General features: G+C 43.0%; 1 protein-coding gene across 1 annotated transcript; it reads right to left on the reverse strand.

The window, feature by feature from the left end:
* Positions 1 to 15,368: 15,368 nt before the first annotated feature.
* On the reverse strand, positions 15,369 to 30,956 carry LOC124718950 (39S ribosomal protein L32, mitochondrial). Its single transcript, XM_047244616.1, has 4 exons — positions 30,738 to 30,956; positions 30,412 to 30,654; positions 30,189 to 30,331; positions 15,369 to 15,840 (listed from the first exon to the last, which is right to left on the reverse strand). The coding sequence occupies exons 1-4, from the start codon at positions 30,826 to 30,828 to the stop codon at positions 15,718 to 15,720; spliced, it is 600 nt and encodes a 199-aa protein (XP_047100572.1). The 5' UTR covers positions 30,829 to 30,956; the 3' UTR covers positions 15,369 to 15,717.
* Positions 30,957 to 72,089: the final 41,133 nt, after the last annotated feature.

Here is a 72,089-nt window from a genome sequence, read left to right on the forward strand (position 1 = left end):
AATGGTTCAAATGGCTCTGAGCACTATGAAACTTAACATCTGTGGTCATCAGTCCCCTAGAACTTAGAACTACTTAAACCAAACTAACCTAAGGAAATCACACACATCCATGCCCGAGGCAGGATTCGAACTTGCGACCGTAGCAGTCACGCTGAAGTGCCTAGAACCGCACGGCCACACTTGCCGGCATTATACAGATAGCTGGAGCATAGAAGACACTTTTTATAGTTACATCAGTAGTACCTGGTAATATAACAAAAAAGATAGTGTTCTGTCACTTTCCAAGTTAGAAAAATTTTCTTTTTAAATGCAAAAATTAACTTAAATTTCGTACTTTCACCTTAAGTTTGTAAGTTAAAGGAAGCCCACAAATGTACGGGTGTCAACTAAATTTCAGCACACTAAGAAAGAAGCTTTAACCCGAAACAACCACCAGGGATATGGAGGTGTGCCAATTCCAGTGCCATGGGCAGCTGCTAAAGTTTTTCACTTGTGGATCCATGGCACAAGTAGCCCAATTGAAGTGGTCCCACAGATTTCTGATTTCATTTAAATCCAGTGGATCTGCTGGTTGGGGGAGTGTGGTAAAGTAATTATGCTCTTTAAACCACACACATACAGCGTGAGCTGTATGACATGTTGCATTGTCCTGCTGGTAATGTCGTACTTGCAAGGAAAAACAAGCTGTATGTAGAGTGGGCATGGTTCCAAAGGATACATATGAGGGTGGTTTGAAAAGTTCTCGGAACTGAAGAGAAAAAAGTACTGAAATCACTGAAACTTTTTTTTATTTTTCAACGCAGTCTCCTTGTAGATTAATGCACTTGGTCCAACGATGTTCCAGTGCCATGATTCCACATCGAAAATGAGTTTCCTCCAGGCCTACAAAATACACTACTGGCCATTAAAATTGCTACACCACGAAAATGATGTGCCACAGACGCAAAATTGAACCAACAGGAAGAAGATGCTGTGATATGCAAATGATTAGCTTTTCGGGGCATTCACACAAGATTGCCACCGGTGGCGACACCTACAACGTGCCGACATGAGGAAAATTTCCAACCGATTTCTCATACACAAACAGCAGTTGACCGGCGTTGCCTGGTGAGACGATGTTGTGATGCCTCGTGTAAGGAGGAGAAATGCGTACCATCACGTTTCCGACTTTGATAAAGGTCGGATTGTAGCCTATCACGATTGCGGTTTATCGTATCGCGAAATTGCTGCTCGCGTTGGTCGAGATCCAATGACTGTTAGCAGAATATGGAATCGGTTGCTTCAGGAGGGTAATATGGAATGCTGTGCTGGATCCCAATGGCCTTGTATCACTAGCAGTCGAGATGACAGGCATCTTATCCGCATGGCTGTAATGGATGGTGCAGCCTCGTCTCGATCCCTGAGCCAACAGATGGGGACGTTTGCAAGACAACAACCATCTGCACGAACAGTTTGATGATGTTTGTAGCAGCATGGACTATCAGCTCGGAGACCGTGGCTGCAGTTACCCTTGACACTGCATCACAGACAGGAGCACCTGCGATGGCGTACTCGACGACGAACCTGGGTGCACGAATGGCAAAACGTCATTTTTTCGGATGAATTCAGGTTCTGTTTACAGCATCATGATGGTCACATCCATGTTTGGCAACATCCTGGTGAACACACATTGGAAGCGTGTATTCATTATCGCCATACTGGTGTATCACCCTGCATGATGGTACAGGGTGCCATTGGTTACACATCTCGGTCACCTCTTGTTTGCATTGACAGCACTTTGTACAGTGTACGCTACATTTCAGATGTATTACGACCCATGGCTCTACCCTTCATTCAATCCCTGCAAAACCCTACATTTCAGCAGGATAATGCACGACCGCATGTTGCAGGTCCTGTACGGGCATGTGTGGATACAGAAAATGTTCGACTGCTGCCCTGACCAGCACATTCTCCAGCTCTCTCACCAATTCAAAACGTCTTGTCAATGGTGGCTGAGCAACTGGCTCATCACAATATGCCAGTCACTACTCTTGATGAACTGTGGTATTGTGTTGAAGCTACATGGGCAGCTGTACCTGTACACACCATCCAAGCTCTGTCTGACTCAATGCCCAGGCGTATCAAGGCTGTTATTACGGCCAGAGGTGGTTGTTCTGAGTACTGATTTCTCAGGATCTATGCACTCAAATTGCGTGAAAATGTAATCACATGTCAGTTCTAGTATAATATATTTGTCCAATGAATACCCGTTTATCATCTGCATTTCTTCTTGGCGTAGCAATTTTAATGGCCAGTAGTGTAGCTGTCAACTCTGGCTACCAATACTTCATTTGAAGTGAATTTTCATCCACTAAGAAAAAGTTTCAGTTTTGGGAAGAGATGGAAGTCTGACAGAGCTGTATCAGGTGAATAAGGCAGGTGTGGCAACAATTCATACCTTAGTTCATGTAATTTTGCCATGGTGATGGCACACATTTTTGATGGAGTGTCAAGAGTTGCGGCACCCATCTTGCAGGTATTTTTTTCATTTCTAACTCTTCAGTTACAATGTGATGTACCGTTTCAGATGACATCTGGTAAGTGTGAGCAATTTCACGCACTTTCGATTGACAATCTTCCATGACCATTTTGTGCACTTTTGCAATGATTTCCGGAGTAGTCACAGATCTTGGACGACCACTGCATGAATCGTCATCTGAGCTCTCCTGGCCAGATTTAAATTCATTCGTCCACTTGAAAGCAGTTGAATACTAAGGACCTGAGTCCACCAGTGTATTCTGGAAACTGGCATGAATGTCCTTTGCTTTCATACCTTTCTTTATGAAGTACTTAATCGTTGCTCGAATCTCGATTTTTTTTCCATCTTCGCAAATCACTATGCAGGAACAACAACAGAGCCGCGTCACCGCTGCAGCTCTCTTCCCAGAGCACTGATGTGGTACGTGTTTACAGTCAACAGTCCAATGAATATCATGTGACCTCTAGTGGGGATTCCAAGAACTTTTCAAACCACTCTCGTACATACTTATGATGATCCACTGCGCCTTCTATAATCATGAAATCACCCATGGAATGCCAAGAAAATATTCTCTACACCTTAATGCTCTCTCGATGGTTGCAGGGTGTTTGCTTTCAGACGCTTCACACTGTATACACCAATGGCCATTTGTGCAATGAGCATAAAACAGGATTTGTCTGAAAAGACTACCTGTCGTCACAGAGACGATGTCCAGGTGTGCTATCGGGGTGCAAATTCCAGCCTCCACTGCCGATGAGCAGCAGTCAGGATGGTTGCATAAACCAGCTGGCAGCTGTGGAAGCCCACACGCAGCAACGTTTGCTAAACAGTTGTTGAGGGCATGCTGTCGGTGGCCCCTCGGTTCATCTGGGCAGTCAGTTGTTCAACAGCAGCATGTCTATTCACCTGTAAACATCTCTGCAGCCATCAATCATGCCTATCATCTGTCGTCATGGTGTACCCCACAGTTGAATCGGCACTGGTTCCACATAGTGCCCTTTTGCCATGCATGGTATACTTTAGACATGGTGACCTGTGAACAATTTGATAAATGTAATAATAGGGCAATGAACTGCCATATAGTTTCACATGAAACTTGGAAAAACTGCTACTGCAAACAATCTTTTACTTAAAGAAGTGTACGGCAAAGACTTTTTATCATGTACATGGGTTTTTGAGTGTTTCAGTTGTTTCCTAGATGGCCAAGATGATGTTGAAGAAAACTCACACCTGCGATGCACTTCAACACTGAAAACACGAAAAGAAGTAAGTAATCTGATTCAATTTGACTGCCAGTTGAGCATTTGATTGACTGCTGAAACTGCAGGAATTGACAAAGAATGCTTAAGGCCAATTTTACATAAGCAGTTTAACATGAGAAAAATGTACGTCAAACTGGTGCCAAAAATTCTCACGACTGAACAAGATGAAACTCACGAAAATGTTTACATTGGCACTTTGAATACCATCGAAATTGATCTTAATTTCTTCAAAAGAGTGATAACGTGTGACAAATCTTGTTTTTTCAGTTATAATCCAGAAACTAAGCACCAGTCCATGCACTGGAAGGGCCCAACTTCAGCAAGAGCAAAACAAACCCGAATGAGTAAATTGAGATTCAAAGTAATGGTGATTTTTTTTTTTCAATATACATGGAATTGTGTACCTTCACTGGGTCCCTGAAGGTCAACCTATTAATTAAGATTACTACCTTGAGGGTCTCGCTCAACTCTGTAAGAAAAAAAAGAAAAAATGACTCAAATTGTGGAACAACAAGTCACAGGTTCTGTATTACGACAACACTATGGCTTGTACCATATTGTCTGTTAAGAGGTTTCTAGCGAAGTACAGCATCACAGTGTTAGATCACCAACCTTATGCATCTGATCTAGCACTGTGGGACTGTTATCTGTTCCCTAAGGTCAAATCTACATTAACAGGAACAACAATTTCAGTCCGCTGAAGCAGTGAAAGAAAAAGTGGCACCCGTCATTGAGGAGCTTGCAGAGACTTCCAGCACTGTTTTCACCAATGAAACATTCATGTGGAGCATTATAGAGATAGAGGAGGGGTCTGCAACCTCTGACAATAAAGTTCAGTGGATAGCCCTGTAACATTAACATAGATGAACGTTACTGTCCTTCGAAATAGTCACCTCCCATAACTATGCACCGCTGAACTCTGCAATACATGTCCTGGAAACTTTGCACAAAGGCTTCCTTTGGGACAGTGTTCAAAAGCTGTGTCATGTTTTGTTGGATGTCAGGAATATTGTCAAATCTCTTTCCTTTCAAAGCGAGTTTGAGTCAAGGGAACAGGAAGAAGTCCGGAGGATTGAAATCCGGCGAGTATGGTGGATGTTCAAGTTGCACCACCCCCTTTTCTGCCAGGAAGTGTTTGACGATATTGTCTGTGTGTGTGCAAGCATTGTCGTGAACAAAAAAACCAGGAACCTTGTTGTACGTCAAAATTTCAACATACCGTGCAGCGTTCAACGTTGTAATCTCAGGCAGAAATTCCTTGATTATCAAAAAAGGTTTTTTGATGCATGATTTTTCGGCTCTGACTGTTTTCCAATGAGGTGATGTCAGAGAACACCATTCCATGCTTAGTCGTTTCGTTTCAGGGTCGTACCAGATATATGCCAGGTTTCATCCTCAGTGACAATACGGTTCAAGAAATTGGGTGTCACATTCACCATTTCAACAAAATCCTGTGAAGTTTCTAAACGTGCCCACTTCTGATCATCAGTCAAGTGACGTGGCACAAGACAACACATTTTCCTCTTCCCTAACTCCCAGGTAAGGATTTGTCGCACAGATCCATGGTTCATCTGCCGTTCATCCGCTATTGTGCGCACAGTTATTTGACAGTTGTTCGTCATTAATGTCCTGCTTTCTCAATGTTTTTGACACTGACAGCGGTCGCCGGTGGTCTGCTACAGGCATTGTCAGAAACAATTTCCTGGCCTCCTCAAAAACAGGTGAACCACTCGTACACGCACTTCACGGACAGTGCTTGATTCCCATAAACATGTACCAGTATTGCATGTGTTTCTTTTGGTGTCTTTCCATGCTTAAAACAGAACTCTAAATTGATCCTTTGCTCATTCATTGTCCTGTTCTCGGTTCAGAACCAACACACTGAACAAGCACATCGTCCAACAGGTATAACACAGAGAGCACACAATGCTCAACTGAATTACGGTGGGGACAGGTTGTCAACACCAGGTTTAGTGCTGTGAGTCACCAGTGTTGCCCAATCGACCATTCTGACTCCATTCACCAAACTTTATTGTCAGAGATTGTATATTGAGGGTGACAATAACTAAATATGTACGTTTTTGATACAAAATGTTTTACAACAATAGTCCTGTTATTTTACAGCCACACCTTGTACGAGGGTAAGTCAATTATTATCTGCAAAGTAGTTATAAAATTTTATTGTAATCAAATAGGAAGCTTAAAAGAACATCATTTATCAACATAGTCTCCTTGCATTTCAACACACTTGGTCCATCATTGTACAAGCTTTCTGATGCCCTCATAAAAGAAGGTTCTTGGTTGAGCTGCAAGCCAGGAATGCACCACTTCTTTCACTGCTTCATCCGAGGCAAACTGACGGCCCCTTAATGCCTGTTTGAGTGGACCAAACAAGTGGTAGTCAGAAGGGGCAAGATTGGGACTATATGGAGGATGATCCAGTACTTCAAGTTTGAGTTTCTGGAGCATTCGGCAGTGTGGGCAGCAGTATGTGGACAGGCACTCTCGTGCAACAACACAACACCTTTTGACAGCAGTCCTGAGCGTTTGCTTCGGATTGCAAGCTTTAGCCTAGCAGTAAGCATCTCACTGTAATGTACACTGTTTATTGTTGTGCTCCTTTCCCCATAATAACCCAGTACTGGACCTTGTCTATCCCAAAAAAACTGTAAGCATCAGTTTTCCTGTGGACTGTTGGGTCTTGAACTTTTTCTTGCACAGCAAATTTGGATGTTTCCATTCCGTACTCCGCCGTTTACTCTCTGGCTCGTAATGATGGATCCACTTTTCATCACCGGTAATGATCCTGTCTAAGAACTTGTCCCCTTTGTTACCATAGCGATCCAAATGTTTTTTTACAGATGTCCAAGAACATTTGTTTATGCAACTGTGTGAGTTGTTTAGGGACTTGTCTTGCACAAACTTTATGGAACTCAAGTCTGTTGTGGATGATTTTGTAGGCAGAACTGTGATTAATTTGCAAGAAATGTGCCACTTTGTCAATAGTTAATTGTCTGCCTAAGAGAATAATTCCGCGTGAATGCTCAATGGTATCTTCATTTGTGGTGGTAAACAGTCGTCCGGCTCCTTCATCGTGCGTAACACATGTGCAACCAATTCGGAATTTTTCAATCCATTGGTAGACACTTTGTTGTGGCAAAACACTGTTCCCATACTGTACCATAAGTCTTTGATGAATTTCGGCCCGATACGCCTTCCGGCCACAAGAAACGGATCACTGGATGTTGCTCTTCTTTGGTGCAAGTACGTAGCAGACCAGCCATGATTAACAGTACAGCAGCGATAACGAAACTAATCTAGCAGCTTGAAAATTGCAAAGATATATCAACAAATAAACAAAGTACGAGTCATCAATGTACAATGGCAGTGCTACCAAAATAAACAAAAATATAACTAAATTGCAGATAATAACTGACTTACCCTCGTAAATTTACTGTTTACACTCACAACAAATGTCTTAAGCAAACTCCTGCAGAAGTCTTCCACTGGACCTCCCTCAGCAGCAGCTGAAATCAGTGTCCTTGTTCTGTGCTGTGGTGCTCACTATTATGCTTAGGGTGTGTGCTTACTTTTGATTGGTCAGATCAGATCCTGTGTCACACCTAACAAATTATTTGTTATTAGCATGCATTGCTCTTGGATACCATCCTCTAATCCCATGTTAGGCACACTTGCCAGAACCTATTTCCATAAAAGCATTTCGAAGTGAAGCTAAATTTTAACAATATGTATTCCGACTTGCCAAACTCCATAGTGTAGGGTCACAGAGTTGTACGGCCAATGTTCAGGACTGTGGCCTATTCACTATCACAGTCAGCTACTGATCAACATCAGTTTGTTTATCACTTCTGCAGATAAAAGGAAAAGGCACAGAAGTGAACTGGGAAGGTCATTGTCTGGTGAGATGCATATTCTGTTGTCACGGACTTCAGCCCAACACCTTTCACTCATAAATGCTTCAGAAAACATCAGTCATGTGAAACCCAACTTTCCCACTTCTCACATGACAACACCAAAGTCATGGGTGAAGATAGTCAGAGACATCATGCACACAACTTCCAAAAAGCATTTGATTCATTACTACACATACGTGTATTACCAAGAGTATGATCACATGGTTTATCAAATAAAATTTGTGACTGGCTTAAGGGTTTCTTGCTAGGCATCTTATTTCAGACAGAAAGTCTTTGACAAGTGCAGAAGTAGCTTCAGGTGCAGATGCACCCCACGGAAGTGTGTTGAGGGCCTTGATGTTCATGTTACATTCTTATGACCTAGCAGGCAATATCAATAGTAACCTCAGACTTTTGCAGACAATGCAGTTGTCGATAATGAAGTGCTGTGTAAATAAAGCTACAGAAAAATCCAGTCAGATCCCAATATGATTTCAAAGTGATATAAAAATTAACAACTTACTTTAAATGTTCAGAAATATAAAATTTTGTTCTTCACAAAATAAAAGTAAATAAATAATCATAGTCTCCTAGGACTACAATATCAATGAGTCATGGCTGGAATTGAGCAACTCATACAAATACCTAGGTGCAAAGACTTTGTAGGAATAAAAAATGGAATGATCATAAAGCCTCAGTCATCATTAAAGCAGGTAGTAGAGTCCGGTTCATTGATGGAATACTGGGAAAATGCAATCAGTCAACAAAAAGACTGCTTACAATGCACTAATGTGCCCCATCCTAGAATATTGCTCCAATACCAAATAGGATTAACAGGGGACATTGATACAGAGAAGGGCAGCACAAATGGATGTAAGTTTGTTTAACCCATGGTAGAGTGTCAAAGAGTGCTGATGAAACTGAACTGGCAAACACATGAAGACAGATGTAAACTACCCGGAGAAAGCCTACTTACAAAGTTTGAAGAATCATCTTTAAGTGAGGAATCTAGGAATATACTACAACTGCCTATGTATTGCTCCTGTAGGGCTCATGAGAAAAAGATTAGATTAATTAAAGCACACACAAAAGCATTTGAACAACCATTTCTCCCATGCTCCATATGTGAATAGAATGGGAAAAAAACCAAAATAGCTAGTAAAATGGGATGTACGCTCTCCCATGGTTTGCAGAGTATAGATATAGTTGTAGATGAAATGCTACTCCATCATCAATGGTTTCAACTCATAATTCTGCTCAACATCCAACTGCGTCTGGGACTGTTGGCTGTAGTTGCTAAAAGTGCCTTTCTTCTACAGCTTGTCATCAGAAATGATTGCTTAGTCAGTGTGATGAAGTTCCATCCAATTGCTTCCTTTTTTTATCAATCTTCTACATCTGAGTTCTAGTAATCAATAATTTTTTGCATGTGTACTCTGGTTTTTATTTCTATTCATGGTGGTTTTTCTGAAGTGATAAGCCAAGTGAAAGGAATTTAAAAACTGGAAAACTTATTCTCATAAAAGAGGATAAATGTTCATTCACCTGATCCAGTCATTATTGCCATTAACAAAGTAGTTTAATGCAATAAATAAATATAACAACAGTATTGTTCCTACATATAAATAAAAATATAACACTATCACATAAAAAAAGGTAACAAATCCCTTAGAAGTAGGAAGTAGCCAACACATTTAACAACTTTTTCACAGGTGTTGCTGATAATATGTTACAATCAAACTTTAAGAGCATCCAGGAAAATGAATATAAAATAAGTGCATGTAGAGGATCAATGTACATCAGTTCTGTTTCACAAGATGAAGTAGCTAAAGCAATAAAAGGGCTAAAAAATTCCAAATCAGCAGGTATTGATGGTATGCCTGCAACAATGTTAAAGAAGAGCCCATCAAACCTAATTGAAGTTGGTTGGTTGGTTTGGGGAAGGAGACCAGACAGCGTGGTCATCGGTCTCATCGGATTAGGGAAGGATTGGGAAGGAAGTCGGCCGTGCCCTTTCAGAGGAACCATCCCGGCATTTACCTGGAGTGATTTAGGGAAATCACGGAAAACCTAAATCAGGATGGCCGGACGCGGGATTGAACCGTCGTCCTCCCGAATGCGAGTCCAGTGTCTAACCCTAATTGAAGTACTCACGCACTTATGTGACTGCTCACTTCAGGCAGGCACTTTCCTCGATGTGTTGAAAACATCAAAAGTTATTCCTGTATATAAAAAAGGGGATAAAAATGTAAATAATTACAGATCCATCACAATTTCCTCCTGCATCTCTAAAGTACTGGAAAAAGTTATGTATGAGAAACTTATGAAATTTATAAATAAAAACAGCATCCTATGTCATGAACAACATGGATTCAGAAATAAGAGGTCAATGACAACTGCTGTCTATGAGTGCATCAATTCCATCCTAAACCTGATGGACAAAAAACAGGAAACAATAGGAGTATTTATTGACGTGTCAAAAGCTTTTGACATGGTGGACCATAAAATTCTGCTGTCAAAGCTTGAAAGATATGGTATTCGAGGTCTGTCCAACAAGTGGATCAGTTCCTTCCTGACTAATCGTAAGCAGACAGTGTGCATCAAGCACACAAATATTGAACTAAAAACTGTATCTAATCACTTATCTGACTATAAACAAATTAAATGTGGTGTACCCCAAGGATCAGTAATGGGACCCCTTCTGTACATAAATGATCTAAGCTTAAATGTTGATGCACACAAAACAATCATATTTGCAGATGACACCACGATTCTACTAAAAGGAAATGACGATGAACAGTTACAGCAGACAGTAAACACGGTCACGAAACAACTTAGCAGCTGGGCACAGAGTAATCAGCTTGAATTAAACAGTAAGAAAACCATTGCTCTAAAATTCCACAATGTTCCTAACAAGAACATGTTTATCCCATCAGTCTCTATCAATGACGAACCAGTTGGTAACAATACTGAAACCAAATTCTTAGGACTTTGGCTGCAGAGTAACATCTGATGGAATAAGCATATTGAATATCTCAATGCGAAACTGAGCAAAACATGTTACCTTCTTTGTTCATTAAAATCATGCTGTAGTGAGAAAACAGTATTGAATGCATATCATGCGTACTTTCATTCTCATCTTAGATATGGGGTCACCTTCTGGGGAAACTCTAAAACAGCTAATAGCACTTTTAAACTACAGAAAAGGGCCATTAGAATCTTGTTTGGGTGCAAGCCTAGAGACTCTTGTAAACCCCTGTTTAAGAAATCTGGTATTCCTCCATTACCATGTGTATACATTATGGAAACCCTTTCGTTCTTTAAATTAAATGTAATAGGCAAGGACCGGAGACTGCAAAAAAACTGTGATATACATGAGCACTTTACCAGACAAAACAGAAACTTACATATGACTCAAATCAGCACAGCACTGTGCCAAAAAGGTTCTTTTCACATGGGAGTTAAGCTTTATAACAAACTTCCTGAAAACATAAAAGCTATCACTGAGGTCAATAAATTTGGAAATTTATGAATTTCATAATTTATGAAATGTGTTATATAAATACTTACGTGTAAAGTGTATTATTGTAACCTTAAATATGTATGCCTTGAAATGACTTTCAGCCTGTATATTTATAACTTGACTTGCCCAATGTCTTATGCATAAGCTGCTATGTAGACAACAGGACCAATAAAAAATACAATACAATACAATCATATCTGTGTTGGTGGTGGTGGTGGCAGTGGTGTTGTTGTTGTTTGTAGAAGGGTGTAATAGTGCACAAACTATTTTATTGGATTTTGGAAGCAAATATATTACTTAAGTAAATAAACAACTCAAAGAGTACATTAATAATAAAAACATTAATAAACTTGAAAAATATATTTAGAAGAAAAGATATTTCAAAATACATTTAATGTCATCAACCAGAATGAAGGTTATCATTTGTCCAAAGCATCTTGTATCCAGATGTGGTGCATTCATCCAAAATGTAACTTCCAACACTTACGAAGGCTCACACCTGAGATTGTAGTCGTGTGCAAGAGGTGAGTCTGCTTGAGTGGGTGTATGTATATTTCCCTTTCACTTCTGAAAAAGGCTTTGGTTGAAAGATCAGTGCGTAACGGTCTTTTTGTGGTGCCTGTCTGCAACTCAATGTGTCATCTTTAGAATGAGTAACAATCTATCCTTTTCATAATAGTAGATATTCCAACCAAGACTTTCCATTGTTTCAAAATGTATGAGCATGAGTCAAATGAAAACCTTAAATATTTTTTAAATATTATTTATTGTGCAGAAGTGGTACAAAGCTGTATCACTTTTCAACATAATCTCCCCCATGCTCAATGCAAGTTCTCCAGCGCTTACAAAGTGCATAAATTCCTTTAGAAAAAAATTCTTTTGGTAGTCCGCGCAACCACTCATGCACCGCGTGGCGTACCTCTTCAGCAGAACGGAACTTCTTTCCTCCCATTGCGTCTTTGAGTGGTCCAAACACATGGAAATCACTTGGGGCAAGGTCTGGTGAGTATGGTGGACACTCAAAATGCGGGTCTGTGATTGTTGCAACTGTTGTACGGGCAGTGTGGGGCCTTGCATTGTCATGTTGCAAAAGGGCACCTGCTGACAGAAATCCACGTCGCTTTTATTTTATTGCAGGCCGCAGATGATATTTTAGGAGATCTGTGTATGATGCACTGGTGACAGTAGTCCCTCTAGGCATGTAATGCTCCAAAATGACGCCTTTTTCAGTCAGCATAACCTTCCCTGCTGATGGTTCTGTTCAAAACTTCTTTGGTTTTGGTGATGAGGAATGGCGCCATTCCTTGCTCGCTCTCTTCGTTTCCGGTAGATGGAAGTGAACTCAGATTTTGTCCCCAGTAACGATTCTTACAAGGAAGCCACCACCTTTTCGTTCAAAGCGCCGAAGAAGTTCTTCACAAGCATCAACAAGTCGTTTTCTCATTTCAGGAGTCAGCTGCCGTGGCACCCATCTTGCAGACACTTTTTGAAACTGGAGCACATTATGCACAATGTGGTGTGCTGACACATGACTAATTTGTAAACATGCTGCAATGTCATTCAGTGTCACTCGGCAGTTTTCCTTCATTATGGCTTCAACTGCTGCAATGTTCCGTGGAACCACAACTCGTTGTACCTGACCTGGACGAGGAGTATCTTCCACTGAAGTCACACCATTTGCGAACTTCCTACTCCATTCGTAGACTTGCTGCTTTGACAGACATGCATCACCGTATTGAACCTTCATTTGTCAATGAATTTCAATAGGTTTCATACCTTCACTACGCAAAAACCGAATAACAGAACACTCTTCTTCCCTGGTGCAAGTCGCAAGTGAGACGGCCATCTTTATACTGATACTGCGATGGTATGTGCACATCTGCACTATGCTGCCACCTACAGGCCATTCTGCACGCTGTTTGTAGCACGCCTACCAACTTACAGGATAACGGCACGAAATTTCGATTTGTTATTACAACTTTAAGGTTTTCATTTGACTCACCCTCGTAGCTTCCTGTTGCTTGTACATTGAAAGCACTGAAACTGGGCTGTCTTCTTGTGCAATGGGGAAAAAACTTCAAGGGACCATGTCAGATTTGGATGCATATTGGCAGGAACTCATTCCCACTCAGAGTCAGTAAGGAGCAACATCTAAGTCAAGTTATCTGACCAGAATTTGTTGTCTCTCACTTTCAACCACTCTTCCTCCCTGTGCCTCAACTGAAAGGTCACTGCACATAGAGGTACTTTACATTGTGTAATGATTGCTATTACATATAGACGTATATTCAGTTGATAGCCCATCTGAATGACTTTCCAACAGATATAAACACAAGTTCAGGAATATCTGGTTTTGAAAGCTGGTGTTTCTGTCAGCTTTTGTTTGTGGCTGTTATTACTACAACAGGCATTTCCAAGATACCCTATCCATATTCCTTCACAACCTCAACACCTTTACTCTCATCCACTTCCCTGGTCCTCTTCTACCTAATGTGCCACTTTCCTGGACATTGATCTCCACAGCTCTTATGGCTCCATCCACACCTCCGTTCAGCTATCATCAGACTGTAATAACTGTGACAAAAGTGAATGGACAAAAGAGAAATGTGTCTGTAGATTGTATGGGAGTGGGGAGGGAAATGAACTGATAAAATTCTTGTCAGATTTGCAGCCAGATCACACAATCACCTTTACGTAATATTTCAGCCACTGTAAGTCTTTCCTGGTGAAAACTGCAGCCCTTTAATAAGCAGCAGAAAACTGCCAGCACATTCTCCAAAAGCGTGCACTGACACCCACTAATGCAAAGCAAAGGTACAGTGTCACAGTAGCAGAAGCAATAAATCACTACTGAGTATTGTGGCCAATACATTTTGCCCACCGAATCAAAGACTGTTCTTTTTTAATATCATATAGACTAGGTATCCACATTTTACTTAAATCAGTGTCACCCTGTTGTTGAATACACAATTCAAACTGGAACATTTCTTCTGTAACAGAAGCAGTTAAAATAACCATTCAGTATTTCACTTAACACAAGTTCTCCTACGAATGGGCACAGAATATCACTGCAGTATCATTGTGTTTTTAATGTTTCATCGAAAAACCCAGGCAGGCGAACAGTCATACGGTACGTGCGACTAACAATCATACGGCACTGCAGAGAGACTTTTTGAACATCCCGTATCTTTGTACCATTTGTTATTGCCTTGATGACCTCTGATAATCATACATTCTCTTTTCTGACTGGAATATATGCAGATGTAATTGATCTGTCACCTAGAATTGAGTATTATAGGCAAGTGGCTACATTGAATGACAGAAATCTCTTTCAGCAACTTTCAACACGGAAGGAGAATTAGTCCACTGAGAAGAGGTGCACTATAGTTAAAGGGCAGTGATTAGCAGGACCCTTTCAGCACGCGAATTATGGTGACCTATAAATATATTGCAAGTATGAAATTTCCTGACAGATTAAAGCTGTGTGCCTGATTGAGACAAACTTGGGACCTTTGCCTTTCATGGGCAAGTGCTCTACCGACTGAGCTACCCAAGCACAACTCTTGCCCCATCCTCAGTTTTAATTCCGACAGTACCTTGTCTCTTGCCTTCCTAACTTCACAGAAGCTCTCCTGTGAATCTTGCATAATTAGCGCTCCTGGAAGAAAGGATACTGCGGAGACATGACTTAGCCACAGCCTAGGGGATGTTTCCAGAAAGAAATTTTCACTCTGCAGCGGAGTGTGTGCTGATATGAAACTGTCTGACAGAGCCTCGGTCCAAAACACAGTTTTAATCTGTCAGAAAGTTTCATATCTGTGCACACTCTGCTGCAGAGTGAAAATTTCATTCTGGATATTGCAAGTACTTTCAAGAATTAATCTACAACAATTCTACTGATCAACTAATGAATACATTTAATCTACACCTATCCTCAAAATAGGAAAAGTAGAGTATCTTGTCCATGTGGCCACACTGTGAACATGTTATCAACGTAGCTCCAAAAACAGGTAGGTTTTAAAAAAGCTGTTCTCAGCATCTTGTCTTCAAAGCTTTCTGTAAATTAATTGGCAACAATGGTCGAAGTAGTATATGTGAACAATATGAAATTTAAATTCTACAAAAGTGCAGTTCAAATGGATTGGTGGGGATAAATTTAAACACTCTTTATTACGAACACTGTTTATGCTAGTACTGTATCAATCATATTTCTCACTTTACAAGTTATGTTATCCAAAGTTATTATGCAAATACTATGCTTCAGTACAAACTTCAAGCATTGATACAATTTTGGGTACAAGTGAGAAGACAGTTACAACAAACATTGCTCATCGTAAAACACAACAAACACCAATGCTATCTACACTCCGTGGTCAACAGTCTGGATTCAGTCCGTATGGGCAACCTCAAGCATTACCGTATGCTTATTTAGCTTGCTGTTTGCAACAATATCCACTGTCACCACCTGGTATAACAACAATGCACAAGTTGCCAGTGTGCTCATGCCAACTCTTTCGGCTTCATGTCTCCTGGAACAGATGTCGGTTCCTCAGTGGAACGCTGCAGAAGATTTTTGCTGAACCACGGTGGGCGTTCCCTCTTCATCTCTACTATTCGCTTCCCCTAAAAAGAGAGAAAAACATCTATTCATCACTTTTTGTTATCTACACTTTCAAAGGTGTGTAATTTGTAATTACTATGTTTATGCAATTTTGACTTGTTGAAATATGGCTAACTAATTTCTATGGTAGTAGAAAATACCTACCTTGCACAAAAGCCTTCTACACAAATTTCTCAACCAACCGTGTGTGTGAGAGAAAAATAATGAGACTGATAAATAGACTGACAACCCTGTGAGTGATCTGGCAACGTTGTTTTACTTGTGTAGACTGGTGAGTCCATCCCCAGTTCCCGCTGCATACAGCCATCACACAATTTTTGAGAAGTTGTGTTTCTGTTGTGTGTACAAAAATGGAACAGCAGAATATAGAGCAATATTGTGCAATCAAGTTTTCTGTTAAACTTGGAGAATTCATGAGTGTGACCTCTGAAAAGTTGAAACAGGCCTATGGGAAACATTCCTTATTGAGAGTACAAGTTTTTCACTGGCACAAATCATCTTTGGAAGGCCACCAGGAACACATTGAAGAAAAACCTCACTCATGGAGACCTTCAACTTCAAAAATCGATGAAAACATGAATGTGTTAGAGGAGATTTACCACATGGGATGAGAAGGAAAGATCAGTACTTCCTTCTCATCCTGTGCAGTAAGTCTCTCCTACTCCACGGTTCACGGTGACTTTCCCAAAATTTACCCCTTTTCCTAGCCCTCTCCAGTCCTTTTCCTTCACCCCGTTTCCTTTCCCTTCAACCCTACTACCTGAAAGAGCCACTAGCTCCGAATGCTTGTCTAATTATAACCGTCTTTTATGTGTGTGTTCTGCTGCCATTTGGTGAGTAAGAAAGCAGCCTTAACATATGACCAGAATTTCTTTTCGGTCTTGGGAGAGGTCTTTTAAGTTTTTGCTATGGTGGTCACTCAGTGCCTTGACACATTGCCATTTATAGCCAACTGCTCTTCCTTTAGGAGCTATCTCTCTAAAGCTGAATGCTTTGTTTTATACCTGTTATATAGAGCTTTTTTTCTTTTTCTTGGTGACTATATACCACAGAGGGTCCCTCCCATCACGAACTGTTCTTCTATGTAAATATCCCTATCATGTGTATGGACAACTATTCTACACCTGTGCCACAGTTTTTCTACTTGCTTCTGCGCTGGGTTAAACTGCTTCAAATTCCTCATTGAGCTATGATGCTACTGACTACTTATTTTGTTTTCTGAATATGTATATCTTTCTACAGTCCCGCATTTTACAATCATTCTTGTCAGTCTCAACATACGTTCTATTCTCTCAATACAATACTTTCCCATCATTAATGATTTCGTGTTACAACATTTCCTGCATTTTAAGTTTTCTTTGACAGTATCACAATCTTTAACATTGATTTTCATACAGATTTCTGTAAAAAGTGCATCGTATTTCTGCTCGAAACCAGTCTTGGAACAAAGCAGAAAATGTACACTATAAGCAAAGTTATTAACCACATAATGTAATGTTAGCACAGTAAGCAAGTTGGGTCATCACAGCCTGTATTAAAGGCTTGCAATATTTGAAATGGTTGGGAGGTATGCTGAGTCATTGCCTTAATGATCATCAAGATCTGACAACAATTACTCTAGTACAAACTTTCCTTCTGCTTATTGTGTTGTATTAAAACAGCTTTAATTTAATTTCAGAATCACGTATACAAATAAACATCACTTTTGAAGACGACTGTCTGTATAGCGAGCTTTCATGAATCACTGTTACTTCCACGTGAAATATGCTAATGCGTTCTAGGCATTCAGTTTTAGGTTGGTACTACCTGATGTCAGACATAAAAATTTCTCCTCAAAACGCTCTGTAACATGACTACAATTTCTGCCCTCTTTCACCCAGGGCATCCCCGAATCGAGTAACCTTCCTTGTCTGCAACAAGCTGTAGATTTTGTAATTATTGTTCACTGGTTATGAAGACTGCCAACTTTAGTGTTTAACCCACACTGTGTTACAAGTTTCATTTGATTTTATAATGATTATCAATGATAAGTCTCACATTAGAACAAGAATTTCTTTTCAATGTGGTTTCATAAAAGACTTTTGTTTCCATGTTTTGTTTACACCACCGGACACTATCAGAACAAAGAGGGAAGCCCGTATGCACATTTGTTTGTGTGTGTGTGTGTGTGTGTGTGTGTGTGTGTGTCAGCACTCAGCCAATGCCTTTCAGACTGTTGCATACTGTAGAGAGACAAGTAGAGCTCATTGTTCTTAAAAAGAAACAAAAACAATAAATTATTTTAGGCAAAATTTAGATGTTTTTATTTCCGATTTTGAACAATGTAAAGAGAATGAGAGCATGAGTAATTTATTCATTTTCGCTTGTTGTGTTTCCAGTGCTTTCCTGTTCTTTAAAGTTCCACTGAAAAATGTAAAAATAATTGCTTTAGACACTATTGCAAGTCCTTCAAGAACCATAGATTTGTTTATCCTCTGCACAGATACCCCTCCAGCACAGCTGCCGTTAGAATAATGTTATCTGCAAAGTGTATTCATAACATTCTGACATACTGAGTCTGCAGAAAGCAGTGCTGGAACTTTGTGCCACTGCCAACCAGAAGTTTCTTGTGGCCTTGTTGAATGCAACATTTTTCCCTACTGCACATTTTTAGTGTGACCTAAGTACTAGATTGCACTTTACAGGCAGTCATCGTAGGCAACAACACAATTACAGCACGGTGGGAATTGAAGCTGCTATGCAATCTGGTATATTAGTGAGCTTTCTGCACCTAACATTGTGTGAGCTCCACTGCTTTTCAGTTCTTCATGTGTGGAACTTCGATGCGAATGCTTCAGCAGTTGATCACTTATTTGCAATGGACGAGACTAGGAACGGGAGGAGGGGAGGCATGGGGCATTTTGGGAGTTATGAATACCTCAATAGATACTGGCATACACACTGAAGTGGCAAAGAAACTGGTATAGGTATATCTATTCAAATACAGAAATACGTAAACAGGCAGAATATGGTGCTGTGGTCAGCAATGCCTGTATAAGACAACAAGTGTCTGGCACAGTTGTTAGATCGGTTACTGCTGCTACAATAGCAGGGTATCAAGATTTAAGTGACTTTGAACATGGTGTTATAGTCAGTACACAAGTGATGAGACACAGTATCTCTGAGTTAGCGATGAATTGGGGATTTTCCCACACGAGCATTTTAAGAGTGTACCGTGAATATCAGGAAACTGATAAAAACATCAAATTTCCAAGATTGCTACAGCCAGAAAAAAGATTGCTACAGCCAGAAAAAGATCCTGAAAGAATGGAACCAACAACGACTGAAGAGAACCGTTCAATGTGACATAAGTGCAACTCTTCCGCAAATTGCTGCAAATTTCAATGCTGGGCCATCAATAAGTGTCAGCTTGTGAACCGTTCAACAAAACATCATCAATATGGGCTTTTGTAGTCAAAGGCCCACTCGTACACGACACAAAACTTTACACCTTGTCTGGACCCAACAACACCAAGATTTGACTGTTGATGACTGGAAACATGTTGCTCAGTCAAACACATCTCGTTTCAAATTGTATCGAATGGACAGTAGTGTACGGGTATGGAGACAACCTCATGAATCCATGAACGCTGCATGTCAGCATGACTGTTCAAGCTGGTGGAGGCTCTGTAATGGTGCGGGGCACATACAGCTGGAGTTACATGGGACCCCTGATACGTCTAGACACAACTGACAGATGACACGTACGTAAGCAACCTGTCTGATCACCTGCATCCATTCACATCCATTGTGCATTCCGATGGACTTGGGCAATATCAGCAGGACAATGCGATGTCCCAGACATACAAAATTGCTACAGAGTGGTCCAGGAACACTCTTTTGAGTTTAAACAATTCCACTGGCCACCAAACTCTCCAGACATGAACATTATTGAGCTTATTTGGAATGCTTTGCAATGTGCTGTTCAGAAGAGATCTACACTCTTATGAACTTACGGACAGCCCTGCAGGATTCACGGTGTCATTTCCCTCTAGCACTACTTCAGATTAGTCGAGACCCTTCCATATCATGTCGCGGCACTTCTGTGTGCTCGCGGAGGTCCCACGCGATATTGGGCTGGTGTACCACTTTCTTTTGGCCCTTGAATGTATGAGGGTCATTCCAAAAGTCATGGCAACTATTTTTTGCCTTGAAAATTAAAAAGTATCAAAATATGCAAATGGAACGTTAGTTCATATGCAAACATTACATGCAGGGAGAGGGACGAACACACACACACAGCCATAAAGATACAGCACCCCCCCCCCCCCCCCCCCAAAAAAAGAAAAAAAAAAAAAAAATTTTTTTTTGTTTCAAACAGATTTTACTGTCAATTGCAACAGAACACAACAGTACCAGGCAGGGACATGGTCTTGTAGCATCTTAGAGTCTCTCGAACTAGTCTCCTAACTAATCCATCACATACTGCAAACATTGTGCGAGACTTCAAATACCTGTGGCCTCAGCACGTGTGAATTGTCGAATTTGATGTGTCACTGTGTTGCAATGTCTTTACATGTTTGAAAGCATGTTCCACACAATCACTCTTTCAGTTTTTGTATGATGTCATAACCACAAGGTGTTAAGTCTGGCAAATATGGTAGACACTCCAGTACTTACCCCCCATCGCACGAGCAGATTCCACACGCACGCTGCCATATGGGCTCTCACTTTGTCCTGAAGAATTAATCCACTGTGTGGACGTTCAGGACGATTCTCCCAAATAACCCCTCGTAGGCGTAATTGCAGAAAAGTACGACAGTAGTACAGTGAATTGACAGTTTGCGTATGGGGGACAAAATGGCACGAAATCACTCCTCTAACGACGCACGAAATCACTCCTCTAATGACATACGCTATGATAACCACAAAAGGACAAGAGAGGGATTCAAACAATATTTCTGCCTGTATGATGAACCCAGATGATGCCATTCCGAGGGACTGGGTTTCAGTTCTGGTTTGCAGGCCCTGGCTCAAAATTCATCTACGGCAGCAATCTCACAAGCATATTGTCTCATTCCTCCTGATAATGCACTAGATGCACATGACGAATTTCTTAACATGCCCATTTCCATTTCGTCTCTTCACCTGGTGCATGACGCACCCACTTTGCACCAACTTTAAGAACGTGTAGACTGTTGCATAAAATCCTGTGGATTGTTGTTTTGTCAATACCAGCATGGCCCTGTAATTCCTGCAGCATCTGTCTGCTGAGGTTCCCTTGGCATTGGGCAATCTGGGTATGGGCACAATCCGTACACACACTGAGAGGCCACACATATTGGAGCAGGTCGGCCATTGTAGCTGTGCGGCGCCTGAATGAATCTACCCACTGAGCAACAGTTCAGCATGGTAGAGCAGCATGTCCTACTGCTTCCACAAACACCTCGTGGCACTTGTAATGGTTATCTATTTACGTGACCATTACGGCAGTCCAACCCCAGTTCTTGATACCAGTAATATCGTACTACTGCGAAGTAACTGACATATTTTTGTGACAATATTCACATTTGATTTTATTAATGTACAGGTACTCCAATGTATCACTATATTACAGTGATATGGTTCTTGTGTGTATTCATTTCTGTGAGATTGTCATAATCTTTGACTTACTTGTAACCATTTTGGCGCGAATGCGCACAGAGTAGTCTTTGTTTCACTTTGCAAAAGTTAATTTGTTATTTCGCTTTGTAAAAGAACAGTCAAGTCTTGTGTTTGGTTAAAGTGAAAATTAAATATATGAAGATTGATACAAAACTGTTTTCTTGATGATGTGACAATTAAGAAGAAGTATATGTGAATTTACAAGAAGTTTAACAAAAATGTGGATCATGAACACCAAGTCAAAAATTACTTCTACCATACCATTGTTCTGATCTGGGATTGTTTGATCATTAAGCATTTCCTGAAAAATGCATTTGTCAGGTCTTCAAATATTGCTAAAATACAGATCTGGACCTTCTAGCATTCAAAGTGGAATCACCCTAGAATCAACAAGATGAGCCATAACAACTTCAACGAAATCTACGTGGGAATCCATTCAAGATAAGTGCCAAATTAATGACTTTTTTTACAGTGACCTCATTATTTCCATTCTGACGATACCATCCACAGTCGGTAACTTTGTTGTTGCCCGATAAAGCGAACATATACTACGTGAGCAACATTATTAATCTGATTTCTAACCTACTTTGCAAGTGGCGGCATTGTTAGACACTCTTGTACGTTCCTTCTATGGTGAACTGGAATCTTTATGTAAGAACACTGTTCAAGTCGGGTAACATCCATACTGAATGGCTTCTCAGCTCCCACTGTAGTCTCTCTTCGTGCTTCGTTCTCCTGGAAAGGATTCCGGGCAAACTCCAACCAACACAGAAGGCACATAGTTTGTAATGTACTACTGTTGCAACTGACAGTAAAACACATTTGCAATGACAAACTTTCTTTCAACTTTTTCCTCATGCTGCATCTTTAGTACCATGTGTGTGTTCATTCATCTCCCTACATGTAGTGTTTATATATGAACTAACATTCCACTTGGATATTTCCGAATTTTTTAATTCGTTGCCATTTTCAAGACAAAAAATACATTGTGTGATCAAAAGTACCCGGACACCCACAAAAACATACATTTTTCATATTAGGTGCTTTGTGCTGCCAGCTACTCCATATCAGCTGCCTCAGTAGTCATCAGACATCGTTGAGCGAGCAGAATGGGGTGCTCCGTGGAAACCAAGGACTTTGAACGTGATCAGGTGATTGGGGGTCACTTGTGTCATACGTCTGCAAGAGAGTTTGGAAATGTAAAGCACAAAAGCGTACAGGCTGACCTCGTCTGTTGACTGACAGAGACCGCCGACAGTTGAAGAGTGTCGTAATGTGTAATACGCAGACATCTATCCAGACCATCACACAGGAATTCCAAACTGCATCAGGATCCCCTGCGAGTACTATGACAGTTAGGTGGGAGGTGAGGGAACTTGGATTTCACAGTCAAGCGGCTGCTCATAAGCCACACATCACGACGCCTCACTTGGTGTAAGGAGTGTAAACTTTGGACGATTGAGCAGTGGAAAAATGTTGAGTGGAGTGACAAATCATGGTGCACAATGTGGCGGTCTTATGGTAGGGTGTGGCTATGGTGAATGTCTGGTGAACATCATCTGCCAATGGAGGAGGTGGTCTTATGGTGTGGTTGTGCTTTTAAGGGAGGGAGCTTGCACCCTTTGTTGTTTTGCTTGGCACTATCACAGCACAGACCTTCACTGATGTTTTACGCACCTTCTTGCTTCCCACTGGTGAAGAGTAATTCGGGGATGGCGATTGCATCTTTCAACATGACCGAGCACCTGTTCATAATGCACAGCCTGTGGCGGAGTGTTTGCATGACAATAACATCCCTGTAATGGACTGACCTGCACAGAAACCTACAGAACACCTTTGGGATGTTTCGGAGCGCCGACTTCGTGCCAGGCCTCACCGACCAACGTCGATACCTCTTTTTAGTGCCGCACTCCGTGAAGATTGGGCTGGCATTCCCTAAGAAACATTCCAGTGCCTGACTGAACATATGCCTGCGAGAGTGGAAGCTGTCATCAAGGCTAAGGGTGGGCCAACACCATATTGAATTCTAGCATTACTGAAGGAGGGCGCCACAAACTTTTAAGTCATTTTCAGCCATTTCAGCCAGGTGTCCAGACACTTTTGATCACATAGTGTTGTTGTCATGACATTTGCAATGACCCACATATATGAATAAGTGAATATGTATAGGTCCTATATTTACATTAAACACTCATACACAAAAAACCTGCATGTACAGTGTAATCCAGTACTTAGTTTGCATTGAGTTCTTGAAGGAGGGCAGCAGCATTTCCGTTGTAACATTAGGCAACATGGCATTGCTATGTTAGACCTACAAACAGCTAAAAGCAAGGGAAACTGCAGTCATTGTATTTCCCGGTGATATAGAAAATAGAAGTAATTCGCTGAATGACAGTCCTATATGACTAACATCAATCTGAAGCAGAACTTGGAACATATACTGTGTTTGAATATTATGAATTACCGCAAAGAAAACAACCTGTTGACACAAAGTCAGCACAAATTCCGAAAACATTATTCTAGTGAAACACAACCGGCTCTTTATTCACGCTAAGTAAGGGCTATCAACAGAGGATCTCAAACTGACTCAATAATTCTAGATTTTCAAAATGCTTTTGACACAATTCCTCACAAGCAGCTTCTAATCAAATTGTGTGCCTGTGAAGTATCATCTTTGGTCAGCTCAGACTAGATTCATGATTTCTAGTTAAAAAAAGTCTCATTTTATAGTAATTGATGGAAAGTTATTGAATAAAACACAAGTGATATCTGGCTTCCCTAACGGAAGTATTATAGTGCTTCTGCTGTTCTTAAGCTATATAAATTGCTGACAGAGAGACAGAAAAACAATTAATAGTGGCAAGGGACTGGAATTTGATAATAGGAAAAGTAAGAGAAAGAAAAAAATTGCTGAACATGGACTGGCAGAAATAAATGCAAGGTGAAGCTGCCTTGTATAATTTGGAAACACTTGCTTAAACATTCTCGAAAGTAAGTTGTGTAAGTGAAAAACACCTGGAAACACCAAAGTTTCAGACAGATTATATAATGATAAAACAGAGCTTTGGAAACCAGATTTTAAACAGCAAAACATTTTCAGGAGTAGAAGTGGACTATGAATAAAATTTATTGGTTATGAAGGAGCCGAAGTTGACCCTTACCATAATTTATGAGTTATGAGAGGCAATTAAAGGTGAGAAAAATTGCGAGATACAGGAAATTAAGTAACTGGAACCTGGATAAGTTAAAAGAAACTGAGTTTGTTGTAAGTTTAAAAAACAGTATCAGACAACATCTGATGGAAATGGGAAAAAATACTACAGAAGATGAAATCATGAAAGCAACACAGTAAAAATTAGGAAGAAAGGCAACACCCAATACAAATCCTTGGATAACATATGAGATATTAAATTTAACAATATCTTCAAGAAAAAAGCCAGAGTATGAATAACTAGAAGTCAGGTGGCAACCCAGTACTAAACAAAGAAGGGAAGAATGAAAGGAAGAAGGGATATATGGAAGGACTATATGAACAAAAGAAATCTGAAGACAATATTACAAAAAGGAAAAAGAAGATAGGATTGGAGATACAACAGCGCGAGAGAAATATGACGGAGCACTGAAAGACCTAACTTTAAAAACAAAGTAGCAGTCAATCCCTATAAATAAATGTGTATGAGTATTTATGGATCTAACAAAGGCATTCCACTAAGTAGACCACAAAACTTTAGTAGAAATATTAGGATTATATGACGCAAGAGGAAATGCAGGAGACTGGATTCTCTCATACCTGACAAACAGGAGGCAATATACTGAAATTACAAAAACTGCTGGTGAAAAATAAGATCTAAAGCAAGAATTTTACACTTCTCTGTGCCACAAGGCTCCATTCTTGGCCCAATACTCTTCATCCTTTACCCAAATCACATGCCAAATATGATTGAGTATGGTAGTATAGTAACCTATGCCGATGACACAACTCTTCTGTTGGGAGTTAAAGACACAGAAAAGCTAGAAATAAAAGCCAGTGTAGAAGTAAATAATGCCATCCAAAGATTTACTCAATTAAACCCGCACAACAATATTACTAAAACACTTTGTGTAAACTTCAGACTTTGAAACTTTCACAGTGAAGATGTATTGATGAGTGCATAGCAGAAAACACCAAATTTACAAAACTCCTTGGGATAATTATTGATGAAAACATAAAATGAATAAGCATGTAGAATATATAAGGAAAGAGGGAAGGAGAGGGAAAGACGAAAGGATGTGGGTTTTAACGGAGAGGGTAAGGAGTCATTCCAATCCCGGGAGCGAAAGACTTACCTTAGGGGGAAAAAAAGGACAGGTATGCGCGCGCGCACACACACACACACACACACACACACACACACACACACACACACACACACACACACACACAAAAAGCAGACATTTGTAAAGGCAAAGAGTTTGGGCAGAGATGTCAGTCGAGGCGGAAGTACAGAGGCAAAGATGTTGTTGAAAGACAGGTGAGGTATGAGAGGCGGCAACTTGAAATTAGCGGAGATTGAGGCCTGGTGGATAACGAGAAGAGAGGATATACTGAAGGGCAAGTTCCCATCTCCGGAGTTCTGACAGGTTGGTGTTAGTGGGAAGTATCCAGATAACCCGGACGGTGTAACACTGTGCCAAGATGTGCTGGCCGTGCACCGAGGCATGTTTAGCCACAGGGTGATCCTCATTACCAACAAACACTGTCTGCCTGTGTCCATACATGCGAATGGACAGTTTGTTGCTGGTCATTCCCACATAGAAAGCTTCACAGTGTAGGCAGGTCAATTGGTAAATCACGTGGGTGCTTTCACACACGTGGCTCTGCCTTTGATCGTGTACACCTTCCGGGTTACAGGACTGGAGTAGCTGGTGGTGGGAGGGTGCATGGGACAGGTGTTACACCGGGGGCAGTTACAAGGGTAGGAGCCAGAGGGTAGGGAAGGTGGTTTGGGGATTTCATAGGGATGAACTAAGAGGTTACGAAGGTTAGGTGGATGGCGGAAAGACACTCTTGGTGGAGTGGGGAGGATTTCATGATAGATGGATCTCATTTCGGGGCAGGATTTGAGGAAGTCGTATCCCTGCTGGAGAGCCACATTCAGAGTCTGATCCAGTCCCGGAAAGTATCCTGTCACAAGTGGGGCACTTTTGGGGTTCTTCTGTGGGAGATTCTGTATTTGAGGGGATGAGGAAGTGGCTCTGGTTATTTGCTTCTGTACCAGGTCGGGAGGGTAGTTGCGGGATGCGAAAGCTGTTTTCAGGTTGTTGGTGTAATGGTTCAGGGATTCAGGACTGGAGCAGATTCGTTTGCCACGAAGACCTAGGGTACAGGGAAGGGACCGTTTGATGTGGAATGGGTGGCAGCTGTCATAATAGAGGTACTGTTGCTTGTTGGTGGGTTTGATGTGGACGGACGTGTGAAGCTGACCATTGGACAGATGGAGGTCAACGTCAAGGAAAGTGGCATGGGATTTGGAGTAGGACCAGGTGAATCTGATGCAACCAAAGGAGTTGAGGTTGGAGAGGAAATTCTGGAGTTCTTCTTCACTGTGAGTCCGGATCATGAAGATGTCATCAATAAATCTGTACCAAACTTTGGGTTGGCAGGCCTGGGTAACCAAGAAAGCTTCCTCTAAGCGACCCATGAATAGGCTGGCATACAAGGGGGCCATCCTGGTACCCATGACTGTTTCCTTTAATTGTTGGTATGTCTGGCCTTCGAAAGTGAAGAAGTTGTGGGTCAGGATGAAGCTGGCTAAGGTAATGAGGAAAGAGGTTTTAGGTAGGGTGGCAGGCTCCATCGCAGCGAGGCCCTCGACGTGCGGAATATTTGTGTATAAGGAAGTGGCATCAATGGTTACAAGGATAGTTTCCGGGGGTAACAGACTGGGTAAGGACTCCAGGCGTTCGCGAAAGTGGTTGGTGTCTTTGATGAAGGATGGGAGACTGCATGTAATGGGTTGAAGGTGTTGATCTACGTAGGCAGAGATACGTTCTGTGGGGGCTTCGTAACCAGCTACAATGGGGCGGCCGGGATGATTGGGTTTGTGAATTTTAGGAAGAAGGTAGAAGGTAGGGGTGCGGGGTATCGGTGGGGTCAGGAGGTTGATGGAGTCAGGTGAAGGGTTTTGTAGGGGGCCTAAGGTTCTGAGGATTCCTTGAAGCTCCGCCTGGACATCAGGAATAGGATCACCTTGGCAAACTTTGTATGTAGTGTTGTCTGAAAGCTGACGCAGTCCCTCAGCCACATACTCCCGACGATCAAGTACCACGGTCGTGGAACCCTTGTCCGCCGGAAGAATGACGATGGATCGGTCAGCCTACAGATCACGGATAACTTGGGCCTCAGCAGTGGCGATGTTGGGAGTAGGATTAAGGTTTTTTAAGAAGGATTGAGAGGCAAGGCTGGAGGTCAGAAATTCCTGGAAGGTTTGGAGAGGATGATTTTGAGGAAGATGCGGTGGGTCCCGCTGTGACGGGGGACAGAACTGTTCCAGGCAGGGTTCAATTTGGATAGTGTCTTGGGGAGTTGGATCATTAGGAGTAGGATTAGGATCATTTTTCTTTGTGGCAAAGTGATATTTCCAGCAGAGAGTACGATTATTAGATAAACATCAGATTAAAAAGTTATTGTTAAAAAATATTAACAGGAATTACAAAAGAATGGAACAATTGACAGAAGTCAATCTTGGAGCACATCTACTTGGATTCTGGAGGAATGTAGGAACACACAAGACAAATCTGCTCCTACGACTTATGTTAGAAGAGAGACTAAAAAAGGCAAACTTAAATTTATTGCACTAGTAGAGGAAGTTCAGACAATACTGAATGGAATACACTCTTTGAAATTCTGAAGCTGACAGAGATAAAAATACAAGAAGTGAAATGTTGTCTAAAATGTGTAGCTACAGTCAAAACTGCAGTTATAAAAGTCAAAGGACATGAAAGAAAGGCAGTAATGGAGACAGGACTGTGGCCTACCCCCCCCCCCCCCCTTTCCATGTTATTTGTACACTTACAGGAAGCAATGAAGCAATTGAGGAGACATTTGCAAAAGTAATTAAAGTTAAGGGGAAAAACTAAAACGTCTGTGATTTGTTGATGAGATTGTAATTTCTATTATAAACGGCAATGGGCCTGAAAGATCCATTGAGTACAATGGTTAGTGCCTTCAAAACGGGTTATAAGACAAATATCAAGAATAATAAGAGTTATGGAATGCAGTGAAATTACATCAGGTGAAGCTGAGGAAATTAGATTAGGAAATGAAACTCTGAAAGTAGTAAATGTGTTTTGCTGCAAAATAACTGGGAATATAACATGAACAATGGTAATAGAGAGAAAAGTGCTTCTTAAAAAGAGATATTTGCAAACATCTAATATATAAACAAGTGGTAGGAGGCCTTGTGAAAGCAATTGTCTGGAATGTAGTGTTATACAAAAATGAAACATTGATGATTGACAGTACAGGCAAGGAGAGGAAGAAATTTTTGAAACATGGTGTTACAACAGAATGCTGAAGAATACACGGGTAGACCGGGTAACAAATGAAGAAGTAGGCTACTGTATCAAATTAGCACAAAAAATGTTATGTGATACAACTAGGCTAAAAGAAGGTAATGGCTGGTAGTATGAGAGGGGGGAAGGGGGACTGAGGGTAAAAATCGTGAGGCAGACTGAAGCTTAACAACAGTAAGCAGGTTTAATTGGACATAGGTAGCAGTGCAGTTAAACAGAACTGAAGTGAATTGCATAGAACGTTCCAACCCAGAGAGCATACTTTGCACTAAAAACTGCAAATGTGTTTGCAAGTAGAAAAGATATGACAGAAACAATCATTCAAAACAAAAAAGTCTAGTAAACATGGGCTGTAAAACGCATACACAAAGAGCTACGAGCACTTCTTTATCTCTGGTATTGTGCAATGGATATTTTCTAATACAAGCTCTTTGCTTTTCATATTTTGTGAGGAGGTAGTACGGACCAAAACAAGAAACAAATGACCACTAATCATGGGCCCCAAAGTGCATTCCTTTAGATCTATAAGCACCTGCTCATCTTCACTGCTATCAAACACATCTCTTCCACTGAACAAGTCCTGCTCATAGCTATGATGAAATGTATTTTAAAACCCATGTTTACTAGACTTATTTGCTTTGAATGATTGTTCCTGTCATATCCCTGAATATTGACCAGTACTCCTGGAACATGCTGCATAAGTTAGTCCACAGATTAAAGCAATCACACTGTAAACATCAGAGACTTCTTAAAAGTTTTGTTTGGTGACAAATTATCACAGCTAGCTTCACATCTACCTGTATCTCAGATTTCTTTTCTGTCATAAAAAAGTGTTCTCGTTAAAGTTGGTACTAAAATTATAAATATTGGTGCTTTGTAATTAGTTGTCACATTTTTCAATCATGCTTAGGTAAGAGGTAACGTAAGTGGATGAAGTAATCTCTGTCTGTATCTTAATCACTGACTTCTCGTTACATAATTTTGAAATCAATATGTAACTAACTGCAAATACAAGAACCACATAAACTCACAATTGTGTTGCATAGCAATTGCTTACTGGTTACACTGTTCCAGTCTTTCTCGGTAACACATCCAATACATTTACTCAGATTGGCACAGTAACATACAGAAACATTATGTCAGCTGAACATACCTTCCAAAATTCATCCGACTGTTCTTGCTTCTCACCCTCATAGACGACTACCACTTCTTGTTCAACAGGATTCAAACCTAGTTCTTTTTGAATTTGTTCTTGCATCGCTTCCGTTTCCAGCTTCACTTTCTCATAGCAATGGGCTGTTTAAAAATGAAATTAACTGTTTATGTGACGCTGTTTTTCCGCGGTACAAAGGCGAAAGAAAATGCTTTTTACTTACGACACAGATTTCTTGCTTCGTAAGAATTGCCACATGTGTTACATGTTAGTAAATGCTTCTTTGGCTTGAGAATCTTGAGATGGTATTCGGGATTGCCATACTTTCTCTTTAGCCTCCTTTCGATCGTGCGCCTATTTCGTGGAACAGCCCACAAAAATCCGTCACCCACAATACTTTCTAACGAAAAGGCACTTGTTGACGGCGTTGGAATTACATTTCCAGCGTATGCTAGAGCGTAGTTACCTATTAATTATTGCACAGGATTAATTACACTCTTAATATTCTTGTGTATACAAAGTATCCGAAATACTGCGGATTGTACTTGCCATGGGGGAAGTTCTGACCCATAAACATTTGAAGAAATACTTCTTCTATTCTTTTCAAGGCAGTGCGCAATCTAAAAATGACTGCAGCCATAGTGGTTTGCAAAACTAATCGAACTCAGAATAATTTTACCAACATGCAATTTATAACCTCAACATCGCACAACCGGCACAAAATACACCAAAACATCAACATTGTCTTTGGTAAATAAACATACCAAAGTTTGTGGCTGCCACTAAGTTCGACTTTCAACTGTCCAAAACTCGAACGCTTCAGCCATAAACCTTCACTTATTCTTCTTATATTGGCGTTTCAGCCACATACGGACAAAGCTACTTACCAAGGCTTTTCTTTTTCCCTGTCCCTGGACTTCACGTTAAGTCCACAACTGTCATATTCGCTTCCGGGCTGTTCCTTCCTCGCTTCAGTCCATGTTTTGGCTTTTCTTGGAAATCAAGATGCGGTTGTAATTTTGTCTTAACGGAATGCTTTCCTGGAGATCCTTCTGTGATATACCCACTTCTTGCAGCTCATGTTATATCTCGATGAACAACGCCTCTCTGGTTTCTGGTTGAGATAATAGCGTAAGCTTCCATTGCTTAACCACGTAGGACTCATGCGGTTATAAAAAACAATTCTTCTGTTGCAAAGTACAAATGTGGTATACGATCTTTCGTACACGTTTGTAGAGTTCGTATTTTATATTATCTTCTGAATTTGTCTCTTCTTTGCCTGAACACTGGAAATTCCCATGCTCTCTATTTTTATCTCCATTTTCTCGATCAGTATATCGTTTCCTGATGTTAATGGGTACTGATTTCTTCTTATAGACGTTTCTGTTTAGTTGATATACTGCTCCCATTTTCCTGACCTGTGATGCAAAAGCTTCTTTCTCAGAGGTCTATCAACGCTTCTAGGTACTCAAATTTCTCCGCTTCTTTGATTTTCCTTTCTTCTGTCTCTAGTACTTTTAGTGTCTTCTTGTTTGTTCAATTTTCTCGGAGATGTTGCGTCCTCCTTTGCTGCTTTTCTCTTCAGTCTACTGATTTATTCTGCAGCTGTGTCTAGCGAATAGAGACAAAAGAAAGAAAGAAAGGTCATATGCATGTATTAGACAGTCAATTATCAAAGTAATGTTTCTATACTTAAGGCCAACTCCATTTTTAACAGCTTTGTTACTCACTCTTTTCGGCACTCACGAATAAATTTCTCGAGTAAGCCTGCCCAGTTGAAAAGTGAAGGTGAGAGTCCATCTCCTTGTCGGACTCCCATTCTAACTTCAAAACGGTCTGAAGTCTGAGTGAGATAAATTTCAGTTACGAGCTGTGTCATTTATTTATTTTTGGCTGTAGGGCTGCGTCTGGTTTGTCTGACTGGTTAGCCTGTCTGTTTCGATTAAAATAAATCAAGCATAAACGATAACTTTGCTGGGACGACAAAGACTTTATTTGTACGTAGGTCAGGTAACACAGAACTTCATTAAACGCGGTGTACATCGAGATAAACTCGAGAGAGAACAAGACTCTTGTTGAATAAGAATGAACATATCAATTGCTGTAAACTAAGAGCAAACGACACGCTATAGACGAAATACAGCGCTCCTGGTGGCCAGCGTGGAACCGATTTGACAGCGTGAAATCAAACACTAATAGCACGACACACACGTGAGAAACGCACACACTACACTGCTCTGAACTGCTGGCCGCGGTCGCTACAACAGATCCCTCGGCCCAAGTGGAGCGCCATCCAGGAAGCGCGTCGAAAGTGAACGCGTCGACCAGATCTCGTGACACGCCGGTCCCCCAGGACTGACGTCATGGCCGGTGCTGGTGCAAGATTTGCTGTTGCTGGACAAGTTATGGGTGAGGCTGTGCCTGTCGAGTCTTGGTGGAGGGCGGTCACTGAAGACGTATGTCGGCTTGATCCTGTCTATTGTAGCAGTAGTGTGTTTGCTGTCGACCAGAATGTATGAGGGGCGATCTCCCCTCTTGACGATACGATCCAGTCTGGTGTATGATGCGTAGGGCCGATTTGACGCCATCAGCAAACAACATTATGTTTGTGCATATACTGAGGTCTTTGTGGAAAAAAAGTGATAACAGCTCCGAGTCAGGCTGCGGTGGTCGGACCTCCGTGATGTGATCTCTAAGGTGACTGGCGAAGGTAGACATATTTGTATCAGGTTGCACAGCAACATCTACAAATTCGCCAGGCAGTCATAGCGACTCTCTGTACACCAGTTCTGCAGAGGAACCATCTGTGTTTATGCGCATTCTGTAGGCCAATTACAAGTGTCGGCAGAGCTTCTGCCCACCTGTCAGTGTGGCACGTTAGAGCTGCTTTTAGTGTTCAGTGCCAATGCTCCATTGTTCCATTGCTGACTGGGTGGTAGCTTGCAGTTTTGTGATGATTCGTGTCACAGAATGCTGCCAGCTTCGCGAACAATTCTGATTCGAACAGCTTGCTGTGATCTGTTGTAATTTGCACAGGACACCTGAAACAAGATACCCAGTTTAGCTTTGGTCCCTTCCCCTCCCCCCCCCCCCCCTTTAAACCAACCAAGCAACCCAGTATAGCAATAAGGCAAGCACCAAAGTTTCCATGGAGATGTTACCCAGAAGTGCCGCTTCTGGCCAACACATGAATTAGTCATTCATTGTCTGCATGAACTGTGGACTGTTGAAAGGCAGTAGTGGTCCCATGATGTCCTTGCGCAAGTGAGTGAAATGCGTGGAAGTGTCAGTGAAGTTGCTAACTGGTGCATGTACGTGCCAGATGACATTCCAATGCTGACACTGTATGCAACATTGTGTCCGCTCACAACAGTCTTTCTTCGTTCCTGGCCACGTGAAATGATGTGTGATGACACATAATGTAGATGCCACGCCACATGACACAGGTTGTGTAAAGACTTGAAGACTCTCTTCCAAAATCTTGCTGGTAAAAATGACTGTGATACTGTTGTTGATTCATTGCAGTATAATATGATGCAAGAACGAGGAATGCTGACTAATTGCAAGTCTAACGAAGAAGTTGACTTGTGAGAGACAGTCTGCTACTACATTCTCAATCCCAGATATGTGTTGGATCGTGCTGATCTGTGCGATAAACGTAAGTCGGTAATGCTGCCGCAGTGAACAGTCGACTTTGTTCTACAGAAATGAATATGTGAGCGTCTTGTGGTCAATGAAGACTGTAAACTCATGAGCTTCCAGCTGAGGTTGAAAGAACTTGGCTGCCGCATAGATTGTTAACAGTTTGCAGTCATAAGTGCTCCAATTCTGTTGAGTTGTTGACAGTTTCTGTATGCAAAAGGCTTTTTAATTGTTGCGTTGCTGCAACACAGTGCCCAACACCATCTGGTTCACGTCCACCACCAGTGCTAATGGTACACTTGGTTCAGTGTGTGCCAACAGTGCAGCATCCACTATCGCTTGTTTTGCTTGCTTGAATGCAGCAGTTATGAGGTCTATCTAAGTTCGAGCTGCGTTTCCTTTGCATTTTGGACCTACAAGCACAGCCGTTAACGGTTCTTCTTCTTGTGGTAGAAGCCGACGAAAAAAATTTAGCATCCCTAGAAATCGTCGCAGCTTCTTCATTGGGGAAAGCTGGGGGATCTTCAGGTCCCACTTTTTCAGGTAGTGGTATGGAGCCTGACTGCATAATGCAGCGTCCAAGGAAATTGATTTGTACTTACTTACTTACTCCTCGGCTCTACAGAACTTGAAGGGCGTTGGCCTGCATCACAATATCCTGCCATTCTATCCGATCCATGGCTTTCCGTCTCCATCCTCTGACACCCAGCTTTTTCATGTCTTCTTCAACTCCATCCACCCATCTCTTTCTGGGGAGTCCCCTCCGCCGTCTGCCTCCAGCTTTGCCATCAAAAATCCTCTTACATGCTCTGTCTTCTTCCATTCTGACCATGTGCCCTGCCCATCGCAGTCTTCTTATTTTAATGGTAGTAACAATGTCAGGTTCTTCAAAAAGGTGTTGTAGTTCTGCATTCATATGAATGCGCCAACTTTCTTGCTCATATACTGGGCCATATATTTTACATTGCACCTTTCTGTCCCACATGCTAAGGATCTTTTCCTCATTTAACGTCATGATCCACGGTTCGGCACCATACATAACAACTGGTCTTATAATTGTTTCGTAAATGAGGATTTTGGATTTTCGTGATAGAAGCGAACTCCTAAGCAGGGGTAATGCGGCAAAGTAGCATCTGTTACCTGCTGCTATTCTGGCTTTCATTTCACTGGCAATGTCATTTGTCTCAGTGATCGTCGACCCAAGGTAGTTGAAGTCTCTCACCCTTTCAAACTCCCTGTCGGCTATCCTGAGATTTGGTAGGTTTTGTTGGTTGGTCATTGCCATATACTTGGTGTTTTCGATGTTGACTGTCAGGCCAAGTTCCCTTGCACCTTTCTCCAGTTGTTGATAGCCTTCACCTAGAACAGCAGTATTTCGTGCGAGTAATGCCACATTTTCAATGTAGGCTAGGTACTGTAGTAAACGATTTAAGAAGGTTTCTCGTTTATTTAAATCTATCTGACTTATGACCTTTTGTAGGCAAAGGTTGAACAGCAATGAGGAGATATTGTCAGCCTGTCTAAGACCCTTCTTCACTTCCACTTCTCTGGAGATTTCGTCCTTTATTTTTACTTTACAGTTGGTTTCGCTAAGGGTCATCATAGAAAGTTTAATGAACTTCTTAGGCGTTCCAGCCTCTTCCATTACACTCTGCAATGCCACTCTTGAGTTGCTACCATTGGCTTGTTTAAAGTCGATATAAAGCTGGTGTAAGTTAATTTGACGTTTGTAACATTTTTCAAGTAGCTTGCGCTATGTGAATATCTGGTCAGTTGTTGACCTATTTCTTCTAAAGCCACTCATAGTCTCCAACTCTCTCTTCCACATATGGAGTAAGCCTGCTGGTTAGAATCTTGGAGAAAACTTTATAGTATTTAGTAGGGATATTCCTCGATAGCTCTGGTCGTTTAATTTATCTCCTTTTTTATGTATGGGGCACATTATAGCTGTTTTCCGCTCCTTTGGCATGCTCTCCTCTTGCCAGATATTCAGTATTATTTTATGAATTGTTTTCCACAGTGTTTCCCCACGATACTTGAGAAGTTCGGACTGGATCTGATCTTCTCCAGGTGCCTTATCGTTTTTTAAGGTCTTAATGGCTTGCATCACTTTCTCCAGTGTAGGTTTGGGTGTTAAAACCTCTGGTCCATAGTAAGTTAGTTCGACCTGTTCTTCTCATTCTAACCCTTCTACTTCTGGGTTCAGTAACTCTTGGAAGTATTCTGCCCACCTGTCAAGTATTTTATTACTCTCCCCTATCAAATACCTTTCTTTGCTCCTACATATATTTGTTCTGGCTTGGAACCCGGTCTTTCCTTCTTTAATCTTTTGGTACATTTCACGACTTTGCTTCTCTTCTCCTAGCTGTTCAATTTCTTCCAGTTTTTTTCTCTTCTAGTGCTCTTTTCTTCTGTCTGCAGACTCTCTTCACTATACGGCGCTTTTCATTATATTCGTTCAGATTTGCTCGAGTTCTTCTCTGCAATAATTTCATTCGTGCTATATTACGTTCCTCAATTCTTCTCATACATTCTTTGTCAAACCAATCTTCCTTCCTTTCAGCCCGTTCATGTCCTAAAACCTCTCCAGCTGCCTCGAGGACTGCAGTCTTACATTGTTTCCACATTACTTCTATATGTTCGTTTGATGTGTCGGTCTCATTCTTAATCCTCTCTTCTCTTTTCGTCTGATATGCTCTCTGTATTTCTTCTAACTTCAGTTTCTTAATGTCAAACCTCTTTTGTCGCTGTCCGGTGTGGCTGTGCGGTTCTAGGCGCTTCAGTCTGGAACCGCGTGACCGCTACGGTCGGAGGTTCGAATCCTGACTCGGGTATGGATGTGTGTGATGTCCTTAGGTTAGTTAGGTTTAAGTAGTTCTAAGTTCTAGGGGCTGATGACCACAGATGTTAAGTCCCATAGTGATCAGAGCCATTTGAACCATATGAACCTCTTTTGTTTGCGGCCTTTTTGTTTGCTCAATAGTGAGGTCCTGTGTCTATATTTAATTCTCACTAGATGGTGGTCTGAATTGCAGTCAGCTTCACGTTGGCTCCTAACATCCATTATGTCTGATCCTTGTCTATCTGGGTTCTGGTTCGTCCATCTGGTGAGATCCATGTTTCTTTGTGTACTTTTTTGTGTGGGAAACATGTACTGCTGACAGTCACGTTTTTGCTTATAGCAAAATCTACAGCCCTAAGTCCATTGTCGTATGATATTTCATGGTTGCTTGAAAGGTCTCTTCTTTTCCCATTTTTGCACTCAGGTTTCCTATTAATATCATGGCATCATGTTTGGGAGCCTGATCATACAGTTGTTCTACTTTGCTGTAAAACTCGTCCTTTTGTTGTTCATCTGCCTGCTCTGTGAGTGCATCATTGCAATGTTTAAAAATTTTCCCCTTAATCTTAATATGGACATCCGTTCATTGATTGGTTGGAAGCACATCACCACATGTTTCAGTTCTTTAGCGACCACAAAACCTGTTCCAAAGGTATTCATCCTACCACCACTACAGAAGATAGTGAAATTTCCTGCATCCATTATGTCACTCCCCTTTCACCTAATTTCCTGGAGACCCAATATTTTTATACTGTTGTTGTTGACTTGTGTTAGCAGCTGACATAGGGCTACAGCTTGGTATAGGCTCCGCACATTCCATATTCCTATGTACATACCTCTCATCCTTTTTTTGTTTACTGGGGTCGTCATCGAGATATCTTTCCGGCTTAATCCTTTGCTAGCATTCGCAACAATTGATGTTTTAGAGGGGGAGATTGCTAATCTTCCGCCCAACCATTTGGGGGGTTGCCCCTTACAGCTCGCAGGGTAGCTGGCTCCATGTTCAGGGGGAGCATCCTTAGCCTTTATAGATCACTCTACCAACTGCAGGCAGCAGGTGATTTGTATTTAGTTTACTGCCTTAGGGAGACAGGCTTCACCATGCCTCTAGAGCCCTCCCTGCCCTATGTTGTAGGATGTTAAGAATGATAAGGGAGAGAGATAGGCTTAGGATAGGATCGTCCAAGAGACAGGAGATAGGTCATTGTGGGACATATTTCGTTTGGCTCCTCCCCATTGGCCTGTCCGGCATGGGTGGCCCTGCTGGTAACTACGCTACCGCCGCGCCGGCATAGTCCTCTGCATCCAGAGCACGCAAACCTCCTCGCCTGCACGAACAGTGCTACGTTAAGGCAGTGTCCCCTGAGGTCAGTGTGTGCCAACAGTGCAGCATCCGCTATCGCTTGTTTTGCTTGAATGCAGCAGTTATGTGGTCTATCTAAGTTTGTGAAAATTTAATAGTCATGGGTGACTGGAATTCGGTAGTAGTAAAAGGGAGAGAAGGAAACGTAGTAGGTGAATATGGATTGGGGCTAAGAAATGAAAGAGGAAGCCGCCTGGTAGAATTTTGCACAGAGCACGACTTAATCATAGCCAACACTTGGTTCAAGAATCATAAAAGAAAGTTGTATACATGGAAGAAGCCTGGAGATACTGACAGATTTCAGATATATTATATAATGGTAAGACAGAGATTTAGGAACCAGGTTTTAAATTGTAAGACATTTCCAGGGGCAGATGTGGACTCTGACCACAATCTATTGGTTATGAACTGTAGATTAAAACTGAAGAAACTGCAAAAAGGTGGGAATTTAAGGAGATGGGTCCTGGATAAACTGAAAGAACCAGAGGTTGTACAGAGTTTCAGGGAGAGCATAAGGGAACAATTAACAGGAATGGGGGAAAGAAATACAGTAGAAGAAGAATGGGTAGCTTTGAGGAATGAAATAGTGGAGGCAGCAGAGGATCAAGTAGGTAACAAGACGAGGGTTAGTAGAAATCCTTGGGTAACAGAGGAAATATTGAATTTAATTGATGGAAGGAGACAATATAAAAATGCAGTAAATGAAGCAAGCAAAAATAAGATCGACAGGAAGTGCAAAATGGCTAAGCAGGGATGGCTAGAGGACAAATGTAAGGATATAGAGGCTAATCTCACTAGGGGCAAGATAGATACTGCTTACAGGAATATTCAAGAGATCTTTGGAGAAAAGAGAACAACATGTATGAATATCAAGAGCTCAGATGGAAACCCAGTTCTAAGCAAAGAAGGGAAAGCAGAAAGGTGGAAGGAGTATATAGAGGGTCTATACAAGGGCGATGTACTTGAGGACAATATTATGGAAATGGAAGAGGATGTAGATGAAGATGAAATGGGAGATATGATACTGCGTGAAGAGTTTGACAGAGCACTGAAAGACCTGAGTCGAAACAAGGCCCCGGGAGTAGACAACATTCCATTAGAACTACTGACAGGCTTGGAAGAGCCAGTCCTGACAAAACTCTACCATCTGATGAGCAAGATGTATGAGACAGGTGAAATATCCTCAGACTTCAAGAAGAATATAATAATTCCAATCCCAAAGAAAGCAGGTGCTGACAGATGTGAAAATTACCGTACTATCAGTTTAATAAGTCACGGCTGCAAAATACTAACGCGAATTCTTTACAGACGAATGGAAAAACTGGTAGAAGCCGACCTCGGGGAAGATCAGTTTGGATTCCGTAGAAATGCTGGAACACGTGAGGCAATACTGACCCTACGACTTATCTTAGAAGCTAGATTAAGGAAAGGGATACCTACGTTTCTAGCATTTGTAGACTTAGAAGAGAAATCTTTTGACAATGTTGACTGGAATGCTCTCTTTGAAATTCTGAAGGTGGCAGGGGTAAAATACAGGGAGCGACAGGCTATTTACAATTTGTACAGAAACCAGATGGCAGTTATAAGAGTCGAGGGACATGAAAGGGAAGCAGTGGTTGGGAAGGGAGTGAGACGGGGTTGTAGACTCTCCCCAATGTTATTCAATCTGTATATTGAACAAGCAGTAAAGGAAACAAAAGAAAAGTTCGGAGTAGGTATTAAAATCTATGGAGAAGAAATAAAAACTTTGAGGTTCGCCGATGACATTGTAATTCCGTCAGAGACAGCAAAGGACTTGGAAGAGCAGTTGAACGGAATGGACAGTGTCTTGAAAGGAGGATATAAGATGACCACCAACGAAAGCAAAACGAGGATAATGGAATGTAGTCGAATTAAGTCGGGTGATGCTGAGGGAATTAGATTAGGAAATGAGACACTTAAAGTAGTAAAGGAGTTTTGCTATTTGGGGAGCAAAATAACTGATGATGGTCGAAGTAGAGAGGATATAAAATGTAGACTGGCAATGGCAAGGAAAGCGTTCCTGAAGAAGAGAAATTTGTTAACATCGAGTATAGATTTAAGTGTCAGGAAGTCGTTTCTGAAAGTATTTGTATGGAGTGTAGCCATGTATGGAAGTGAAACATGGACAATAACTAGTTTGGACAAGAAGAGAATAGAAGCTTTTGAAATGTGGTGTTACAGAAGAATGCTGAAGATTAGATGGGTAGATCATATAACTAATGAGGAGGTATTGAATAGGATTGGGGAGAAGAGAAGTTTGTGGCACAACTTGTCTAGAAGAAGGGAGTGGTTGGCAGGACATGTTCTGAGGAATGAAGGGATCACCAATTTAGTATTGGAGGGCAGCGTGGACGGTAAAAATCGTAGAGGGAGACCAAGAGATGAATACACTAAACAGATACAGAAGGATGTAGGTTGCAGTAGGTACTGGGAGATGAAGAAGCTTGCACAAGAAAGAGTAGCATGGAGAGCTGCATCAAACCAGTCTCTGGACTGAAGACCACAACAACAACAACATGTGGTCTGTCTAAGTTTGTGCTGCGTTCCCTTTGCATTTTGGACACACAAGCACAGCTGTTAATGGTTATTGAGTTTCCGCTGCTTGTGGTAGAGGCTGACGAAAAAAATTTAGCATCCCTAGAAATCGTCGCCGCTTCTTCAGTGGGGAAGGGTGGGGGAACTTCAGGTCCCACTTTTTCAGGTAGTGTTTGGAGCCTGAATGTGTAATGCAGCGTCCAAGGAAATTGATTTGTGGCTGGCCATAAATAGACTTTGCTGTGTTCAGAACAACGCCATACTCGTCCAGTCACTTGGAAACCGCTATGAGATGGTGACACTGTTCTTCTGGCGAAACTGAGAATACCAACATGTAATCAAGGCAAGCAAAACAGAATGGCAAGTCTTGCACCACTGAATCGATAAATCTCTGCCATTTCTGTGCGGCGTACTTGAGGGCAAAGTAATGAATTTGCTTTAGAACAGGCTAAACATAGTAATTATGGCTGTCTCTGGGATGTCTTTCTCGGCGACAGACGTCTACGTGTGTACCTCAGCACAGTCCAACACACTGTACAGGCATGAAACCCCAAACGAACAGCTGGTGTAGACCTAAGTCTAGCTCAGACTGATGTGGGCCTACCTCGTGATAGAAGTGCAGTATCCTCATAGCCACTGTAGTGTCTCTGTCGCCACTATGTTATTCTCATCGCCATTGTAGAGTCTTGTGCCAAGGGTGTAAGGGAGAAGATGTTACCGGTGACTGGTATCCCCTTTCTGAAACACATATGTACTCGTGGATTAACACATTCTTTATTTACATGAACGAGAAGTTTTTACTTAACTGGAATAGATTCCACGTGTTGTGCTACAAGCACTTCAGTCATTGTCCTCTTGCAGACAATATCGGTAATCTTGCTATAATCTGACGCTTTGTACTGTTGTAGCCTAAGCCTTCTCTGCGAATTAATGACAGATGCCAAACTGGAGAGCGAGTTCATGCGTCAGTGACTCAGTGACTGAGCTAGTGACTGAGACCTCAAGTGAGTGGCCGAGCGGTTCTAGGCGCTACAGTTTGGAACCGCGCGACCGCTACGGTCGCAGGTTCGAGTCCTGCCTCGGGCATGGATGTGTGTGCTGTCCTTAGGTTAGTTAGGCTTAGGTAGTTTTAAGTTCTAGGGGACTGATGACCTCAGAAGTTAAGTCCCATAGTGCTCAGAGCCAATTGAATTGAGACCTCCGGTCAGCGACGGCGGCCTAAATACTTGTAGTCGAGAGACCGTTGATGGCAAGTTGCTTGCGAGCCTGTCTCTGGCCTCTCACGTGGTAGACGCACTTGATCGAGCGCTACTATCGATCTTAGCGCTACATGTTTGCCAACTGGTGTACTGGCGTCAGCTTACACCAGCACAAAAAGAATGATTGTTTTCAGCAGTTAGACAGAATAATTAGTGTGGCCTGGTCCAGTGTAGCGTTGTTCATGTGAAGATACATAGATCAGAGCCAGTGCCAACCAGATATTTCTGATCTGTACATCAGTCACTTACAAGCAGATGCTGTGACTCTGACTGACAACTGTATGATGTGTCTACATCTGACTACACTTGGCATTTGGGTTTGGTACAGAGATGTGCTTGACTGTCACGTCTACATCTATATATCTATATGGTTACTCTGCAATTCACACTTCAGTGCCTGGCTGCTGTGGTACCGCCATATCTCCTGCTGCATTTCTGTCCCAGCAGTAGACGAGGTAGTCGACGACCCACTGTATGAGCGCTTCCAGAATCTGGATCGGTCATGGTCACTTCTGCCATCATGGTGGAATAAATATAGCCAGATCTGCTGTGCCAGTACGTCCAACGTTGCCGTCAGAGCGTTTCAGTCGACAGGCGATACTCTGCATACTGCACAGTTGTTATGCTGATAGGCGTGGGATATACAGGGTGTTACAAAAAGGTACGGCCAAACTTTCAGGAAACATTCCTCACACACAAATAAAGAAAAGATGTTATGTGGACATGTGAAACGCTTAATTTCCATGTTAGAGCTCATTTTAGTTTCGTCAGTATGTACTGTACTTCCTCGATTTACCGCCAGTTGGCCCAGTTGAAGGAAGGTAATGTTGACTTCGGTGCTTGTGTTGACATGCGACTCGTTGCTCTACAGTACTAGGATCAAGCACATCAGTACGTAGCATCAACAGGTTAGTGTTTAGCACGAACGTGGTTTTGCAGTCAGCGCAATGTTTACAAATGCGGAGTTGGCAGATGCCCATTTGATGTATGGATTAGCACGGGGCAATAGCCGTGGCGCGGTACGTTTGTATCGAGATAGATTTCCAGAATGAAGGTGTCCCGACAGGAAGACATTCGAAGCAATTGATCGGCGTCTTAGGGAGCACGAAACATTCCAGCCTATGACTCGCGACTGGGGAAGACCTAGAACGACGAGGACACCTGCAATGGACGAGGCAATTTTTCGTGCAGTTGACGATAACCCTAATGTCAGCATCACAGAAGTTGCTGCTGTACAAGGTAACGTTGACCACGTCACTGTATGGAGAGTGCTACGGGAAAACCAGTTGTTTCTGTACCATGTACAGCGTGTGCAGGCACTATCAGCAGCTGATTGGTCTCCACGTGTACACTTCTGCGAATGGTTCATCCAACAATGTGTCAATCCTCATTTCAGTGAAAATGTTCTCTTTACGGATGAGGCTTCATTCCAACGTGATCAAATTGTAAATTTTCACAATCAACATGTGTGGGCTGACGAGAATCCGCACGCAATTGTGCAATCACGTCATCAACACAGATTTTCTGTGAACGTTTGGGCAGACATTGTTGGTGATGTCTTGATTGGGCCCCATGTTTTTCCACCTACGCTCAATGGAGCACGTTATCATGATTTAATACGGGATACTCTACCTGTGCTGCTAGAACATGTGCCTTTACAAGTACGACACAAGATGTGGTTCACGCGCGATGGAGGTCCTGCACATTTCAGTTGAAGTGTTCGTACGCTTCTAAACAACAGATTCGGTGACCAGTGGATTGGTAGAGGCGGACCAATTCCATGGCCTCCATGCTCTCCTGACTTCAACCCTCTTGACTTTCATTTATGGGGGCATTTGAAAGCTATTGTCTACGCAACCCCGGTACCAAATGTAGAGACTCTTCGTGCTCGTATTGTGGACGGCTGTGATACAATACGCCGTTCTCCAGGGCTGCATCAGCGCATCAGGGATTCCATGCGACGGAGGGTGGATGCATATATCCTCGCTAACGGAGGACATTTTGAACATTTCCTGCAACAAAGTGAAGTCACGCTGGTACGTTCTGTTGCTGTGTGTTTCCATTCCATGATTAATGTGATTTGAAGAGAAGTAATAAAATGAGCTCTAAGATGGAAAGTAAGCGTTTCCGGACACATGTCCACATAACATATTTTCTTTCTTTGTGTGTGAGGAATGTTTCCTGAAAGTTTGGCCGTACCTTTTTGTAACACCCTGTATAGCGTCTTACACCTTCTCTGCTAGTTGTGCCACTGTATCTAAAGGTATGTTACATTGTGACACGATAATTGCGTTAAAGGCAGGCAGTAACTGAATACTTGGTTTGGTTCCCAGCAGGCTGTCCACTATTGTGCCAACATCGATTTTGCTTCACAAATGGCGCAAGTACTGGGACGGTTTGCGATCCCTGTGTCTAGAATTGGCAGTGACTTTCTTCTTGGGAGGTGGGTACATGACGGATTAGCTCTGCTTTGAGACAGTTGTACAAAGCAATCTCTGATGGCGAAGTTATCACATCTTGCATTTCAGCTGTGTGCTGACGGTGACGTTGGCTCACAACCAGTGCGAACTTGGTGGCATCAGTATTTATACTCGAATAAAAGAAACTGGCTTCGACATGAGCAAACCAAAATTCCGTGTTGTGAGGTCAGATAGGCAGTAATCGTACGGCGAGCCTGGAGACAGCAGGGGTGGTCGATGGATTTTCCGTCAAGCTGCAATATTATTTTTTTAACTGTGCATCAGGCAGGCGTAAAGAACGACGGGGTCACCAATTTGGCCATAGGGCTAGTCTGACCCTTTGGACTGGCTGGCCTGTTTGGATTAAAATAAATAATGCACAAACGATATCTTTTTGCTGGGACGACAACGACTTTATTTGTTCGTAAGTCAAGTGATAAGGACGTCATTAGATAGCTTATGCACCAAGACAAATTGGAGAGAGAATGAATAAGACTCTTTTTGAATGGTTACTAAGAGCTAAGCACAAGCATAGAACTCAAGAAAGAGCAAACATGAACACATCAAGTGCTATAAACCAAGGGTAAAGGGCACGGAGTTTATAGACAAAATACAGCGCTCCTGGCGGCCGATATGGGACTAATTTGACAATACGACTCGCGGCACGAGAAACGCGTGAAGCACTCTCACACTACGCTGTCAAGAAATGCTGGCCGCTTTCGCTACATATTCGCCCCGCGACCCTCTCACAACATTATAGAATTTTTCACAGTAATACAATAAATAGCTCTAACATACATGTACAAAGAATATATGTTTTACGAGACTAAGACAGGTGGCTGAATGTGGCCTTGCTTTCAGCATGTGGCCTTGCCTGAAATAGACATCAGTGAACCTGTGCTCGGCGCTGATTTCCTTCGCCATTTCCGGGTACTACCGAATTTGGCCAGTAGTACGTTGGTTCACTAAGACAGCGATATCATGATTACGTGCATTGTACACCTTTGGATAGCGATTGCCTTGATTTTTGCTATGTGGTGCAATATTTATTCTGACTGGATCACAGGAGGAATTGGGGTTATGAATAAAAACCTGGAACTAAGCATCATCAAGTAACGAAAAGAACTAGTTTGAAACTTTAGCTGTTTGTCATACTGAGACAAATATATATATCATAATATGGAGAAAAGTTCTTGCAAAAATCTCGAAAAGTTCTTGATCGATTTACTTCAAATTTTTGTCAATACTCTGACAAACATTCAGGCTGACATAGGATGTACATTTTTTTAAACAGCACTGTACATGTTTTTTTTAAAACAGATTGCGAGAAGAAAAGAACGTTGTGCTTTGCAAATGTGTGGTTTAGTTTTCTTTCTCGCAGTCAGTTTTAACTACGACGTCGGGTTATTTAAACCATTAGCCAAAATTTTGTATTGTGTTGTATTGTATGGAACTGGGGACCTAGAAACGATGGGGAGGCTTCGTCCCCCCCGCCGTAGCCCTCAGTGATCAGTGATTCACAACCCCACAACAGACTGCAGCAGTCCACTCACCCCACTGCCCCCCCCCCCCCCCCCTCCCCGCTGAACGCAGGGTATTGTGCGGTTCGGCTCCCAGTAGACCCTCCCTCTGGGAACATCTCACACCAGACGAGTGTAGCCCCAAATGTTTCCATGGTATAATAATTATGGTGTATGCGTACATCGAGACAGTGTTTGCGCAGCAATCGCCGACATAATGTAACTTGCGCGGAATACGGGGAACCAGCCCACATTCGCCAAGGCAGATGGAAACCGCCTTAAAAACCATCCACAGACTGGCCGGCACACCGGACCTCAACACTAATCCGCTGGGCAGATTCGTGCCGGTGACCAACATGCTTTCCCACCCGGATAGCAGTGCGTTTGACTGCACGGCTAACCGGGCGGGCTAGGCAGATTGTTAGTCCTTTATATTCTTCCTCCTTATATGTAATTTTTAAAAAAAATCATACAGATAACAGTGTGCTGATTCGTTGTATTCCTTGCAGTCAGTTTGAACAGAAAATAGGACAGTTATCAGCTTATGATTAGAATATTATTATAGAATCTGAATTGTCCAAAACTTTGTAGACCTAATGATACTGCCATTGAAGCTACTACCCTGATACACCAAGCACCTGGAGAGGTCTTGGTTGGTTGGTTGGTTTGCGGGGGAAGAGACCAAACAGCAAGGTCATCGGTCTCATCGGATTAGGGAAGGAAGTCGGCCGTGCCCTTTCAGAGGAATCATTCCGCCATTTGCCTGGAGCGATTTAGGGAAATCACGGAAAACCTAAATCAGGATGGCCGGACGCTGGATTGAACCGTCGTTGGAGAGGTCTCTTTCAAACCGAATATACTAATAAGAGCCATACAGGCCATGCCACCTGCCCACCACGAGCTATCCAGTTCTTACCAAAGATTTCGTCCAAATGCATTTCCATTTCATGTGTGAAGTTCGCAGGTACACTAAGGTGGGGTCACCAAGTTTCTGTTGCACCTTCAGTGGAACATTTTCCAACAACACTGGTAGAGTTTCTCATAAGTCACCGGAGGAACATGTGTGAGCCGGTTAGATTATCGTGTACAGAGCAAGCCCAAATGTTGACAGTGAGCCAATCTTCATGACCACAAAGAAAGATGGTGTTCAGATTTTCCCATGCCCACATGTATTGATTGTGGCTGTTGAACATACCCTCTTGTATAAAGAATGCATCATCTGTAAAAAATAAATGGTTCAGAAAGTCCAGTTGAATGCCACACCTTTGCAAAAACTACCAGCAGAATTCAATTCGACATAAAAAATCGTCTGGGTTAAGGGCATGAATCTTCTGAAGGCGGTAGGGGTGCAAATCACCTTCATACCATACACGCCAAATCGTGGAACGGCTTACACCCATTTCACGTGAAACACGCCGTGAGGTTGTTCAGGGTGTGTTTTCCAGCGATTCTAACACCTCCTCTTCAAGCCCTATGGATTGACGATCGTGCACCTGCAAACACAAAATGATAACATCGGGTTTCGAATCGAAGTAGGCCTTAAATGCACATGTGCCATTGTGAGAACACGCCAATGGAAAACGTACCTTAAGTGAACCTGTCTCTAATAGTGACCTGTGAATGACAGTAAACGTGTGTCGATCTGACACTTGACAGTTTGCAAACCACCGAACATACAAACTTTGGACAGAGTGAGCATTTTCATTGGCTGCTCTTTAAACAAAGTGCATGTCTGCCCTTTCCTTCCAAGAACAGCACTCCATTTCCTGTCCGCTCCACACAGTAACAAACACAAGGATGTCCCCATTTGATGACACAAACTGATGCAGGGTGAACCAGACGACGCAGTCTCCACAGGTGCTGTCCTCTAATCAATATCTATCAAACAAAAAGTAGCACAACCAAGATCAATGCATTCATATCCCAGTAAGAAGCGGAAAACCTGTAGCATTGTCACACTTGGAATATCCGCAACTATGTTGAATACAGCATTTGCAAATAAAGGTTATAAAAATTCAACCTCTCGTCCCTTTTATCTTCATGTCACAAATACATAGAAATCGTTGCCCTGCAGACCTGCTACCATGACTATCTGTTTGGTTTGATGATGATGTTTGGTTTGATAAACTGTGTGGTCATTAGCCCCCGTACAGAGGCCCAATTTTAACACAGTCTGATTACTTTACACAGTCCAATATAGCCACTGCCATGAATGATGATGATGGTGATGAAATGATGAGGACAACACAAACACAGAAAAAATCCCCAACCCGGACGGGAATCGAACCCAGGACCAGGATTCAGATGCAGCAACGCTAGTCACTATACCACGAGCTTCGGACATCTGCCGATCTGGCACTTGACAGTTTGCAAACCACTGAACACACAAACTTTGAACAGAGTGAGCATTTCCGTTGGCTGCTCCACAAGCACAGTTCATGTCTGCCCTTTCCTTCCAAGAACAGCACTCCATTTCCTGTCCGCTCCATATAGTAACAAACACAAGAGTGTCCCCATTTGATAACGAGCTGATGCAGGGCAAACCAGACTCCGTAGTGTTCACTGATGCAACATCTATCAAACTTCTGTGTGTCTATATACCGGGTGATCAAAAAATCAGTATAAATTTGAAAATTGAATAAATCACGGAATAATGTAGATAGAGAGGGACAAATTGACACAAATGCTTGGAATGACATGGGGTTTTATTAGAACCAAAAAGATATAAAAGTTCAGAAAATGTCCAACAGATGGCACTTCATCTGATTAGAATAGCAATAATTAGCATAACAAAGTAAGACAAAGCAAAGATGATGTTCTTTACAGGAAATGCTCAATATGTCCACCATCATTCCTCAACATTGGCTGTAGTCGGGGAATAATGTTGTGAACAGCACTGTAAAGCATGTCCGGAGTTATGGTGAGGCATTTGCGTCGGATGTTGTCTTTCAGCATCCCTAGAGATGACGGTCGATCACGATACACTTGCGACTTCAGGTAACCCCAAAGCCAATAACCGCACGGACTGAGGTCTGGGGACCTGGGAGGCCAAGTATGACGAAAGTGGCGGCTGAGCACATGATCATCAACAAAAGATGCGCGCAAGAGATCTTTCACGGGTCTAGCAATATGGGGTGGAGCGCCATCCTGCATAAACATTGTACATACCAGCAGGTGTTTATCAGCCAGGCTGGGGATGATGCGATTCTGTAACATATCAGCATACCTCTCACCTGTCACGGTAGCAGTTACAAAACTGGAATCACGCATTTCCTTGAAGAAAAAGGCCCGATAACGGTAGATGTGGTTTTAATAAAACCCCATGTAATTCCAAGAATCTGTGTCAATTTTTACCTCTTTATCTACATTATTCCGTGGTTTATTAAGTTTTTAAATTTATACTGACTTTTTGATCACCCGTTATATATAAAGCTGAGTATATTTATGTATGTCAAAGAACTCCTCCATGCCCCAGGATTGGGCCAAATCTGACTTACAAACTCCTTGCCTCAAGAGGACCAACATAGGGTGTTTATAACACTGTAGCTTTAATACAGGGTTATTACAAATGATTGAAGCGATTTCACAACTCTACAATAACTTTATTATTTGAGATATTTTCACAATGCTTTGCACACACATACAAAAACTCAAAAAGTTTTTTTAGGCATTCACAAATGTTCGATATGTGCCCCTTTAGTGATTCGGCAGACATCAAGCCGATAATCAAGTTCCTCCCACACTCGACGCAGCATGTCCCCATCAATGAGTTCGAAAGCATCGTTGATGCGAGCTCGCAGTTCTGGCACGTTTCTTGGTAGAGGAGGTTTAAACACTGAATCTTTCACATAACCCCACAGAAAGAAATCGCATGGGGTTAAGTCGGGAGAGTGTGGAGGCCATGACATGAATTGTTGATCATGATCTCCACCACGACCGATCCATTGGTTTTCCAATCTCCTGTTTAAGAAATGCTTCTGCTTTAGCCTTTTCCGCAAGATTTTACAAACCGTCGGCTGTGGTACGTTTAGCTCCTTGCTTGCTTTATTCATCGACTTCCACGGCTACGCGTGAAACTTGCCCGCACGCGTTCAACCGTTTCTTCGTTCACAGCAGGCCGCCCCTTTGATTTCCCCTTATAGAGGCATCCAGAAGCTTTAAACTGTGCATGCCATCGCCGAATGGAGTTAGCAGTTGGTGGATCTTTGTTGAACTTTGTCCTGAAGTGACGTTGCACTGTTATGACTGACTGATGTAAGTGCATTTCAAGCACGACATACGCTTTCTCGGCTCCTGTCGCCATTTTGTCTCACTGCGCTCTCGAGCTCTCTGGCGGTAGAAACCTGAAGTGCGGCTTCAGCCGAACAAAACTTTATGAGTTTTTCTACGTATCTGTAGTGTGTCGTGACCATATGTCAACGAATGGAGCTACAGTGAATTTATGAAATCGCTTCAATCATTTGTAATAGCCCTGTATTTATTGAGATACAGACTGGCCTGTTTCTATAAGCGCCTGCCACATAGGCTGCCCAGCACGACAGATGTGTTTTGTGGATAGTTATCAACCTGCCTTGTCGACCTGCTTGGCAGGGCAACCTACACTCCAGGTTCAAGAAGAGATTATTTTTTCCAGCCCCACATGTATAGGCTATCCAGCACAACAGGTGTCCGTGAGACGAATGATTGTTACTGACAGTTCCGGCGGGCAGACGGCGCTGTTGCCGAACGTGACTCACAGCACGCGGCGCCCTGTCTGCTACACGCATTCTCAAGCAGCAGAAATAAAAGCGAGGCAAAATACAAGTCTTATTGGTACGCGTGAATTTATTTAAAGTTGATGCTTGAAATATATTAACTCGAAAACTGATAAGGGCTATTTAGTACAAGTATCTAAGATGCTGAAACATAATAAAGTTATTTGTTAAACTTCACAACTGAAATGAAAACTATTTTCGCAAGTTGTTGAACATTAGCAGTTTTGGTTTCCATTGTTAAGTATTAGCATTATTAATTTGTTCTACTACAAGCTACAGAATAATTGGTCAGTGTGTTAAGAGTTATAATCTGAAGAAAGTACTCACAATATGATGATCTGGTTGTAGATCGATAGCAAACTCCCTCCTTACATTCCTGAATACATTGTAGTTACTGTAATGGAATAACACCACTCACATCACTGTCAGAATCTGATTTGACATTGTCTTCCTCAGCACTACTCGAACTATCACTGCTCTCTCCCAGATGTATAATTAAATTTTCGATGCATTCTTCCACAACCCCTTCGGTTTTGGCCGTCTCTCTGATGGCACTTGCAGTGCTGTTTACAATTTAAGCCCACGTCTCGCTTGTTACTTTATTGATAGCTGCTGGAAGGAGAGTTTCCACTTCAGAGATCGTGAATTTTTTATTGTTTGCAGCAATGTAATTTTTTATCTGCGCCAACACTCCTTCAATTGCATTGAAGTGACAGTGGTATGGAGGAAGCCGAACGATTTCATGCCCGTGCCTTTTAGCAATCTCGTCAATTACATATGTTGGAAATTGGGGTTTCTTTTGTGCCACAATTTCGAGCAGTTCCGCCTATCTTAAATCTTCTCTGAAATCTACTTTTCGCCGTTTCAACCACTGAATGATATCGTCTTTTTTTGTTGCCAAGGTTGGTGCCTTATCGTGAACAACGGAATGATGAGGCGCATTGTCCATAACAATCACTGATGGACTTGTCAGATTCGTCATAAGCGATGTATCGAACCGTTCATGAAATACTACACTGTTCATTTCTTCATGGTAATCTCCCGTCTTTTTTGACCGAAACATTTTCAAGCAGTTTGGCACAAAACCTTTCGATGTTCCTGCATGTAAGACAATAATACGCCCTTCTTTGCCAACAGGCACTGCCATTGTCCCCTCGGGCGTTCCATCATTCCAGCCTCTACATAAAGAATGGCTGGCATTGACCCAAGTTTCATCTAACCACACTATACTTTCGAATTCCACACCCATGATCCTGCACAGAAATCTGCACCGCCATGCAACTACATCTGTCCTTTCCATTAATATTTTGCGGCCGTTAAACAGTGAATAGCTGAAGCCTATATCTTTCAACACTGTACGTAGTGAAAATTTGCTCCCTTTATAAAGATCGTCTTTCTGAAGCGACACCAGTAATTTAGATAGAGTGGGATGTTCCCTTCTCTTATAATAGCTGTATATATGACGACGAATAGCGTCTTTCTGAAAATCATCCAAAGCTGTCACCTGCTTATTTCTCGGTCGCTTCTTTCCTGGTGTGTGCAGCTTTGTTGTGCCACTCTCGTCACAATCTACACTATACTGTTCTCTCCCTATCTTTACAACAGTGTTCTTACTTATTTTCAATGCTGCTGCAGTTCTCTTCACAACCTGAACAACAGGAATTAAGGGCCTACCTTTGTCCTTTTCTTTCTCAAAGTAATCCCTCACAGAGCACACGAATTCACGGGCATGGGTGTGTAGCACACTTTTCTTCCTCTGTTTCACTTCTTGTGTTGGGCTGGTACTACCCGCCGCACTAGGCATTGTTTACAACGAAACATAAACAAAGAAACACTAAAAACAACAAAAACGAAATAAACTGCGAATTCAACTTCAGACAAACGACGAACGACCGCACCGCCTGCACGCGAGACACTGGTGAGTTTCATAAGCGCGCGTGACCGGGTGTCAGAGCGGCAACGTGGCCCTTGCTACCTGCTCAAAGTCAGGCCGTCATTGGCTGCCTGCCTGCGGTCGCTAGGCAACGGAAAGACGCTACCGAGCTGTCAATACCAAAGACTCGTCTCCCAGACTATAGTAATATTAGTGTGCAGTGCATGGCAGCCTACCCGTCATGGGGAAGAAGGGTTTCAAAGCCCTTGGCATATAAGCTGTATTACATAGAGGCATGTTGTGGGAGTAGTACCAGAGTGTGTTGTCAGGAGAGAAGGGGCAGTAGAGCATGCATTGGGAGAGATGGGTCAGGAGGAGATGTACAGACCGAGATGGAGTGGGTGAAAGAAAGAGACAGAGACAGAGGGTGGTGGATGAGGTGGATACAAAGTGGGGAGATGACCAACAGAGACAGGTATCTGATGGTCAGATAGGAAAACAAAAACGTGATTTCTCCAGTCCCTGGCATATAGGATAATCTCCATGACAGGTGTATTGTATGGAAAATGCATCGACTGCCTGATCGATCTACTTTGGAGGGCAGCCTACATGTCAGGGACAAGAAATGATTTTTCAGCCTCCTACACGTAGGCTGCCCTGCATAACAGGCATGCTATGCTGTTCGAGGGTCATTCCGCAAGCAATGCCTCCTATATTTTTGTGGTGACTTTGGGGGTACATGCCAGATGTGTAATGCCAATGATTGAACCTTCCTCTTTCATGTGCAAGTAGTTCCATTGTTCTACAGTAGTTGGCGCCAGCAGAGAAGTGTTCATGAATGGATTCTGATGTGGATGTGCATATAAAACAGCAATGTGTGATTGAATTCCTCACTGCTGAAGAAATTGCGCCAATTGAAATCCATCGACGCTTGCTAAAGATGAACGGAGATGATACAATAAATGTGAACAATGTCAGGCAATGGGTATGGCATTTTCAAGGTGGTGAAAAGGGTGTATGTGACAAGCCACGGCCTGGTCGACCCAGTTTTCTCTTGCAATGAACAAGGTCTTGATCTACTATTCCATACTGATCAGCAGATAACAACCAGAGAATTGTGTGCCAAGATCAAGATGAATGTTGGCTTTAATGCCTTGGAAACAATTTTGGAACATCTCGATTATTACAAAGTCTGTGTGAGATAGGTCCCACAAATGCTTACAGGAAAACAAGGAACTAATCGAATAGAAATTTGTCAGGACCTGCTGGACCAATATGAAACTGATGGTGACAATTTGCTGAATAGCATCGTCACTGAAGATGAGACGTGTTGTCACCACTATGAGCTGGAATCGAAAAGACAGTCCATGGAATGGCGACATGTGAATTCTTCGTCAAAGAAGATATTCAAGACGCAGCCATCTGCAGGCAAGGTGATGTGCACATTCTTCTGGGATAGACAGGATGTGGTTCTTTTGGGTGGCCTGGAGCCTGGGGAAACTGTCAATTCAGCACGCTACAAGGCGACACTGACTAAGCCGAAAGCCCTAATTTCCAGGATAAAGCCAGAAAAGAAGACCAACTTTCACCTGCAACATGATAATGCCAGGCTTCACACCAGTTCTGCGACCACATAGCTCATTGCAAAATTCGGCTGGACTGTCTTACCACATCCACCATACAGCCCCAATTTAGTGTCTTCAGATTTCGATCTCTTTAAGCCTCTGAAAGATGGACTATGTAGCGAACATTTTCAAGACTAGGATTCTGTTGCCAAAGCTGTAAGAAAGTGGTTACCCTCAGCTGGTTCCGATTTTTAGAAGCGCAGCATGCAGGGTCTGGTTCATTGTTGGCAAAAGTGCGTAACAAATTGTGATGACTACATGGAAGATGGTAGTCTGTAGCTGAAATATCGCTCTGTTTAGCTGTGTTATTGTGATTGATGTATCTCCTGTAGTTTCCATGTATAAAAATAGGAGGCATTACTTTCAGAAAGACCCTTGTAGTAGTATCAGCCTGCCTTATCAACCTGCTTTGCTTGGCGGCCCATATGTCATTAGCAAGAAATGGTTTGCAGCCCCCAAATTGTAGTGTGCCCTGTATAACAGGTGTGTTGTGCTGAAATAGTATAGGCCTCGATGAAGGGATGGGTACGGAGAGAGGGAGACAGGAGTGGATGGAAAGAGAGAAGGGGGGAGGCAGATAAGAACAGAGACAGGGAGACGAGGAGAAGGACAGAGAGTGGGAGGTGATAGAGAGTTGGAGGAGGAGAAGGCAGATGACAAGGAGGGGGCAGAGGATTTGAACAGAGATATAAGTGAAGAGGGGATAGATTAGTCGAGAGAGGGGGAGATGTACAGACAGAGAGGGAGGAGGAGGTGGTCAGAGAAAGAGAGGAAGAAGAAGATAGAGAGAGAGGAGGGTAAAAAACGAATGGACAGAGAGAGGTGAGGAGGAGATATGCAGAGAGAGGGTGTGGAGAAGATGGACAGAGAGGGGGGAGGAGGAGATAGAGAATCAGGAGGAGGAGAAGATGGAGAGACAGAGAATGGGGGAGAAGATAGACAGAGATGGGAGGATGAGGTGAACAGAGTGACAGACGAAGATGTGGGAACAGAGACGTGGAGCATGTGTGGGCAATATTGTGTTGAATGCATATGTGGGAAAAGCCAGACCCCTGGACCTAGTTGGACTAAATTTGACACATAAACTCATTGCCTCAACATATGGGGAGTTTATAACACTCTAGCTCTAATAAAACCTTAAAAAGGCTTATGTTTTCATTTATTCTGAAAACATATTTGTTTATTTATTTTATATACACGATTTGGTTTCCGGAAGCATTCGTATAAACAGTATTTGGTCTGAAACTTCCTGGCAGATTAAAACTGTGTGCCGGACCGAGACTCGAACTCGGGACCTTTGCCTTTCGCGGGCAAGTGCTCTACCAAATGAGCTACCCAAGCACGACTTACGCCCCGTCCTCACAGCTTTACTTCTGCCAGTACCTCGTCTCCTACCTTCCAAACTTTACAGAAGCTCAGTTGGTAGAGCACTTGCCCCCGAAAGGCAAAGGTCCCGAGTTCGAGTCTCGGTCTGGCACACAGTTTTAATCTGCCAGGTTGTTTCATATCAGCGCACACTCCACTGCAGAGTGAAAATCTCATTCTGGAAACATCCCCCAGGCTGTGGCTAAGCCATGCCTCCGCCATATCCTTTCTATCAGGAGTGCTAGTTCTGCAAGGTTCGCAGGAGAGCTTCTGTAAAGTTTGGAAGGTAGGAGACGAGGTACTGGCAGAAGTAAAGCTGGGAGGACGGCGCGTGAGTCGTGCTTGGGTAGCTCAGTTCTTAGAGCACTTGCCCGCGAAAGGCAAAGATCCCGAGTTCGAGTCTCGGTCCGGCAGACAGTTTTAATCTGCCAGGAAGTTTCATATCAGCGCACACTCCACTGCAGAGTGAAAATCTCATTCTGGAAGCATTTGGTCTATAAAATCAATCAAGAAAAATGTTTCTTAAACAAGTATAACATGTATTCTCAACAGAATACACATTATTCCTGTATAAAGCAACAGTAGCCCATAAATTAAAATTATTTATTATATATATTTTATAATATGTAATATATATATTATATATATATGTTACTGTCAATGGTTCACAGATCTTATTGAAAGGAATACCACTGATATATATATATATATACACTCCTGGAAATTGAAATAAGAACACCGTGAATTCATTGTCCCAGGAAGGGGAAACTTTATTGACACATTCCTGGGGTCAGATACATCACATGATCACACTGACAGAACCACAGGCACATAGACACAGGCAACAGAGCATGCACAATGTCGGCACTAGTACAGTGTATATCCACCTTTCGCAGCAATGCAGGCTGCTATTCTCCCATGGAGACGATCGTAGAGATGCTGGATGTAGTCCTGTGGAACGGCTTGCCATGCCATTTCCACCTGGCGCCTCAGTTGGACCAGCGTTCGTGCTGGACGTGCAGACCGCGTGAGACGACGCTTCATCCAGTCCCAAACATGCTCAATGGGGGACAGATCCGGAGATCTTGCTGGCCAGGGTAGTTGACTTACACCTTCTAGAGCACGTTGGGTGGCACGGGATACATGCGGACGTGCATTGTCCTGTTGGAACAGCAAGTTCCCTTGCCGGTCTAGGAATGGTAGAACGATGGGTTCGATGACGGTTTGGATGTACCGTGCACTATTCAGTGTCCCCTCGACGATCACCAGTGGTGTACGGCCAGTGTAGGAGATCGCTCCCCACACCATGATGCCGGGTGTTGGCCCTGTGTGCCTCGGTCGTATGCAGTCCTGATTGTGGCGCTCACCTGCACGGCGCCAAACACGCATACGACCATCATTGGCACCAAGGCAGAAGCGACTCTCATCGCTGAAGACGACACGTCTCCATTCGTCCCTCCATTCACGCCTGTCGCGACACCACTGGAGGCGGGCTGCACGATGTTGGGGCGTGAGCGGAAGACGGCCTAACGGTGTGCGGGACCGTAGCCCAGCTTCATGGAGACGGTTGCGAATGGTCCTCGCCGATACTCCAGGAGCAACAGTGTCCCTAATTTGCTGGGAAGTGGCGGTGCGGTCCCCTACGGCACTGCGTAGGATCCTACGGTCTTGGCGTGCATCCGTGCGTCGCTGCGGTCCGGTCCCAGGTCGACAGGCACGTGCACCTTCCGCCGACCACTGGCGACAACATCGATGTACTGTGGAGACCTCACGCCCCACGTGTTGAGCAATTCGGCGGTACGTCCACCCGGCCTCCCGCATGCCCACTATATGCCCTCGCTCAAAGTCCGTCAACTGCACATACGGTTCACGTCCATGCTGTCGCGGCATGCTACCAGTGTTAAAGACTGCGATGGAGCTCCGTATGCCACGGCAAACTGGCTGACACTGACAGCGGCGGTGCACAAATGCTGCGCAGCTAGCGCAATTCGACGGCCAACACCGCGGTTCCTGGTGTGTCCGCTGTGCCGTGCGTGTGATCATTGCTTGTACAGCCCTCTCGCAGTGTCCGGAGCAAGTATGGTGGGTCTGACACACCGGTGTCAATGTGTTCTTTTTTCCATTTCCAGGAGTATATATATATATATATATATATATATATATATATTCATCAATTATACAGAGGCATATGCGCCAGAAGCTAGTTTTAGAGAACAGTACAGTTAAAGATTTACTGCACTCTATTAACAGAATCTTTAAAAGACATTAATTAGCGTTCAGATGTGAACATATAAAGTATAACTGTAAAACGCTGCTTGACAAATATTCAAGCTTTCTGAACGCTAATTTCATAGAAGTGCTATTTACATAAAGTATGCTCTCACGTTTGTGATGGCCGAAACTGTTTTCCTATAACGTCAACATTTGGCAAGAATTGATCTACTATTAATCATTAATACAAATAATAAGTAATACACAATAAAATATAATGAATAAACTAATGAATATAACGAAATACGTAACTATAAAGTGTAGTGCACCGAAGACGACCAACTGCTGGTTCAGGTTGGGTTCTGCTGTGAGGAGCATGAGTATGTCAGTAATGTGTGGCATCATCGTCCACTGCTGCCTCTTCTTCTCCTTCTGGTGTGTCATACATGCTCTCTTAATAAGTAAATACACTTGTGAAGTATGCATGATGATTCGCGGGACTGTACGGAAGAAGTGAACGATGTTTTCCTGGTGAAATAATTACAGGTTTAGTGCACTTATTCAGTAAACTGACTGTCGAAAGATTGAAACGATGATCAAAGCTCTTCACACGTCCTTAATGGAGATGCACTTGATAAGGTGCTCCGCTGTACGTAGGTTTAATGCCAAATCCCATTCTGTAGTTACTGGAGAAAACTAAACTCTTCGCTCTGAAAATTTGTCGCTCGCAACTTGCCTCTTCGTTAAGTGCTTTTTCAAAATTCCTGTATCTTTAAACTTGTTCTCGTTACCATAATGGCATCCAAAGGGTTCTTCGTTCTGTAAAGGTGTGTCTGGCACAGGTCAGAACCATTTCATGTTTTTATTCTGCCCACTACAGCTATCGCCGAAAATACGTAACGTCTTCGCTTCTGGTGGTATTTTACTTTCAGTATAGCGAAAGACGCAACCTGAAATATCAGCAGAGCCTCGTTTCCCAGTGCTTTCATCTCACAGGTACATTGGAGCCGTTCTGTCCTTTATGCTGTGGACACCAAAATTAAAAGTAAAATTGGATTCTAGAATTTGTTTTGGATGTGGGATGTGCCTGCTGAATTTCTATGGCAACAGCAGCAACTGTTGGAGCCTCGTTATCAGCCATTTGTTTTAACAGTGTTTGTGCCATCATTGCTCTGCGTTTATGCGAACTCTTTCCCCGTTTTAATTCCGTTAGTTCGGAATCGTTGTCTTGTCTCATTGTCTCTTTGTTTTGTCACAATAGTTGCAGGCGGCAGACAAAGGATGAGTAAACCAAGATTTAATTCTGTGTTAAGGACGTGATGGTAAAATGACTCAGAGACTGGACGATCTTCAGCACAGTTTTCAGCAATCCAGTCACAACCAAGCTCGTACATTTTGGATACATTTAAATCAGAGTCTAAGTAGCTCCTGTGTGGACTTTTAGCTGTGCTGTAGTGGCAGGATAAGACAGGGAAACTGTTAATGTGTGCCTTTATTTTGTCTCTATCTAACTCTATCAGCCTACTGTCATAAAGACGCCAGCAGCTGTAACATGAATTTGTAGACAGCTAATGTTCACCTACCACAACCCGAAAAGATCCACTACAGTAACTTTAATCATTAGGTACACCATCCTTGTCACTTGAACAAATTATTTTTCGAGGTTATAATCCACACTTCAAATTTGCGATAAAGATCTTGCCTACTAGTTGTTTCCAATAAACCTGGGATTTCGGTCTATAGAATCCGAGCTACATCCCGATTACGATATTTTTCATCGTCGGTATGCCACAAACTACTCATTTGACTGAATTTATCAGCTCCCCACAGTCCATGTTTCGTGTCGTATCGGGCATTATGACCGAAAACAACAAACTGATTTGAATTTCACGGACTGTCGTCCGAAATCTGAATGTTCGGGCGATGAAATCGGTTACATTGTGGCTGCTCACTGGTTTACTGGTTTGAGAGAAGTGGCGTATTAAAGTAAACGTCGACAAGTGCGAGGCAGTTCTGTTCACTCGCAGGCCGAAATTACTGCGCAAACACCAAAATTGCAGACCAATAACACTACATACAAGCCCAATACGCTTCACTGCGAAAGTCAGATACCTCGGTGATTGGCTAGACCGGAAGCTTACGTGGGGGGCACACATACAATACATGACCAACAGGCCAAACGCGATGCTCAAACAACTCTATCCTATGCTCGATACGAATAGTACACTGAATAGGAGGGTGTCTAGGACATTAGACATGACACTGATTAGACCGCTGATGACATACGCAGCTCCTGTCTGGGGATACGCAGCATCCACACACCTGGACCGCCTCCAGAAAATACAGAACAAGGTATTACGTATCATAAGCAATGCTCCCCGATACACACGGTGTAATGGTACTTTGACTACCGCGCCTTCGCCAATACAAAGATATGATTTACGATCGCGCATGCGGAAGAGCGCTGCGCCAGCGACTGATTTTTATAAATAATTTTGTTCTTTTTTTTTTTACTTTTGCGTAGGTTTTGTTTTTAACAGCTAATTGAGTACTCTCTCTCTCTTGTCTTCATACGAAAGACGTGTATTTTTCGGCACTGTGTTAAATATGCTTTTGGGTGGAAATTAAAATTATATTACAAAAAAATGGTTCAAATGGCTCTGAGCACTATGGGACTCAACTGCTGTGGTCATTAGTCCCCTAGCACTTAGAACTACTTAAACCTAACTAACCTAAGGACATCACACACATCCATGCCCGAGGCAGGATTCGAACCTGCGACCGTGGCAGTCGCACGGTTCCTGACTGCGCGCCTAGAACCGCGAGACCATCGCGGCCGGCAATTATATTACAAAACGAAGTTGTTTCAATAGTGATTCTAAATGGTTATCGCCAAATTTATAAATTAATCCTGACAGTGACAACTTAAAGAAATTTTCAACAGACGGAGAACAATGAAAACAGGTCATACTACAAGAAAATTAAGAAGACAGCCACGAAGACTATATTATAATTAATACTACGTTTCTAACAAAATTATAAGGTAAATTTCAACTAATTTCTGATGCTACTTCCGTACAGTCGCTTTTTGTAGTGTTGGCGACCCGATCTGCCATGCACGGTCAAATTACAGCACTATCTCAATCAATAATATGAAGTCCGCCTTATCCGTAACTGAAACCACCAAAATTCAAAACCCAATCAGATTTTCTATTTTATATTTTCGCGGCAGAACCCCGAGTAAAGTAAACACTGCAACGGACAGCGGACCTTCACCGAGAATACCGACTGGAGACTCTCCAGGAGGTATTCAGAAAACTCGCCACACGATGGTACAAGAAATCAAGTCACTCGAAAAATCCTCACGTCCTACACCTGGGCAACTACGATCACAACCATAGATGGAAACACAAGCGCCCAAAGACACTCCTTAGGGACTAACCATCTATGGTAACTTCGTTACTACGCAAACGACACTGAGGCGAGTCCCTGCACTTCAGCCACTGACTAGCTTGCTAGCTGAGCCTCTGCCATGAGAACTGGCAATCGCAGGGAAGCCAAACATGGCTCGCAAACAAACCCCCAACACATATCACACTAGGTTTGTCAGGACCATCGAAATGACAAACCTATAACGACATGGCTATGTTACAGGAGCAGCAGCTGGTCCAGGAAACATCGTCGGCCCAGCAGCAGCAGCGCTCACCACCTCGACAGGACTGGTCATTCCATGACAATCTGGCATTGCTTCTATGGTACTGATGCATGATACTCAACCACTGACATAACCTTACCTTGCACGGCCTGTCGCAGAAAGCAAGAAACCGCTACTGCCCTTACTATCCAACCTGGCACTGTCGCAAACGTTTTTTTTCCCTTGGCGCTTTTTTCCCTCTGCCCTTCAAACCGCTCTTCTTTCAAGCTTGACTTTTTCGACCACTTCTGTCACCTAGATGCCCCCGTATTAATGGGTAACCCTACCCAGACGTATGGATAACGTCGTAGTTCCTCGCTCCTGCGATCTCCTAGATTCTAAATACCAACAATGCAGAGGTGACAGTAGACCTTTTGAGTTGGTCACCATGCTTGTGCGAGCGTGGATGGCCTCACACCTATATACGCTGCTGGCCACCGTAAATACAACACCCTGAAGGAAGCATCCGAATCAAGTGAAATTTACACCATGAGTTTGCAGCGATGAGATATGCAACTGATTAGAATTTCAGTGCAGACGCACATCACGCGCGCCTGTGGCGCCACCTCATAGCGCCATTTAAGGCTTGGCGATTTCGACGAGTGTACGTTCGGCACGTGTGTTTACCTTGTGGTTGTTTCACAAGACGATCAGTTATGCCTCGTACACAACAGCGAACATCTTTTGATCAAGTATCCGAGTTCGACAGAGGAAGGATAGTGGCTTACCGAGATTGTGGATTATCATACAGAGAAATCGGTAGTCGTGTTGGACGAAACCAAACAACTGTAATGTGGATATGTGACCGTTGGATGCAGGAGGGTACGACGGACCGACGTGATCGCATTCACCTCGGAGCACCACTGCACGTGCTGATAGGCAAATTGTGCGCATGGCAGTGACGGATCGCTCAGTGACATCCCGAACCGTAGCACAGCACATTGCGTCTGTAACGCATCATCCAGTGTCTGCGCGTACCATTCGACGCCGTTTACAGCAGAGTGGTCTGTCCGCAAGACGTCCATTGCTTCGTCTACCATTGACGCAGAACCACAGACGTCTCCGTCGCCAATGGTGTGATGACAGACGGATGTGGACGGCAGAATGGAATGACGTTGTCTTTACTGACGAGGCACGCTTCTGTCTGCAGCACCACGATGGTCGGATTCGAGTGTGGAGACACCGTGGAGAGAGGATGCTGGACAGCTGCATTATGCACCGCCACACTGGTCTTGCACCGGGTATTATGGTATGGGGCGGTATTGGATATTACTCTCGCACGCCTCTAATACGCATTGCCGGTACTTTAAATAGCCCGCGCTACATATCCGAGGTGCTGTAGCCAGTTGTCCTTCCTTACCTTCAGGGCCACAGCCATATTTCAACAGGATAATGCGCGACCACACGTGGCACGCATTGTCCAAAGGTTCTTCCTCAATAACCAGATTGAAGTGCTTCCCTGGCCGGCTCGCTCTCCGCATCTTTCACCGATAGAAAACATGTGGTCCATGGTTGCTCAACGAGTGACCCAGATTACATCCCCAGCTGCCACACCAGATGATCTTTGGCAACGTGTGGAAGCTGCTTGGGCTGCTGTTCCCCAGGAACACATCCAACGTCTCTTTGACTCAATGCCGACACGTGTGCCAGCGGTGATCTCCAACAATGGCGGCTACTCTGGCTACTGATTCTGGCAGGAACCACATGTCACAGAAGGCTGTAAACGTAATCATTTGATACTTGGTCAACATGTTATCTACAAAATAAATTTTGTTGTGCTACCTCTTGTCTTTCTTGGTGTTGCATTTACGGTGGCCAGCAGTATATATATATATATATATATATATATATATATATATAAAAAACTGGTTTGAGATTTGAGACCTGCCGACCAGCCGTCTTCTGGCAATTTCAGTCGTCGGCAGAACTGACCGATATTGGTGCTACTGTGAGCGCAGCCTTAAGCGAAGCGTGTGAGCTTGCAAGATTACCCACAGTGCACGGCGCCGGCCTGTGTCGCCGAGCGGTTCAAGGCGCTTCAGTCTGGAACCACGCGACCGCTACGGTCGCAGGTTCGAATCCTGCCTCGGGCATCTATGTGTGTGATGTCCTTAGGTTAGTTACGTTTAAGTAGTTCTCAGTTCTAGGGGACTGTTGACCTCCGATGTTAAGTCTCATAGTGCTCAGAGCCATTTGAACCATTTTTGAACAGTGCACGGCTTCCCCCGGCCTCTGCCTTGTTGCCCAAGATTCACGCGTACGATCTCTGTTAGATAGAGTAGGATAGATCCTATTCTCACGCGTATGAAAGTTCTTAGAGGTTGCACAGACGACTGAGTGGGGAGCGCAACTGACAAACCGCACGAAGTTCTTCCTGAATTGTGTCTCCTGCTCAACGGATCGTTGTAGTTTGTTGATCTCATAAATACATCGAAGACCCAAAGAAACTGGTACAGGCATGCGAATTCAAATACAGAGATATATAAACAGGCAGAATACGGCACTACGGTAGGCAACGCCTCTATAAGACAACAAGTGTCGTGCAGTTATTGCTACTGCAATGGCAGGTTATCAAGATTTGAGTGAGCTTGAACGTAGTGTTATAGCCGGCGCACGAGCGATGAGACAGCATCTCCGAGGTAGCTATGAAGTGGAGATTTTCCCGTACGACCATTTCACGAGTGTACCGCGAATATCGGGAATCCGGTAAAACGTCAAATCACCGACATCGCTGTGGCCGGAAAAAGACCCTGCAAAAACGGGACCAAAGACGACTGAAGTGAATCGTTCAACGTGACAGTAGTGCAACCCTTCCGCAAATTGCTGCAGATTTCAATACTGCGCTATCAAGAAGTGTCAGTGTGCGAACCATTCAACGACACATCATCCATAACGGCTTTTGGAGTCGAAGACCCACTCGTGTACCCCCGATGACTGCAAGACACAAAACTTTACGCCTCGCCTAGACCCGTCAACACCGAAATTGGACTGTTGATAATTGGAAACATGTTGCCTGGCCAGACGAGTCTCGTTTCAAATTGTATCGAGTGGATGGGTATGGAGACAACCTCATGAATCCGTCAACAGGGGACTGTTCAAGCTGGTGGAGGCTCTGTAGTGGTGTGGGGCGTGTGCAGTTGGAATGATATGGGACCCCTGATACATCTAGAGGGGTGACACGTACGTAAGCATCCTGCCTGATCACCTGCATCTATTTGTGTCCATTGTGCATTCCGATGGACTTGGGCAATCCCAGCAGGAAAATGCGACACCCCACACGTCCAGAACTGCTACAGAGTGGCTCCAGGAATGTTCTTCTGAGTTTAAACACTTCCGCTGGCCACCAAACTCCCCTGACATCAACATTATTGAACATATCTGGGATGCCTCGCAAGTGCTGTTCAGAAGAGACGTTCACCCCCTCGTACTCTTACAGATTTATGGACAGCCCTGCAGTATTCACAGTGTCAGTTCCCTCCAGCGCTACTTCAGACATTAGTCCAGTCCGTGCCACGTAGTGTTGCGGCACTTCTGTGTGCTTGCGAGGGCCCTACACGATATTAGGGAGGTGTACCAGTTTCTTTGGCTCTTCAATGTAGTTAATGGGTGGAAGGTAAATCAGTCATCCGGATCTATCTGGAACTGCTCTTAAAAAAATGTTCTTGTCCACTCGCACATGTGCCATAATGTGTCTTCCCACGAAAGGGAAAACGTGAGTTAATCTAGTAAATTAACATTGGCAACAGAGAAGGAATATTTCTATTGGTTTGCCCATGATTTCCAGCTTTTATACTGAGGTCGTTTACACCTGTAAGTAACTTAGTTTCACATAAACTGCACGAAGACAACTAAATTCAGCGTCACAGTGTCCCTCTAAAATGCAGTTAAACGTAGTAATCATTATTAAAGGACATAAAAACTTGATAGTCACGAAAAGTGAACTGAAGCCGTCGATTCAGTTGCTGTTAAGTTGACAACAAAAACAGTAGGCACGTAGAGCAGACGACCTGACAGGCAAGCACCCTGTTAACGCTTCTTTTTAGTTGGACCGTCTGTCGCGTGGAACGCTGCAGCATATTACGACTTCCATGTTTGAACGCACGTCCCTGTAGCGTAGATTCGGCGATACCGGCGGTCACAGCGCCCTTGATTGCATATGGACTATCAGACCAATTGTGTGATTGGATTGAAGAGTTCCTAGATAACAGAACGCAGCATGTCATTCTCAATGGAGAGAAGTCTTCCGAAGTAAGAGTGATTTCAGGTGTGCCGCAGGGGAGTGTCGTAGGACCGTTGCTATTCACAATATACGTAAATGACCTTGTGCATGACATCGGAAGTTCACTGAGGCTTTTTGCGGATGATGCTGTGGTGTGTCGAGAGGTTGTAACAATGGAAAATTGTACCGAAATGCAGGAGGATCTGCAGCGAATTGACGCATGGTGCAGGGAATGGCAATTGAATCTCAATGCTGACAAGTGTAATGCGCTGCGAATACATAGAAAGATAGATCCCTTATCATTTAGCTACAATATAGCAGGTCTGCAACTGGAAGCAGTTAATTCCATAAATTATCTGGGAGTACGCATTAGGAGTGATTTAAAATGGAATGATCATATAAAGTTGATCGTCGGTAAAGCAGATGCCAGACTGAGATTCATTGGAAGAATCCTAAGGAAATGCAATCCGAAAACAAAGGAAGTAGGTTACAGTACGCTTGTTCGCCCACTGCTTGAATACTGCTCAACAGTGTGGGATCGGTACCAGATAGGGTTGATAGAAGAGAGAGAGAAGATCCAACGGAGAGCAGCGCGCTTCGTTGCAGGATCATTAAGTAATCGCGAAAGCGTTACGGAGATGATAGATAAACTCCAGTGGAAAACTCTGCAAGAGAGACGCTCAGTAGCTCGGTACGGGCTTTTGTTAAAGTTTCGAGAAGATACCTTCACCGAAGAGTCAAGCAGTGTATTGCTCCCTCCTACGTATATCTCGCGAAGAGACCATGAGGATAAAATCAGACAGATTAGAGCCCACACAGAGGCATACCGACAATCTATCTTTCCACGAACAATACGAGATTGGAATAGAAGGGAGAACCGATAGAGGTACTCAAGGTGCCCACCGTCAGGTGGCTTGCGGAGTATGGAAGTAGATGTAGATGTAGATTGCACTGAGGTCGTCCATTGTCGCTGTTTGGACTCAGATCGGTGAGTCTAAGTCAACACACTCGATGATCACTTCGTGCCTAGAGCAGCTCGACATCTTGTGATACAGCGCTGTCCATTCGATACCGCTGCACTCAATGTAGAACGGCAGCAGGCCCGGATTTATGGGGGTAGCCCGGCGAGAGAACGGTGGAGGGTTAGGGGGGAGGGGGGCTGGGCTATCTGCCCCGGGCGGCGGTGTCAGGGGGCGCCAAATTCATATTCGGAAGAAGAAAGCTTTGTTTCACACAGCGCTTAGAATTCAGCGCACGTTGGTCTATCAATTATTCATGTTGTTGTTGTTGTTGTTGTTGTGTCTTCAGTCCTGAGACTGGTTTGATGCAGCTCTCCATGCTACTCTATCCTGTGCAAGCTTCTTCATCTCCCAGTACCTACTGCAGCCTACATCCTTCTGAATCTGCTTAGTATATTCATCTCTAGGTCTCCCTCTATGATTTTTTACCCTCCACGCTGCCCTCCAATACTAAATTGGTGATCCCTTGATGCCTCAGAACATGTCCTACCAACCGATCCCTTCTTCTAGTCAAGTTGTGCCACAAACTTCTCTTCTCCCCAATCCTCTTCAACACCTCCTCATTAGTTATGTGATCTACCCATCTAATCTTCAGCATTCTTCTGTAGCACCACATTTCGAAAGCTTCTATTCTCTTCTTGTCCAGACTACTTACCGTCCATGTTCCACTTCCATACATGGCTACACTCTATACAAATACTTTCAGAAACGATTTCCTGACACTTAAATATATACTAGATGTTAACAAATTTCTCTTCTTCAGAAACGCTTTCCTTGCCATTGCCAGTCTACGTTTTATATCCTCTCTATTTTGACCAACATCAGCTATTTTGCTCCCCAAATAGCAAAACTCCTTTACTACTTTAAGTGTCTCATTTCCTGATCTAATCCCCTCAGCATCACCTGATTTAATTCAACTACATTCCATTATCCTCATTTTGCTTTTGTTGATGTTCATCTTATATCCTCCTTTCATGACACTGTCCATTCCGTTCAACTGCTCTTCCAAGTCCTTTGCTTTACAATGTCATCGGCGAACCTCAAAGTTTTTATTTCTTCTCCATGGATTTTAATACCTACTCCGAATTTTTCTTTTGTTTCCTTTACTGCTTGATCAATATACAGATTATCAGGGATAGGCAACAACCCTGTCTCACTCCCTTCCCAACCACTGCTTCCTTTTCATGCCCCTCGACTCTTATAACTGCCATCTGGTTTCTGAACAAATTGTAAATAGCCTTTCGCCCCCTATATTTTACCCCTGCCACCTTCAGAATTCGAAAGAGAGTATTCCAGTCAACATTGTCAAAAGCTTTCTCTAAGTGTACAAATGCTAGAAACGTAGGTTTGCCTTTTCTTAATCTACCTTCTAAGATAAGTATTGCCTCACGTGTTCCAATATTTTTACGGAATGCAAACTGATCTCCCCAGAAGTCGGCTTCTACCAGTTTTTCCATTCGTCTGTAAAGAATTCGCGTTAGTATTTGCAGCCGTGACTTATTAAACTGATAGTTCGGTAATTTTCACATCTGTCAACACCTGCTTTCTTGGGGATTGGAATTATTCATATGATTTTGAAACACATCCCCGTTGGTTTCTGCACATTTTTGAAGAGATTCTAAGATAATTTCTGAACGAATCACAAATTGATTTATGAATGCGTGCTTAGTATGCGTGATGTCTCTGCCAGGGGAATCCCTGTCGCATCTAGAAATAAAAAACTTTCCCGCAGGCAAAAGAGAACGGGGCTACATGATCTGAGCTGAATGAACCCGAACGGGTGAATGCCAATGGCTGTTTGTTTATTTAGTTGACCGGGTGTGCAAGTTATCAGTGTTATAATTATGAACAAAATCCACCGATTCAGACTACCAGAATGGTAGTCCGGAATAAGAGGTAAGAAATATTGCATGTTAATCTTCTCAGTGTATCCAAGAAAATAAAATTTTCACAGAAAATTTTTGCTAGATCGCTACACTGCTAAGGGCCAGTTTTACAGTCGCCGGTTAGCAGCTACTTAACTTCTGTTCTGGGAATAGTGTGGGAGACACGTTGTACGAACACGCAATAACGCCTAACCGCCGAATAAACGCGGTATAACGAAACTAGTGAATCTGGCAGTGTTTGTGAAGTTAACTGGGGATAAGTTTTGACAATGGCAGGAATAGTTACAGAATTAGTGATTAGTAGATTGTTTGTTAGAACGACGAAGGACAAGAAACGGGGACATCACGCAAATACACTACTGGCTATTAAAATTGCTACACCACGAAGATGACGTGCTACAGACGCAAAATTTAACCTACAGGAAGAAGATGCTGTGATATGCAAATGATTAGCTTTTCAGAGCATTCACACAAGGTTGGCGCCGGTGGCGACACCTACAACATGCTGACATGAGGAAAGTTTCCAACCGATTTTTCACACAGAAACAGCAGTTGACCGGATTGCCTGGTGAAACTTTGTTGTGATGCCTCGTGTAAGGAGGAGAAATGCGTACCATCACGTTTCCGACTTTGATAAAGGTCGGATTATAGCCTATAGCGATTGCGGTTTATCGTATCGCGACATTGCTACTCGCGTTGGTCGAGATCCAATGACTGTTAGCAGAATATGGAATCGGTGGGTTCAGGAGCGTAATACGGAACGCCGTGCTGGATCCCAACAGCCTCGTATCACTAGCAGTCGAGATGACAGGCATCTTAGCTGCACGGCTGTAACGGATCGTGCAGCCACATCTCGATCCCTCAGTCAACAGGTGGGACGTCTGCAAGACAACAACCATCTGCATGAACAGTTCGACGACGTTTACAGTAGCATGGACTATCAGCTCGGAGACAATGGCTGCGGTTACCCTTGACGCTGCATCACGGACAGGAGCGCCTGCGATGGTGTACTCAACGACGAACCTGGGTGCACGAATGGCAAAACGTCATTTTTTGGGATGAATCCAGGTTCTGTTTACAGCATCATAATGGTCACATCCGTGTTAAGTGCCATCGCGGTGAACGCACATTGGAAGCGTGTATTCGTCATCGCCATACTGGCGTATTACCCGGCGTGATGGTATGGGGTGCCATTGGTTACAATTCTCGGTCACCTCTTGTTCGCATTGACGGCACTTTGAACAGTGGACGTTATATTTCAGATGTGTTACGACCCGTGACTCTACCCTTCATTCGATCCCTGCGAAACCCTACATTTCAGCAGGATAATGCACGACCGCATGTTGCAGGTCCTGTACGGGTCTTTCTGGATACAGAAAATGTTCGGCTGCTGCCCTGGCCAGCACATTCTCCAGATCTCTCACCAACTGAAAACGTCTGGTGAATGGTGGCCGAGCAACTGGCTCGTCACAATACGCCAGTCACTACTCTTGATGAACTGTGGTATCGTATTGAAGCTGCATGGGCAGCTGTACCTGTACACGTCATCCAAGCTCTGTTTGACTAAATGCCCAGGCGTATCAAGACCGTTATTACGGCCAGAGGTGGTTGTTCTGGGTACAGATTTCTCAGGATCTATGCACCAAAACTGCGTGCAAAATTGATCACATGTCAGTTCTGGTATAACATATTTGTGCAATGAATACCCGTTTGTTGTTGTGTTCTTCAGTCCTGAGACTGGTTTGATGCAGCTCTCCATGCTACTCTATCCTGTGCAAGCTTCTTCATCTCCCAGTACCTACTGCAACCTACATCCTTCTGAATCTGCTTAGTGTATTTATCTCTTGGTCTCCCTCTACGATTTTTACCCTCCACGATGCCCTCCAATGCTAAATTTGTGATCCCTTGATGTCTCAGAACATGTCCTACCAACCGATCCCTTCTTCTAGTCAAGTTGTGCCACAAACTTCTCTTCTCCCCAATCCTATTCAATACCTCCTCAGTAGTTACGTGATCTACCCACCTTATCTTCAGCATTCTTCTGTAGCACCACATTTCGAAAGCTTCTATTCTCTTCTTGTCCAAACTATTTATCGTCCATGTTTCACTTCCATACATGGCTACACTCCATACAAATACTTTCAGAAACGACTTCCTGACACTTAAATCTATACTCGATGTTAACAACTTCCTCTTCTTCAGAAACGATTTCCTTGCCATTGCCAGTCTACATTTTATATCCTCTCTACTTCGACCATCATCAGTTATTTTACTCCCTAAATAGCAAAACTCCTTTACTACATTAAGTGATTCATTTCCTAATCTAATTCCCTCAGCATCACCAGACTTAATTCGACTACATTCCATTATCCTCGTTTTGCTTTTGTTGATGTTCATCTTATATCCTCCTTTCAAGACACTGTCCATTCCGTTCAACTGCTCTTCCAAGTCCTTTGCTGTCTCTGACAGAATTAAAATGTCATCGGCGAACCTCAAAGTTTTTACTTCTTCTCCATGAATTTTAATACTTACTCCGAATTTTTCTTTTGTTTCCTTTACTGCTTGCTCAATATACAGATTGAATAACATCGGGGAGAGGCTACAACTCTGTCTCACTCCTTTCCCAACCACTGCTTCCCTTTCATGCCCCTCGACTCTTATAACTGCCATCTGATTTCTGTACAAATTGTAAATAGCCTATCGCTCCCTGTATTTTACCCCTGCCACCTTCAGAATTTGAAAGAGAGTATTCCAGTTAACATTGTCAAAAGCTTTCTCTAAGTGTGCAAATGCTAGAAACGTAGGTTTGCCTTTCCTTAATCTTTCTTCTAAGATATGTCGTAAGGTTAGTATTGCCTCAGGTGTTCCAACATTTCTACGGAATCCAAACTGATCTTCCCCGAGGTCCGAGTTTTTCCGTTCGTCTGTAAAGAATTCGCATTAGTATTTTGCAGCTGTGACTTATTAAACTGATAGTTCAGCAATTTTCACATCTGTCAACACCTGCTTTCTTTGGGATTGGAATTATTATATGCTTCTTGAAGTCTGAGGGTATTTCGCCTGTCTCATACATCTTGCTCACCAGATGGTAGAGTTTTGTCATGACTGACTCTCCCAAGGCCATCAGTAGTTCTAATGGAATGTTGTCTACTCCCGGGGCCTTGTTTCGACTTAGGTCTTTCAGTGCTCTGTCAAACTCTTCACGCAGTATCGTATGTCCCATTTCATCTTCATCTACATCCTCTTCCATTTCCATAATATTGTCCTCAAGTACATCGCCCTTGTATAAACCCTCTATATACTCCTTCCACCTTTCTGCCTTCCCTTCTTTGCTTAGAACTGGGTTGCCATCTGAGCTCTTGATATTCATACAAGTGGTTCTCTTCTCTCCAAAGGTCTCTTTAATTTTCCTGTAGGCAGTATCTATCTTACCCCTAGTGAGACAGGCCTCTACATCCTTACATTTGTCCTCAAGCCATCCCTGCTTAGCCATTTTGCACTTCCTGTCGATCTCATTTTTGAGACGTTTGTATTCCTATTTGCCTGCTTCATTTACTGCATTTTTATATTTTCTCCTTTCATCAATTAAATTCAATATTCCTTCTGTTACCCAA

Source organism: Schistocerca piceifrons, chromosome 10 (assembly GCF_021461385.2).
Source record: "Schistocerca piceifrons isolate TAMUIC-IGC-003096 chromosome 10, iqSchPice1.1, whole genome shotgun sequence".
Taxonomy (NCBI): domain Eukaryota; kingdom Metazoa; phylum Arthropoda; class Insecta; order Orthoptera; family Acrididae; genus Schistocerca; species Schistocerca piceifrons.

Coding starts and splice junctions, on each gene's coding strand:
- LOC124718950 (XM_047244616.1), bottom strand. CDS start 30,828: ATGGCTGCAGTCATTTTTAGATTGCGCACTGCCTTGAAAAGAATAGAA. Junction 30,332..30,411: donor CGAAGCAAGAAATCTGTGTC/GTAAGTAAAAAG, acceptor ATTTTTAAACAG/CCCATTGCTATGAGAAAGTG. Junction 15,841..30,188: donor AGTCGGATGAATTTTGGAAG/GTATGTTCAGCT, acceptor CTCTCTTTTTAG/GGGAAGCGAATAGTAGAGAT.